The sequence below is a fragment of the Pelophylax lessonae genome, assembly GCF_965119305.1.
Source record: "Pelophylax lessonae genome assembly, chromosome: 7".
NCBI classification, from domain to species: domain Eukaryota; kingdom Metazoa; phylum Chordata; class Amphibia; order Anura; family Ranidae; genus Pelophylax; species Pelophylax lessonae.
This window is the reverse complement of record NC_138774.1, coordinates 157,442,414-157,514,502: the sequence shown is the minus strand read 5'-3', so window position 1 is coordinate 157,514,502 and position 72,089 is coordinate 157,442,414.

The window sequence follows — 72,089 nt, the reverse complement described above, 5'->3', positions numbered from 1 at the left end:
CAGGGACGGGGAAGCGGGAGTTGTCAGTGCTACATTGTCCAAGCTGTCGATGCGCGGAGCGCATAGGGTGTGGCGAGCCCATCGGGCCCGCCCGGAGGCAACCAAGCACCCAGCAAGGGTAAAGGACAGAAGGGGGGGTAAAGGCCTTAAAGCGGGATAGGGAAGGGGAAGAGAGGGGGAAGAGAGAGAGGGGGTAGGGAAAAAAAAAAGAAAAAAGGGGGGGGTGGAAATTGAGGTGATCGTCAGATATGTCATAGCGAGTAACACCGGGGCGAAGTAAGCCCCGCAATAGGATGGTAAGAGTGGTAAATGCATGCGTAGAGATGGAAATAAAATCTAACTTTTTTTTAAATATTATAAGAATGTCTAATCTGTAATTTGATGCCTTTTGGAGATGTTTCCATCTTTCCTTGGCTTCTTTATGCACATTAATACAAATTTTTACCTGGGGTGCCCAAACTTTCGATCCCCACTGTATAAGTTAAGATCTATTGATTTTAAGAAAATTAAAGCTTAATTTTACACATAACAACTTGATAAACAACAATGTTCTTTAGCAATGAACATACATTCCACGTTAATAAATATTCTATCAAAAGTGTGTTCTGTAAATTGCTTCCAACATTGCTCTTGCTTCATCTTGCTGGAGGCTGCCATTTTGCTAAAGCCCAGAGCCCCTGAGCAGTAGTTACTATTAAAATGATATTAAAGTCATGTTTTTATTGTTTAAAAATAACAAACATGTTATAGTTACCTGCTCTATGCAGTGATTTTGCACAGAGCAGCCCAGATCCTCCTCTTCTCGGGTCCCTCGCCGGCGCTCCTGGCCCCTCCCTCCTGCCAAATGCCCTCATAGCAAGCACCTTGCTATGAGGGCACCTCCCTCTCTCTCTCCTCATGGGCTCACTGACTTTGATTGACAGCGGTGGGAGCCAATGGACTTCATGGCTCTCGTGCAACATTGCTGGACTGAGATGGGGCTCTGGTAAAGTATTAGGTGGGCTGAGGGGGCTGCTGCACACAGAAGGTTTTTTATCTTAATGTATAGAATGTATTAAGATAAGAAAAAAAAAAACCTTCTGCCTTTAGTACCACTTTAGGGCTGTCAGCAGATAGGCCTCTAGAGGCTCTAGCTGAGCATGTGCAGAGCATGGTCAGACAGTGCAATATTGGATTTTAAACAGTATAAGTACTTATTTTTAATGATTTACATAGCTATACCTGCAAAATAACCCAGCATGAAGTTATCTAGCAGGACTTTATTTTCTGACTAGAGTTCCACTTCTAAACTGGAAATTTGCTTACCCACTGAAGGCTGGATTCACAGAGCAATGCAGAGCGGCTTTGCAGCAGGCATCCGCTGCCTACCTGTTCACTGTTTCAGGTCCAATTTCAGTCAGAATTTTTGGCTGAATTTGGACCTGAAATAGACCAGAAGACGCACAGGACTAATGTGCAATTCGCACCGGAAGCAGCTCCAGAGATATGTGAAGCAGCTCCATTGAGAGCCGGACACAATCTCCTGACATGCAAATTGGATGCGGCGAAACTCACATCCAATTCGCAGTAGTGTGAACCCAGCCTTATTCTTTCTTGTAAGTGAATTTTATTTTTATTTGATTCTGAACAGTATAAGATTTAGTGCTTTGCTGGTGCTCATTCAGTTTATCTTTGCAGCATATGAGCTTGTCCCCTGCCTGTGGAACTGCTGAGAGACATTGTTCATGGGGAGATTGTAGATGGAAGTAAATTCTTATTGAAACATGGTTTGAGCATCATGCACAAGAGCCTTTCTTACTTCAATTTGAGCTTTGGGTATATTTTCCTAATAAAATATCACCTAGTTTTTCCATTTATTTTCTGCGCACACATCTGGCATTGTAGCTAATCATACACTGATGTTCAATGAGTATGGTACAGTACTGTTGTGCATTAAGGCTGAAAGTACTGTAAAGTTTGGTGTGATACATTACAGTATATACATACTTCTCAACTTTCTAAAATGAGAAAGAAAGATACCTTTTAGCACAAACTATGGAAGCATGGGATACACCCTTCTTATGCCCCAATTTACATAGACCACGAAGAATGAATAAACATAAAATGATTGATTAAATCCAAAAGTGCTTGGTAACACAGATTGTTAATTAGCCAATCACATGGCAGCAACTCAATGCATTTAGGCATCTAGACGTGGTGAAGACTTTGCTTTGTCTGTTTGACTTGCTGAAGTTCAAACCCAGCATCAGAATGAGGAAGAAAGGGGACTTAAATGAGATGTACAGTCAAAGCTTGTTTGGCTGTACATCTCCTATGGATTACAGGAGTGTAGTTTGTTCTGCTATCCTTTGACCCATTTTCAGCAGAGCGTGGGCTGCAGTCTGCTCTTTGCTGACATCAAATAAGTCAATCGAGGCACCACGTCATCATGACAACGGAAGTCGGTATCTGCCAAGTGCCTGGACCGACATCTGGCTCAGCCTCTCAGCGACCTGCAGAGAGCCTGAGCCAGCCACTCCTCGCCCATCCACAACCCAGCATTTCGTTGAGCGAGGAGGGAGGGGGCAGAGCAGAGAGCTGTCAGAACCGAGCGATCAGTGGTGTTCAATCGCTTGGTTCTCAGTGAAGAGGCACCTGGGGACAGCTGCAGCATCGGACCGATGCTGCATCCACCTAGATAAGTATAACTGGGGAACAAAATAGAAACCCATACTTCTCTTTTTGGTGACTTAGAATAAGGCATGGTTGTAGGTGCCAGACAGGCTGGTCTGAGTATTTCGAAAACTGCTGATCTACTGGGATTTTCACGCACAACCACCTCTAAGGTTTACAGAGCATAGTCCGAAAAAGAGAAAATATCCAGTGAGTGGCAGTTGTGTGGATGAAAATGCCTTGTTGATGTCAGAAGTCAGAGGAGAATGGGCAGACTGGTTTGAGATGATAGAAAGACAACAGTAACTCAAATACCCACTTGTTACAACCAAGGTAAGCAGAATACAATCTCTGAAAGCACAACACATCGAACCTTGAAAAAGGTGGGCTACAGCAGCAGAAGACAACACCGGGTGCCAGTCCTGTCAGCTAGGAGAAGGAAACTGAGGCTACAATTCGCACAGACTCACCAAAATTGGACAATGGAAGATTGGAAAAACATCGCCTGGTCTAATGAGTCTTGATTTCAGCTGCGACATTCAGATAGTAGGGTCAGAATTTGGCATAAACAACAGGAAAGCATGGATCTATCCTGCCTTGTATCAAAGGTTTTAGGCTGGTGGTGGTGTAATGGTGCGGGATATTTTCTTGGCACACTTTGAGCCCCTTAGCACAAATTAAACAGCGTTTAAACACCACGGCATACCAAGTATTGTTCCTGATCATGTCCATTCTTCTATGACTAAAATGTACCCATCTTCTGTTGGCTACTTCAAGCAAAATAATGCACACAAAGTGTCACAAAGCTCAATTCATCTGAAACTGGTTTCTTGAACATGACAATACGTTCGCTTCAATGGTCTTTACAGTCACTAGATCTCAATCCGATAGAGCACCTTTGGGATGTGGTGGAATGGGAAATTTACAACATGGATGTGCAACCAACAAATCTGCAGAAACTGTGGGATGCTATCATGTCAATATGGTCGAAAATCTCTGAGGAATGTTTCAAACACCTTGTTGAATCTATGCCACAAAAAAGGGGTCCAACCACGTACTAGCAAGGTGTACCTAATAAAGTAAACAGTGAGTTTATATTGGGAGAAGAAACCCTTGAGAATAGTCTGGGATGGCATATACAGTACCTGTGACCACGCTTCAATGCCTGGACTCTGGACCGCAGGAAAGGGGCTTAGAGACTCAAGGTTGAAAACTCAGGAGGCCTAGACTGCGGAGCCCAAAGTCATGGTGAAAACTCTGGAGCCCAGACTACAGAATATGGAGCAGTTGTGCGTGGTAATTAATTAAATTCTATCTTTATAATTCTATCTCTTTCATTTGCAAAACCATACTGAGCAAGGTGAAGACAGAAGCTGATTGGCCACTATGCATAGTTGCTTTAAAATTTTCTGTCTGCTCCAGTTTTAGTAAACTCTTCCCAGTGTGTTGGCAAATAGATACATGTGTTGCATGGGTTTTGGAGCCTAGGAATGACAACTAAGGTGAGTTTTCTGACTACCTCCTTATATCAGGTATTTTACCTGGAGGCAAAATAAAGAAAGAAGAAAAGGAGTTCCTGTGTGAGTCAGAGAACACTGAAAGTGAGAGGGATAGAGTGAGGAAGTCTGAAATCCAACTGTTACAGTTTTTGTGTTTTCTGAACACATGTGAACTGTTTTGATGCTTGTTAGAAAACATTTCTTTTTTCTCTTGGCTGAAAAAAAAAATGAGCTGAAAACCCTGTACCGGTCCGAAGCCTGTTGTTGAGGAGCCCGCTGTCACAGCAGGTGGTGAGTCCTGTCACAGACCGCTCTCCCCATGACTGGTCACCAATGTCAGCCTATTAGCAAGACAGAGGGCGGGAGCAGATGCAGATCAGGACAGAGAGCTGGAGACATTTCATAATAACAAGCAGGTAATCACCCGCTCCCACCCTCTGTCTTGCTGGGGGGGGGGGGGTAGAGATTAAAATGGGCACTGTGCAGGGAGGACTGTGATAGGGGGGGGCATGACTTTAGGGAAGACTGTGATGGGGCATGACTGTGAAGGGTGGAGGGGGGCATGACTGCAGGGAGGTCTGTGATTGGGGGGCCATGACTGCAGGGAGAACTGCGATGGGGGGCCATGACTGCAGGGAGGACTGTGATGGGGGGGCCATGACTGCAGGGAGGACAGTAATGGGGGGCCATTATTGCAGGGAAGACTGTGAGGGAGGGCTATGACTGCAGGGAGGACTGTGAGGGGGGCCATGATTGCAGAGAGGACTGTGATGGGAGCTTTGACTGCAGGGAGGACTGTGATTGGGCCATGACTGCAGGGAGGACTGTGATGGGGGGGGCTATGACTGCACAGAGGACTGTGAAGGGGGCCATGACTGCAGGGAGAACTGTGATTGGGGCCAAGATTTCAGGGAGGACTGTGATGGGGGGCCATGATTGCAGGGAGGATTCTGATGGGGGGCCATGACTGCAGGGAGGATTGTGGTGGGGCTATGACTGCAGGGAGGACTGTGATGGGGAGCTATGACTACAGGGAAGACTGTGATGGGGCCATGACTGCAGGAAGGACTGTAGTGGCGGCTGGTGCTCAAAATTTTTGGGGGGCGCAAAAAGAAAAATGTAATAGGTATTGCTTCGCGGCAAAAAACGCGGTAAAAAATTGCATGACTTTGAGGTCATGGTACAGGCATGGCACAGGTGATGGCATAGGCATGGCACATGAGATGGTATAGGCATGGCACAGGTGATGGCACAGGTGATGGCATAGGCATGGCACAGGTGATGGCATAGGCATGACACAGGTGATGGCATAGGCATGGCACAGGTAATGGCATAGGCATGTCACAGGTGATGGCATAGGCATGGCACAGGTGATGGCACAGGTGATGGCATAGGCATGGCACAGGTGATGGCATAGGCATGGCACAGGTGATGGCACAGGTGATGGCATAGGCATGGCACAGGGGATGGCATAGGCATGGCACAGGTGATGGCATAGACATGGCACAGGTGATGGCATAGGCATGGCAGAGGTGATGGCACAGGTGATGGCATAGGCATGGCACAGGTGATGGCATAGGCATGGCACAGGTGATGGCACAGGTGAGGGCATAGGCATGTCACAGGTGATGGCATAGGCATGGCACAGGTAATGGCACAGGTGATGGCATAGGCATGGCACAGGTGATGGCATAGGCATGGCACAGGTGATGGCATAGGCATGGCACAGGTGATGGCACAGGTGATGGCATAGGCATGGCACAGGTGATGGCACAGGTGATGGCATAGGCATGGCACAGCGATGTCCTGGATGATGATTGGTCCAGGCTGGAGACTGGACCAATCACAGCCAGGATATCACGAAGGTGGGGGTGGCTCAGCACTATTTGCTGCGCCCAGGTTACGCCCCCAGAAGGCAGCCAATCGGCGCCTCTTCTGGGTCGTAAACCCCACCCCCCCCATATCCACCAGGCCGAGCGCATAGGCCTGCGAACCCAATTTTTTTTTTTTCAAAACTTTATAATTTTTTTGTCATTTTTTTTTTTCTATTTTTTTTAGGGGGGCGGCGCTCCCGCGCCCCCTATGCACGGGCCGCCACTGGAGGACTGTGATGGGGCCATGACTGCAGGGAGGATTGTGATGGGGGCTATGACTGCAGGGAGGACTGTGATGAGGGGGCATGACTGCAGGAGGACAGTGATGGGGAGGGGGGCCTTGACTGCATGGAGGACTGTGATGGGAGGACTGTGATTGGGGGGGGCAATAATTGCAAGGGGCACTGTGATGTGGGGGGGCAATAACTGCAAGGGGCACTGTGATATCTAAAGGGGACTGCACTGTAAAGGGAGACTGTAATCGTCACAGTGCAGTCCCCTTAAGATCACAGTGCTCCTTTACAGTGCAGTGCGGGGGGGGGGGGTTGTGACACTCCGTGAACCACCCGCCTTCCCCATAAGCCCCCTCCCCTGGCCCTGAAAAAAGTGGGAACACTAAAAGTAGTCCCTGGTGCCATAAAGGTTAGGGACTGTTGCTGTAAATGACACAAGAACATCGAATAACCCCTGCTTGCCTGTTTTATGCTAAAGCCGAAGTCACACTTGCTTCCATGGTTGGCCCCCTTCCTCCATTGACATGCTAATGACATTATTTCTAAATAAAATCTTTTCATTTCCATTTAATACCCTACATTAGACCCAGTAATGTCATCATTGGGTCTCTTTGCTTCTCTATGAAAATGCAGGCAGATCATAGCAGGTGGGATATCACATCTAATAAACATATATGATACAACATAAGAGTTTACATTTTTCCCTTCATTATAGTTTTTCCCATTTTTTTATCAAAGCTTAATTGAAGAAGCTGAAGTTAGAAGCTGTTTGGCTACTATGCACAACTGCACCAGATTTTACACTCTCCAGTTTTAGTAAATAAACCCCAGTGTTTAGTTGTATGTAAAGTTTGGCAAGTTTCGTGTACACATATCTGCTGCTTCTTTTTTGACACATGGTATAAGGCCTAGAATATTCTATTATGTCAGGATACATTGGTGTACATGTAAAATATTGCTTCTGTTTTCATTTCTGTAACTTTTTTTTTTAGGCTGCATTCACATGTCAGCGTATGATCGCGGGCAGAACCGCCGCGGTTCCGCCCGCGATTCGGAGATTTATTGCAAATTGCGGGACGCCTAGCGTTGCCCGTTGATTTGCAATAGCCCCCCAAGCGCCGAGCGATGTTGCCACGATTTACGCCCGCCGAATCGGGGCAACATCACGCAAACAAAATCGCGGGACGCAATACGCTCCAAAGAAGCTCTTGTACTTTTTTGGAGCATATTGCGTCCCGCGATTTTGTTTGCGCGATGTTGCCGCGATTCGGCGGGCGTAAATCGCGGCAACATCGCTCGGCGTTTGGGGGGCTATTGCAAATCAACGGGCAACGCTAGGCGTCCCGCGATTTGCAATAAATCTCTGAATCGCGGGCGGAACCGCGGCGGTTCTGCCCGCGATCATACGCTGACATGTGAATGCAGCCTTAATCATAATAAAATAAAATAAAAATGTTAAAAAAAAAGAGTTTAGGTTTATAAATAGCCTAATTGGAAAGTGCAGGAGGAAGTTGGCCACTTAAGGTTTTTTATGAGTGCATGACTTGACTTTACCTACAACAACCTTTCTCTTTAGAAAATCTTTACATGTATGGATGTAATGCTATTGAAATTAGTTCATCAACCCACAAACTACCACTTTAAAAGAGTTCATCTTGCATGGGCTATCAAACATGAACGCACAGTCTTTTGGCTTATAACCGGCATAATAAAGACTTATTTTTAAACAGAAAGGTGTTTGTTTACCAGGTGAAGCTTGTGGGTATATGTCATTCGATTAGACTGGAAGTCAGTACACTGTTGGAGTCTGCATATCACACTTCAGCATGACTAATTTTTGCTTTAGCTCATGAAATAAACAGTGATGTCTCCCGTGGCCCGAACACAAGGAATTAGACATATGACAAGCCTGCAGCATCCATAAAAGTCTTTCTGTTTCTCATGCACAGTTTGATATGTTGTGTCACCGTCAAAGAAATTCTGGATATTAAGTAATTCCCAAGAGAAATAGCAGATGTAAATAAATGAGATCTGCACATGGCAGTTCAAGGAATGGTTGCTGGGTGGGAGAAATGGCAAGTTACAAGGTATATATCATTAATAAATGGTGTTTACTGGTAATAGATCTCATCTTCTGCATGCTGGTATGTTTTATCAGATATTAAGCATGTCCTAGGAGAACAGATGTGTTCAACAAACAAAAACATGCAGCAATCTACTAAAGTAATTATAGGAAAGCAGTGCTCATTTTATTATCAAAGGGAAAGCACATTGTTTTCTAATGAGAGTGTCCAACAAGCCACAATCTTTGTGTTCTACCTTAAGGCTCCATGCACACTAGTGTTTTTCATAAGCTCAAAAAAAGCTAGTGTAGCACCCTACAAGGTAGGTGCTAGGTAAAAGCATAATGGGCCTTGGCTGCCTAACAGCAGGGCCATGATTTTCAGCTGGACTGTCATGTCTCCCAGGTGTGACTGCTGAGAGGGGAGTCTCCCCACTGGCTCCATAAGAGGATTCTCATTGGGCAGTGGAGGAAACCCAATCAGTGGCTCATTCAGGCTTGTATCTACCCCAGAAGGCAGATTCTGCCACAGAGGATTCTGGGAGTGGGTATAAGTTTGAGAGGAACGCATTACGCAAGGTCTTTGGCGAGAAGCAGAGTCCCAGGAGGGAGGGTACGGCTGTCTCTCCTCCTGTCAGGAGGATTGGGTGTCTCAGGTGGCTGCCTGAGAGTCCAGAGAGAGAGCTGAGCTGAGCGGCAGAGAGGATCCGGTGTGCCGAGGACCAGTGGAGATAGAGGGGTTCAGTTCCAGGAAAGCATGCCAAGTTCGTGAGTACTGTGAATTGCCCCCTGAGGGTCTGCCTGAAGTGTAGAGGGGACCACTCCAGTGACGGTTCCAGGGATCCAGGAGCCAGCAAGTGTTAGAGGGGGTGCCTAGTGAAGAGGACCCTGAAGTGGGGTGCCAGCAGTTTGGCCCTGAAGAGTTAACACTGAACACTTCACACTGTACATTTAAGAGTGGCAGCAGCACAAGCAGTCAGTGAAGGGCTGGAGGGAGCTGTTTACCGGACTTTTGAGCTAAACAGAGGGTCAGGAGTCAAATATCTTACAGTCCTGGATCTGAGAATTAAAGTTGAAGTTTTAGCACCATTCAGCAGAACAGAATCTTCAAGCGCCGGGGAGCGTTGGGCGGCATTCAGCTGGTGTCAAGACAGCGCTAACAGGCGTTTTTCAGTACAGTGTCCCAGTTGAACCTAGTTGAGCCAGAGGAGCATCCCACTCATTCCCTTCTCCCATCCCTATTACAAAATAAACAAAACAACCAAAGATGTCAGAATGGTCATTATCTCAGTTCTCACACTTGGGTTTTTAACTTAAATGTGTTGGACGTGTTACCAGTAACAATGGCAGAACCCTATCAGTCCCAATGCCTGAACATATTGCTACACTAGATAAAAAATGCTGAATAAAAAGCATTTTTGTTCTAGCTTCTAGTAGCATTTCAGTAGCTTTTACAAGCTTTTAGGAGCGTTAGCACTTTAATAGCGTTTTTGCAGTAAATCAAGAAAAGCATTTTAGTAGCATTTAAAAGCAGTTGGGAGCACTTAAGAGCATCCCACGTTTTGTTTCTACTGGAAAAAAAACTCTACAAAAAACGTTTTTTTTTCTCCTCCTATTAGATGAAGCTCAAAAAATGGTAATAGCTTAGAGTAGTGTGGATGGACACATAGGATAACACTATTTGGCTTCTAGGAGCAGAACAAAAAGCGAATAACATCTTCTAGGAGCTTAAGGCCTCATGCACACAGGACTAGAGTTGAGCAAACACCTGGATGTTCGGGTTCGGCGGGTTCAACCGAACTTGAAAAAAAAAGTCCGGGTTCGTGAACCGGACTTAACCCGAACTTTGTCCCGATCCCGAACCCCATTGAAGTCAATGGAGACCCGAAATTTTGAGCACTAAAATGTCTCTAAAACAAACATGGAAAGGGCTAGAGGGCTGCAAATGGCAGCAAAATCATCTTAAGAGCATGGCAAGTGCTCAGGAAACAAATGTGGATAGGAAAATAACAGAAAAATAAAAAATAAACATCTTGAATGATGTAGGAGGAGGACAAGGCCCATATGGAGTAGGAGGTTGAGGTGGCGGTGGATATGGCGGTGTAGGTGGAAGCGGCGACGGCAGTGGAGGAGGAGGATGAGGTAGCCAACACTGGTTTTGGTTTTTAATAAAAAAACATTTTAAATTTGGGTACACCCCAAAAGAGTAAGAAAGATCAAATCCAGCAATGGCTGGGTAAGGCCAGTCTATTCTGCACAAGGTACGGACAAGTCCTGTGGGATCCATGCCTGGTTCATTTTAATGAACGTGAGCGTGTCCACATTGGCTCTGGACAGGCGGCTGCGCTTGTCTGTGATAACGCCCCCAGCCGTTCTAAATACCCGTTCAGATAATACACTGGCTGAAGAGCAGGCCAGCACCTCCAAGGCGTAAAGGGCAAGCTCAGGCCATGTGCCCAACTTGGAGACCCAGAAGTTGAAGGGGGCAGACCCGTCATTCAGTACGTCTAGGCATGTGCACACATACTGCTCCACCATGTTAGTGAAATGCTGCCTCCTGCTAAGACGTTCCATATCAGCTGCTGGTGCTGCTGCTTGTTGTGGTGAGCTTTTCCACATTTCGGCCATGCTAACCCTGCCTTCTGAGGTGCTGGCGGTGCCCTGGCAGCATTGACGACCTCTTCCTCTTCCTCCCCTGTCTTGGCCTTGTGCTTCCACTGTGCCCCCGCTGTCAGGTGGGAATGCCACCAGCAGCGCGTCTACCAGCGTGCGCTTGTACTCGCGCATCTTCCTATCACGCTTCAGTGAGGGAATTAAGGACGGTACGTTTTCCTTGTAATGGGGATCCAGCAGGGTGGCCACCCAGTAATCAGCACAAGTTACTATGTGGGAAACTCGGCGGTCGTTGCGGAGACACTGCAGCATGTAAACGCTCATGTGTGCCAGGCTGCCCAGAGGCAACGAAAAGCTGGCCTCAACATTTGTAGAGGCACATTAGGCCCTGCCAAATACTGCTGCAGGTTCTGTCGCCTACTCGCAGCTGATAAAGGTGTTTCACCTGTGCGTGTAGCTGGCACAGATCGACCACATCCTCTCCTTGCAACAGGAGCTCCACCAGCAACACCACGACCCAGGCCACGTCCCTTTTTTGACCTTCTCCTCATATTTATCGAATTTTGGATCTTCCCCGAAATGGGTTTTTATTGCAATGCGCAATACAACAGTATGCAATGGGTGTATGTCACTGTACCATATGCGGACAGGGCCGCAATCAACTTTTTTTGCCCATAAATGTTTTTTTTATTGCAAAGCTCAATACAACAGTATGCAATGGGTGTATCTCACTGTAACATATGCGGACAGGGCCACAATCAACTTTTTTTGCCCCTAAATTGTTTTTTTTTATTGCAAAGCGCAATACAACAGTATGCAATGGGTGTATCTCACTGTAACATATGCGGACAGGGCCGCAATCAACTTTTTTTGCCCCTAAATTGTTTTTTTTATTGCAAAGCACAATACAACAGTATGCAATGGGTGTATGTCACTGTAACATATGCGGACAGGGCCGCAGTCAACTTTTTTTGCCCCTAAATGGGTTTTTTTATTGCAAAGGGCAATACAACAGTATGCAATGGGTGTATCTCACTGTAACATATGCGGACAGGGCCACAATCAACTTTTCTTGCCCCTAAATGGTTTTTTTTATTGCAATGAGCAATACAACAGTATGCAATGGGTGTATCGCACTGTAACATATGCAGACAGGGCCGCAATCAACTTTTCTTGCCCCTAAATGGGTTTTTAGTGCAAAGCGGAATACAACAACAGTATGCAATGGGTGCATCGCACTGTAACGTATAAATGAAAATCTGATAAATAATTGTCTCCTTATTGGTGCTTGTTGAATAGCAGATTTGAAATGCAGTGTCTGTGTAAATGCTGTAAGTCCCAGTAAAATATGAAGGAAAAAAGTTTTTTTCTTTTTTAACCACTTGCCGACCGCCGCAAGTAGATATACTGCTGCGGTCAGCCCCTCACAGGCAAAGTGACGTATATATACGTCACTAGCCTGTGAGGCTCTGGGGAGCGAGCGCGCGGACCCCCCCCGCGCGTGTGACCGGCGGACCCGATGTCCGCCGGTCACTCGGCGACCGTCGGGGGAGAGGAAGAAAGGCAGGCGGCTAGTGTAAACAAGCCGCCTGTCATTCTCCCCTGTGTAGAAACAATGATCATACGGTTCTACTATGTAGGACCGTTGATCATTGTTCCTACAGCTCAAACCACAGCCAATCACAGTTAGAATCACGCCCCTAGGGACACACACAGCCCCTCCCTCTCAAATAAAGTTAACCCCTTCACTGCCAGTGTAATTTTACAGTAACAGTGCATATGTATAGCACTGATTACTGTAGAAATGTCACTGGTAACCCCAAAAGTGTCAAAAATGTCAGTCAAGGGTCCGATCTGTCCGCTGCAATGTCGCAGTACCGCAAAAAAAATCGCAGATCGCCGTCATTATGCGTTAAAAAAAAACAAAAATGACAAAAATCTTTCCCTTTGTTAGTAAACGCGATAACTTTTGCGCAAATCAATCAAAATACACTTTTTGCAATTTTATTTACCAAACATATGTAGCATAAAACAAATTGGCTGAAAATGTTAAAAAATTTTGATTTTTACATTTTTTGGGGGGGGAATTTCATATAAAAAAATGTGAAAAATATTGTTATTTTTGTAAAATTTACGCTCTTTTTTTGTTTATAGCGCATTATCAAAAAATTTCACAGGTGATCAAATACCACTAAAAGAAAGCTCTGTTTGTGGGAAAAAAAGGACGTCAAATTTGTTTAGGTACAGCGTCGCACGACCGCGCAATTGTCCATTAAATTCACGCAGTGCCGAATCGCAAAATACCCCCTGGTCAGGAAGGGGGTAAAATCTTCCGGGGCTTAAGTGGTTAAATGCAGATTAAGCAGACACATATGTGCTCAGCTTGCAGTAAATGGCCGCTACACACCGCACGCCTAACAGGTTGGATACTGTTGTTGTTCTATTTTTTTCCCTAAATACTGAAAAATAATTATTTTCCCCTTACATTGGTGCTTTTTGAAGAGCAGGTTAGAAAAGCAGTGTCTGTCTAAAGACTGTATGTCAAAGTTAAATATGAAGGAAATTTTTTTTTTCTTTTTTTAAATGCAGATTAAGCAGACACATATGCACTGAGCTTGCATTAAATGTGCAGCACCACATGCCGCCCACCTAACAGACTGATAAAAGTTTTTTTTTCTCCTTTCACCTCACTGGGCTCAGGTCAGGGCATAAAGATTGTGCACTGCACCCCCACACTATACAATCAATGTAGTTCGCTGTCTGATTAAAGATGATTGTTCCTATCTATGCTTTCCCTCAAAGCAATCTCCAGCCTGACCCTACAATATTCTCCTATCTCTCTCTCCGGGCAAAAAGATTGTGCACTGCACCCCCACAAAATCAAATCAATGTAGATCGCTGTATGGTTAAAGAAGATTGTTCCTATCTATGCTTTCCCTCAAAGCAATCTCCAGCCTGACCCTACAGTAATCTCCTATCTCTCCCTCAGCAGAAATATCAGGAACCTCTCCCTAGTATAGTTATAGCAGAGTGACGCGTGGCGCTGTGTGACTCCAGCATATATAGACTCTGGGTCACATGCTACACTGGCTAATCACAGCCATGCCATTAGTAAGCATGGCTGTGATGGCTTCAAGGGCACACTAGTTAAATGCTTGCTGATTGGCTGCCTTGCACCTGTTGAAACCGCGCCATTAAAACCACGTCAAAACATCAAATAACGTTACAGAACAACGGACAGTACCCAAACATACAGTGAAATGTTCTGTTTCAGGTCCGGGTACCGAATACCCAAAAGTACGGTACGAACCCGAACAATACAGTCCGGGTTCGCTCAACACTACACAGGACGTTTAAAAAATTCCAGCACTGGTACCAGGAAAAGCAGCTGTAAAAACGTGCTTTTAGCCGCGTTTTTGACTAGTGTTTGTGGGCATTTATGCGTGTTTTTTAGCGTTAGTGCTTTTGGATGTTTTTACAGTAAAAACACTCGCTATAAGGTAAAAATGTCTAAAAATGCCAAAAGTGGCTAAACTGGGTGTAACTAATCAACTGGCACCTCGACTGGGTACCTCCGTTGACGGATGCTCCTAGTGCTTCCCGAGGGCTCCAAGAACTCCACCAGACACCATAATCACCGCAGACCCCACGAACTGCCGCAGCTTGGTTGGTGTCTCGCCGTCTCCTACCCACCCTGGACCTACAACAAGGCTCCAGGTTCCAGTGGGTGAACCTCTCTTTCCCCAGAGAGTGAAGAAGGAACAGGAACAAGCTCTTACAATAGCTTAGTGATTATTCAAGGGAGTATGAAGAGCATAGCAATCCCTTGTAGCGGATTCCCCCAATAAGAGACAGGACTCTAGATTGAGGGTGAAGTAGAACTCTAGGTTTAATGGTACAGCTGCTCTTTTATACAGTTTTCCCCAGCTTCCCCAGCTGTAAAAGCTTGTTACAGAATTTAGCGGCGTTTTTTGGCTTTTGGGTTTTTACAGCTCAGCAGCCTCTGCCCCTAAATGCTTATGCCTCCAAATGCCTCTTAAAGTTTATGTGTGCATGGACACATAGGCTAACATGGAGAGGCATTTAGAGGAAGTAAAAAAAAAAACAGCAGACACCCATAATAGCAGCTGTAAAAACGTTCTGTGTGCATGAGCCCTAAAAAAATGCTAGTGTGCATGGAGCCCTAATGAATACTTTTCCCTATGTAATTTTTATGACAAGATACTATTTCATTTCATTGAAAGTACTTGATCATCATTTTCTTACAAATAAGTCATTAACCAATGTACAATAGATCTCATAAATGATATTACTTTTAATAACATTAAGCTGTTTCAGTAGGGAAGAACTTAGTCCTCGTTCACATTGTAGTGACAGGTCAAATCACATGAAAAGTCACAGCCTATTGTCAGTAATGGCACCTTTCCAATCGGTGCGACGCCAAATTTTGCGCCACCGCACCGATTTGCAAAAGTAGTTCCTGCACTACTTTTGCTGATTTTGGGTGCGACTTCAATAGACATCTGTGCATGAAGCCGCACAGATGTCTTTCAAGTAGCACCTGAAATCGAAATTGCGCTGACCTTATACTTTGAAATCATGCTACTTCAAGTGAATGTAAAGTATAGTGGACTCCCTATAAATACCTTGCAGCCCACCAAGCTCTTTATTCTTATGGATATTCTTTAGCTAGCCATTTGAAAATGTTCATTCTATTCTTTCACTTTTCCAATTGTTAATTGGGACAAATTGACAATCGTTTTTAATCATAGTAGCTAGAAAAAGGCAAAGAATAGAAAACTTTTCTTTTTTCTGATCTGAAGGAATTAAATTCTAAATGTCAATGTAGTCCTCACTTGGGAAAATCATACTTATTGTAATGTCCAAGTGCTAGTGAAAGTTTCATCCAGAATTAGAACTTTTGTGATCATTTGTTCTTTTAAATGATTATGTATGACATAGAAAAGTATGTAAAAAGAGAATTGGGATGAGCATTTTGGTACTGTATCTGCATCAAACTTTGCCTGTTTGGTCATTCTTCTGAATGCCAGACTTTTTGCTTGTGAGTCCATGTTTGTTAAATATGTCACCCAGGAGACCCCACCTTTTTTTACTTTTATGGAGGCGGGCTGGGAGACTTCATTGGGCAGCGAGTGAGTGAATTCCCCAGCAGCATCAATAAATCCTCCAACAGCAACAATAGATCCCCCACCCAGTTAAATGTATTGTAATGTAGTTAAATGTAAAAACAAATGTTGGCAGCTGCTCTTTGGGGCCTCAATAATTTTTTGTGGCGCTTTATCTCACCTAAGCATCTCCACTCGGGGATGCACCAATGGCAAGTACTGTCCAAACTGTCCAAACATCCAAACACCTGGCGCATAGACATAGACCTGTAAGGTTAATGCAGAATAGGGAATGTACAGAACACTGTACAGCATGAGGCAGTGTAAAATATAATATGTACAAGGTGTATTATAATGATTAGAGGTGGTGTAAAATAGGGAGCATATAGCAATAAATATCAAGTGTACTAGAAAATATTTTTTTGCACTTCAATAGATTTATCCTGACCCTATTCAGACCTTTATTGATTACAGTGACAACCAATCTGATCGGTCCCCCAGTCCCAAGGATGAGAAGAGGTGTTTGTTCCTTTATTTAACCTATGCCTCTTTCAGACCTCCCATCAGTGCAGACCAGTATTAATTTTGGCATCAAATTTTGATTTATTTTTACTCATAGGCTTTTGACTAAAATTACATTTTAGTTTTAGTCGTGTTTTGGTCAACTTCAATCGTTTTCATTGTATTTAGTAAACTAAAATCTCCAGTACATTTTAGTTGACTAAAATCATTTTAGCCGACTAAAATTGAATAGGTTAAGTTAAATTGTAATGCATTATTTAAGAATTTCTCTAGATATTGCAAACTCATATACTCCTGGAGTAAAAAAATCTAATATCATGTTATTTATGGTATTAAGAGTTGAACAAACTACATAGACACTCTGAACGGTGGTCTGAGGAGGCCTGTAATGTTGCACAGTGCTCTGGACGGTGGTCTGAGAAGGCCTGTAATGCTGCACTGTGCCCTGGACGGTGGTCTGAAGAGGCCTGTAATACACAGAGCTCTGGATGGTGGTCTGAGGGGAGGCCTGTAATACACAGTGCTCTGGACGGTGGTCTGAGGGGAGGCCTGTAATGCAAAGTGCTCTGGATGGTGGTCTATGGAGGCCTGTAATGCTACACAGTGCTCTGGGCCATCTTAGGAGGCCTGTAATGCACAGTGCTCTGGACGGTCATGTGGTAGGACTCCTGGGAGGCCTATAATGCACAGTGCTCTGGACAGTCATCTGAGGAAGCCTGTAATGCTGCACAGTGCTAAGCATGCAACACCACAAAGCATGCTACAGTCACTACCTTGCTTGCTGGGGAGGAAGCACTTAAGGGCTTTACAGGCAGAGCTTCAAGGAAACCAGATGTTCACGTGGGTAAACATCCCTACCTCACATTTTCGTTCTGTTTTTGTTTTCATTTGTTAATGAAAATGGAATTAATTTACATCATAGTTTTTGTCAATTGACAAAAATGCAGGGTCATTTTCGTTTTGTTTTCATCACTAGAAATATGATGCTGATGAATATTTTATGACGAAAATGTTTTCATTGACGAGTTACCACTGGTGAGGACACACTGTGAGAGACAGCTTAGCTATCAATTCTGCTACAAGTAAACAAAGAGAAACTTCCATTTCTGAGCTCTGTATTGGAGAATGTAATCAGTCAGAGCTTGGCGAAGAAAGTAAGTAGTGTAAGTGTTCCTATACCCCAGCTCTTTGTTTGAATGTGACACAAGGAATCAGATGTGGGGTCTGTCACTGCGGGTCTGCATTGATGGGAAGTCTGAAAGGAGCACTGCTTAACTAAATTAGCAAATACATCCACTGTCCCTGAGTGGCATGGCACCCCCATTGAGGACCTGTACCTGCCAGAGGCATTGAGGTGTACCTACTAAAAAAAAAAACCCTGCTAGCATATGGTGTATTAACTACAAACACATGGGTTAATGAGCATACAATTTACAGTATATCAATATACTTCTAAATATGTATTATACTTATACATTTAAGTACATTTTGTTTTTGTTTTTTTTTGTTTCCATGATTTCATAACCAACAAAAGAAACCTGTTTAATATGTCTGAGAATCCATTCTAGAATCAGAGCTGGATAAAATTTTAAGGGCTTTTAAATAAAATTGTTTGGCTCAATAAGTGCTCTTAACAATTGATTTTTATCAGCTAAAATCTAACCATGTATGGCCAGCCTTGGAGTTCATAACCTCAGCCCTGATGTTTAACCTCTTAACAACCACCCGCCGCAGTGCACGCGCCCATTCGCCACATTGGAAGCCGATCAGCGGGTCAGGCTGTCGCGATTGCCGCCGGGCACCCACGATCGCTCCTCTTGGGGACAGAATGGCGGTCTGCCGTTGTAAACACGGCAGACCACTGTTCTGTCAGTTATGAACACAGGGATCCTATGTTCCTCTTATTTAAGAACACAGGTCTCTGTGTTCTTGCAGAAAGCCCATCCCCCACACAGTTAGAAAGCACCCCCTAGGGACACATTTAACCCTTTGATCGCCCCTGGTGTTAACCCCTTCCCTGCCAGTGTCATTAGTAAAGTAACAGTGCATATTTTTAGCACTGATTATTGTAGTAATGTCACTGGTCCCCCTAAAAGTGTCAAAAATGTCAGTTAGGGGGTCCGATCTGTCCGCCGCAATGTTGCGGTCCTGCAAAAATCACTGATCGCCGCCATTACTAGTAAAAAAAAATTAAAAATTACATAAATCTTTGCCCTAGTTTGTAGATGCAATACAATTTTCACAAACCAATTAATACACACTTATTAGGTTTTTTGTTACCAAAAATATGTAGCAGAACAAAAATTGGCCAAAAATTATGAAAACATTTTTTTTTAAAGGGGAATGTTATATAGCAGAAAGTAAAAAATATTGATTTTTTTTTCAGAATTGTCGCTCTTTTTTGTTTATAGCGCAAAAAATAAAAACTGCAGAGGTGATCAAATACCACCAAAAGAAAGCTCTATTTGTGGGGGAAAAAAAAGGACATCAATTTTATTTGGGTACAGTTGCGCAAGGCCATGCAATTGTCAGTTAAATTAACGCAGTGTCGTATCACAAAAGGTGATCAAATACCACCAAAAGAAAGCTCTATTTGTGGGGAAAAAAGACATCAATTTTATTAGGGTACAGCGTCACACGACTGCGCAATTGTCCAATAAATTAAGGCAGTGCCGTATTGCAAAAAAATGGCCTGGTCATTAAGGGAGGAAACCTTCCAGGCCAGAAGTGGTTAAAGAATATTATTTTATCTTCTCTGGACTTTTGAATTCTACTACGACCATGAAACAACCACAACCATACTCCCTCCTGACTGTGAAATCAAGGACTATCGTTTTTGGGTGGACTTTGATTATTCATAAGAGACATTCTGATCATTCGATCATTATGAAAGGGGAAGTCGGGATGCGATTCTCATATATGAATTTTTTCTTTTAATATTTTGTTCCTATTTGACATTTACACATGGGATTACATTTATTGCACATGAATTGTCTGATACAGGAGAATATGAATGTTTGCATGACAATTATTTTATTGCTTATGATTTACAGGGTAAAACACACTGTGCTGCTTTTTCAAATAGAATGGTTTATACAGTTACAGGAACATTATGTGTAAAATCCTGCTGTATTAATCTTGCTGGTAGTGACAAGATGGAAGGAAAAATAAGTGACTTCATGTTGACATTGAAATCTGGTACTTTCTATTGCACAATATCTATTAATCTAGTACAGTGATGGTGAACCATGGCACCCCAGATGGTTTGGAACCACATTTCACATAATACTCAAATACATTGCATGAGTCCATGAGTATCATGGGAAATGTAGTTCCAAAACATCTGGGGTGTCAAGGTTTGCCATCACTGGTCTAGTAGATCCTTGGAAGATTGATATAACAGGAACAGGTAAGTCATGATACTAGTTAAATTTGCTTAATATTTGTTACATCTAGCTTTTTTAATCCTTTTACAGGATCACATATTAACCGCTTTCAGACCGGAGGATTTTCCCCCTTAATGACCAGGCCCTATTTTGTGATTCGGCACTGCGTTACTTTAACGGACAATTGCGCAGTTGTGCGACGATGTACCTAAATAAAATTGATGTCCTTTTTTTCCCATAAATAGAGCTTTCTTTTGGTGGTATTTGATCACTTGTGCAATTTTTATTTTTTGCGCTATAAACAAAAAACAAAGTGACAATTTTGGAAAAAAAAAGCAATATTTTTCACATTCTGCTATATAACATTCCCAAAAAAAATTAAAAATCAAAATTTTTTAACATTTAAGGCCAATTTGTTTTTTGCTACATATTTTTGGTAAAAGAAATCGCAATAAGCGTATTTTTATTGGTTTGCGCAAAAGTTATTGCATTTACTAACTACGGGAAAGATTTATGTCATTTTTATTTTTTAGTTTTTTTTTACTAGTAATGGCGGCGATCTGCGATTTTTAGCAGGGCTACGACAGATCGGACCCCTAACTGACATTTTTGACACTTTTGGGGGGGCTAAAAATATGCACTGTTACTGTAATAATGTCACTGGCTGGGAAGGGGTTAACAGTATAGGTGATCAAGGGGTTAAATGTAAGACCGCATAGCCTCTGTGATCATCCAAGGGAGAAGGATGGATGGCTGTGTTTACGTCAGCAGTCCGTCCTTCTCTGTCAGCGGGGGGAGATCACCGGTGTCAGGCAGCAATCGGAGCCGCCTGACACTTGCGCCAGATTCCCCGATGATCATCCCCCCCTTGCCCCCTAGCTCCCCCCAGGCAGATGACGTTTTGAACCTTATGTCAGTATGTTGGGTGGAGTTAAATGTCTTACTATAGACTCAAACCATAAATACAAGAGTGGGTGTTACTTTTATATTTAGAATTACTACCTTCTTAGGACACACTTTTTGTTTTTGTTACTTTTTTATTGTATTGTTTGTTATAATTTGTTTGTATTGTAAAAAAAAAAAATTTAAGATGAATGCATTTTTATTAGTTGATTATCGTGCATTGAGGGGCAATTGTTAGAGATTTAGAGTTTAACCACTTAAGCCCCAGCCCTATTTCGGACACTTTTTGTTTACAAGTTAAAACCAGTATTTTTTCCTAGAAAACTACTTAGAACCCCCAAACATTAAATATATTTTTTTAGCAAAGACTCTGAAAAATAAAATGTCGGTCATTGCAATATTTTTCATCACGCGGTATTTGCGCAGCGGTCTTTAAAACGCCATTTTTTTGGAAAAATTTTGAAAAATCACATTTCACTGCATTTAAAAAAAACGAAACAGTGAGGTTAGCCCATTTTTTTGTATATTGTGAAAGATGATGTCACGCCGAGTAAATGGATACCCAACATGTTACAGTTTAAAATTGCGCCCCCCCCCCGTGGGATGGCGACAAACTACGGTCAATAGAGATCTCAATAGGCGATGCTTTAAATTTATTTAACGGTTACCAGTTTAGAGTTAGAGTGTAGCTCTTTTTTTTCTCTGTAGTTCAATACAGGAGGTACAGGTAACTCTCTCTCATACAGGACAGGAGGTGGAGGGAACTCTGTCTAGTACAGTGAAGGAGGTGAAGGACACTCTGTCTAGTACAGGGCAGAAGGTGCAAAGAACTCTCTTTAGTACATGGTAGGAGGTGAAAGAAACTCTGTCTTGTGTAGGGTAGGAGGTGGAGAGAATGCTTTAGAACAGTGCAGGAGGTGGAGAGAACTCCCACTAGTGCAGGGCAGAAAGTGGAGGGAACTATATTTAGCAGGGCAGGAGGTGGATTTAGCTCTTTCTAGTATAAGAAAGGAGGTGGAGGGAACTCTCTCTAGTTTCAGGCAGAAGGGGAAGGGTCCATTCCCTAGTACAGGACAGGAAGGGGAGGAAACTCTCTCTAAGGCCCCTTTCACACTTGTACGGCCTTAAAGTCACGCGACTTTGATGGAAATTTGATGCGCCTTGAAGCAATGCCTATGTAATTTTGAGGTCTATGGACCTCAATTCATATCAAACTCAGACCAAAGTAGTGCAGGGACTACTGTAGTCACACAAGTATAAAAGAGGCCTAATATATAGTTTGGCCGCATGTGAGCTGCTACAGGCGCTGTCAGCCTCTCATTGTTTTGTATGGGGCTTTCCATCCGCAGTTGTTCACATAAACCTAGCTGACTATCCCGCAGGAAATCAAAGTGTGCTCCAAATGCATGTGTGAAGGAGGCCCTAAGCCTGAAAACTGACTGTAGGGATTTACAATTATTTTATCATAGGTAAAAGTTCCCATATATGCAATTGTATATTTACCTGCTTTAGCTATTATTTATGTGCAATATGTAAAATGATCCTGGAAATCAATATAGAGATCTCAATAGAGAATAAACCAATGTTATCACTGTGTGTAGAAGCTGCAAGGCAAGTTAACCTAAAATCATTGATTGTAACAGCATCCATGAAACAGCAGCATGAAAAACAGCAGGTGTCTCCAAATAAAATATAGGTTATCTGTATCCTGGGGGGACAACATTGAAACCTCATCTTGCTGGGTGTTCTTGAAACAATCACTTTACTGCAGTAGCACAGTGCATTTGTGAAGTGGTGCTTCATTTAATTAAGTCACAACCAATAGCAACATGCATATTAATGAGCGCTCTAATGAGCATTAATTTTTGATGGTGTTCGTTAACAAGCAGAATAAATTATAACAAATTTATCTTTGACATCCTGCCAAAAATTAAAATGAGAAGTTGTTTTGTTTTAAAATGCAAATTCACATGTTTCCCTAAGGATTTTATTCCTAAAACATAAATACCTTGAAGCCTGAAATCATACAACAATGCTAATAAATGCACTGACAATACACTCCTGGTTATACACTTTGCTTAATGAACAAAGCTGGATTTGTCTTTACAAAGAAAACTTACTATTGATTTTAAAAACATAATGCTTCCTATTGTAGACAATATCATTGTGACTTTTAACAGGGTATATGGGATGCCATAGTGACACCATAGTGCCACTTTCTACAAAGAAAGAACTGTTCAGCTCCCAATTGCTCCAAACAACAAGAGCAGTTCATGACACTAGAAATAAGCTTTGATACGGTGAAGCTTAAAATTACTTCATCATTACTGGAGAAATGGTCGACCTGGGCAAAACACATGTTGAGCTAAAAGAAAGCTCTTGAGGTTGAACTGAGGCTAAATGCCAATTGAATACGTATTTGCATTGTGATCTAACTGCCAGATGATGTGTAATTCCCTTCAGCCAGTCCAATGAAACAAACGCCTCTGTAAGACAACATGGCCACAACCTGGACAAAAACAAACTCCGGCCCTCTAGCTGAACTTATTAGCAATCTCTCTACTCCCTCTTCTTGTTAGCATGATGCCTATCAGAAGATGTGCACTGAACAAGAGTTTGATTGGTTCTGCTATGAATATTCCCTCTCCCAGTCTGTCTGCTACCATACAAAGGATATATGTAAAAGCTCTGAGTAAATTGAAGGTGCTATATAAGTACCTGGAGAAATGATTGGAAGCTGATATAAAGACAGATTAAGGTATTTACACTAGTTTGTTTAATGATTAAGGCTACGTTCCTGTGACTTGTTACATGCAGCCACCAGCAAAAAAAATAAAAAATCTTGTGGCTGAAATGACTGGGGCACGCGATTAGCTCTTTGCATGTTGCCACACACAGAGCGCATAACAGCAGTTATGGATGGATGTCCAGGTCTGGACACAGTCAGCTGCTAATCGTTTGCCTCGGTCATTCTAGCTGCAAGAAACTGCTGGTCCCATGTAACCAGCCATGTGAAAGAGGCCTAAATGAAAACATATAACTGCATTAAGTTCTGTATTTATGTGCCCAGAATCCAGTTCATATCTTTAAAATAGTTTCAACTTGCTCCTGTTGCTGTCACAGCACCTAAGTATAGAGTGAAAAAAGTACCATACGTAAACCTCAATAGTCCAAGATGTGCATCATCAGTAGTACTATATCATGAAGTCTTACACGTTTTATATAAGTAGGTGGTTAAATAGATGTAAATATGCAATGCCTGTTTAGTCACTGCTTGTGTGGGAGCATGTTAGAGGATTCAGGTAAGCGGCAAAGGTGGAAACTGATATCATAAATGTGCCTTTGCCTGGGACTGTTGATATATTCACAGTTCTAGCAAACCTTGTCATACAGTAGTTTGGGCTTAGTTACACCAGCCTAAGATTGTAATTGAAGTACTCTCTTATTCCATAAAGCAGACTTTTTATTTCATATGAGGATATAAAACAGTGTTTTATTAAAACTAAAACACTTATACTAGAAAGATGTACCATGGTCAAAAGTTCTGAGAATTACACAAATAATAGTTTTCACAAAGTCTGCTGCCTCAGTTTTTATGATGGCAACTTGCATATACTCCAGAATGTTATGAAGAAAGATCAGAGGGATTGCAATTAATTGTCCCTCTTTGCCATGAAAATGAAAATAATCCCAAAAAAAAACAAAACATTTCCCCTGCATTTGTGTAGAGACTTCAGGGTGCCAAAGAAAGTCCAGCAAGCACCAGGTCTGTCTCCTGCAGTTAATTCAGCTGCAGGATCTGAGTTTTCTCAGGAATGGCAGCAGGCGAGTGTGAATGCATCTGCACACACAGTGAGGCAAAGACATTCAGAGAATGGCCTGGTGTCAAGACGGGCAGCAAAGAAGTCACTTCTCTCCAGGAAAAAACACCAGGGACAGACTGATATTCTGCAAAAGGTACAGGGATTGAAATCCTGAGGACTGGGGTAAAGTCATTTTCTCTGATGAATCCATTTACCAATTGTTTGGAGCATCCAGAAAAACAGAGAAGTAAAGGTGAGCGCTTCCATCAGTCCTGTGTTATGCCAACAGTAAAGCATCCTAAAAAACATTCATGTGTGGGGTTGCCTCTCAGCCAAGGGAGTGAGCTCACTCACAATTTTGCCTAAGAACACAGCCATGAATAAAGAAAGGTGCAAAAACATCCTCTGAGAGCAACTACTCCCAACCATCTAAAAACAGTTTGGTGATATACATCGCCTTTTCCAGCATGATGGAGCACCATAAGGCAAAAGTGATAACTATGTGGCTTGGGGAACAAAACATATACATTTTGTGTCCATGGCCAGGAAACCCCCCAGACCTTAATCCCATTGAGAACTTGTGGTCAATCCTTAAGAGGTGGTTTAACAAAACAAAAAACACAAATTCTGACAAACTTCAAGCATTGATTATGCAAGAATGGGCTGCTATCAGTCAGGATGCGGCCCAGAAGATTGACAGCATGCCAGGGCAAGTTGTAGACGGAGGTCTTGAAAAAGAAGGGTCAACACTGCAAATATTGACTCTGCATAAACTTCATGTAATTGTCAATAAAAGTCTTTGACACTTATGAAATGCTTATATTTATACCTCAGTATACCATAATAAAATTAGACTAAAAGATCTAAAAACACTGAAGCAGCAGACTTTGTGAAAAATAATATTTGTGTCATTCTCAAAACTTCTGCCCATGGCTGTAATATCTCCTATATCACAGCAGTGGTTTGAACTAAGTACACCATAGGCAACGGACAAACAATCAAAATCATTCTCTATATTCATGTCACACTATTGTTCTTCTAATAGATTATAGTTAGGGGTCTATGTATACAAATTTTGCTGAGAAAATGTGACTGCAAAAGCTCCTAAAAAACTTACTATATTCTGTGTAATATAATTATGTTGTATGAATAATGGGCCATCAAGAGACCATAATATGTTTTAACACCTTTTGGCCATTAGATGGTGCATAAAATCATGAGGTAATTATATTACACAAAATATGGCCAGTTTCGTTGGAGCTGTGTGGATGTCTGTCACATTTCTTCAGTGAACCTTTTTTTTTACATAGACCCCTTAAACTACTTTTAGTCATTTGCTTTAGCTTTTGGCCCTTCAATCTCAAGATTGATTCCAGTGGCGGCCCGTGCATAGCGGGCGCCAGGGCGCCGCCCCCCTACCCCTGAAAAAAAGAAAAAAAAAATGACAAATAAAGTTTTACAAAAAAAAATTGGGTTCGCCGGCCTTTGTAATGGAAGTGGTGGCTAGGGGGGGGGGGGGTCGGGTTACGTCCCAGAAGAGGCGCCGATTGGCAGCCTTCTGGGGGCGTAACCCGATCGCAAGTCCTTGCGATTGGACACCCCCACTTTCGGATATCCTGGCTGTGATTGGTCCAGTCTCCAGCCTGGACCAATCATCATCCAGGACATCCGATCCCTGACGTCACAATGGGGGCGGTGCCGGTGCGTGAGTCAGTCACTCACCGTCACCGCTGCTCGGAGGACGAGGGAGAAGCCGCTCTCCTTCCCGCCGCCGCCGCTGCAGAGAGGACAGACTGGATCGAGGAGGGAAGAACCCGCCGCCGCCGCCGCCAGGTAAGTGCATTAAATTGAAGGGAGCACGCACGCTGCACTCTGCATTGATTGGGGGACAATGCTGTGGGCACTCTGCATTTATTGGGGTGCATTGCTGTGGCACTCTGCATTTATTGGGGTACAATGCTGTGGGCACTCTGCATTTATTGGGGGACAATGCTGTGGGCACTCTGCATTTATTGGGGGACAATGCTGTGGGCACTCTGCATTGATTGGGGGACAATGCTGTGGGCACTCTGCATTGATTGGGGGACAATGCTGTGGGCACTCTGCATTTATTGGGGGACAATTCTGTGGGCACTCTGCATTTATTGGGATACAATGCTGTGGCACTCTGCAATCATTGGGGTACAATGCTGTGGGCACTCTGCAATCATTGGGGTACAATGCTGTGGCGCTCTGCATTTATTGGGATACAATGCTGTGGCACTCTGCAATCATTGGGGTACAATGCTGTGGGCACTCTGCATTTATTGGGGTACAATGCTGTGGCGCTCTGCAATCATTGGGGTACAATGCTGTGACACTCTGCAATCATTGGGGTACAATTCTGTGGCACTCTGCAATCATTGGGGTACAATTCTGTTGCACTCTGCAATCATTGGGGTACAATGCTGTGGGCACTCTGCATTTATTGGGGGACAATGCTGTGGGCACTCTGCATTTATTGGGGTACAATGCTGTGGGCACTCTGCATTTATTGGGGTACAATGCTGTGGCGCTCTGCATTTATTGGGATACAATGCTGTGGCACTCTGCAATCATTGGGGTACAATGCTGTGGGCACTCTGCGTTTATTGGGGTACAATTCTGTGGCACTCTGTAATCATTGGGGTACAATTCTGTGGCACTCTGCAATCAATGGGGTACAATGCTGTGGGCACTCTGCATTTATTGGGGTACAATGCTGTGGGCACTCTGCAATCATTGGGGACAATGCTGTGGCGCTCTGCAGTGATTGGGGACAATGCTGTGGCGCTCTGAATTGAAAGGGGCATGCACACTGAACTCTGCATTGTGGGGGCACAGCACAGTGTTCATTGCATTGAAGGGGGCACAGCACAGTGTTCATTGCATTGAAGGGGGCACAGCACAGTGTTCATTGCATTGAAGGGGGCACAGCACAGTGTTCATTGCATTGAAGGGGCACAGCTTCAAAGTCACGCAATTTTTTTACTGCGTTTTTTGGCGCGAAGCAATACGTATTACATTTTTCTTTTTGCGCCCCCCCAAAAATTTTGAGCACCAGCCGCAACTGATTGATTCATAGTTTGTAGTAGTCAGAATAAACTGGATGTCAGTCACTTGAATGCCTTTTTAACAGCTTATTGAATAAATAGCCTGTGCAGCAGTCAGGAGGAGTAAGAACTTGTGTCGATGGCATCAGTCTGACATCAGTTTGAGACGCTTTATTCAGAATTTATTGACAGGTTTATTTGACCTGCAGCTTACTTTCTTCTAATCTGCATTTGACAGTAAATTTTCACTTTCAAGTGGGTTTTGCTTTCCCATAGACTTGTAAAGAAGTAAAAACCCTTTTGATGGGAACAAAAGTCCACCAACACTGAACCTAATGCTGACTTAGATACCCAAAACATAGTTCAATCCCTGCAAAAAAAGTGACCATGTGCGCTTCACCAATCAGCATTCATCATGAAGCATATACCACATTGCAAATATACAAATGGTTTAAACAAACAACTTAAAAAGTGAAAATATATCATAAACAACAAAATGACAAAACGTCAATACATATGGTGTAAGGGTGCTTTGACGGGAGCCTCCTTTCCCAGTTGATGCCTGTTAAGGGGAAACATGTTGGGGGGAGCCACATCTTAGACGTCTGTGCACACGAGCTGGATGGCGGGGCCTGCACCCATGTTTGTTTGATATTACCACTGGGTTTTTTTTTCATCTTAAAGTGGAGTTCCACCCTAAATTTATACTTACCTCCATCTTCTCGCTCCGGGTCACCTGAAAAACAAATGGATAATCGCAATTTTTTTTTTACTTACCTCGTATAGAATAAAATATACTTACCTTACTTCCTTCTTCCTCCCCTCGGCGGCCACGGCGATTCGTCACTTCCTTGCCTTTGCAATGATTCCTGGGAGCTGAACGTCATCGCTCCCAGGAATCAATGCGCCTGCACCGGCCCCGACGTCAGTTCCGGTGCGCGCACCTCATTCCCTTCTAAACAGCTTCTGGGCATGCCCAGAAGCTGTGGAGGGATGACGCGCGTGCACCGGAAGTGACGGCGGGGCCGGTGCAGTGCATCGTGGGACCGAAGAAGACGGAACTTCAAGCTGCCCACACCTGAGATGGCAGCGCTGGACAATACATTTTCAAGGTAAGTATTTCTTCTAAAAAGTAAGTGCAACCCGGGACAGATCAGAGGGTAGCCATTGTGGAATGTACTAGCCCTGACTTTCCCGGGGGTATTTTTATTAAAAAATGTATTCCCAGGGTGGAACTCCGCTTTAAGTGTAAGTGCTAGCTTTGTTTTAACTACACTATGAATTGCCTACCTCTTCTTTCACTTGGTAGATGCTGAGGAACAATTTTACTTCTGTTGGAATGTGTTAAATGGAAAATTGTTTGTTTGTCATACATTGAATTACCTTGGCTGCTGATCGGTTACTGTACGCCCTTTGCTGAACCATCTTGGCTGATGATTGGTCATTTTCCTTGCATGATACAAAGAAGTATGGAGAACAAAGCAATCTATGTCTCTACAATTTGAGACCTATAGTCTCTGGTAGGAGACGCATGTTATCTGTGGAGAGGGTTCTGTCAAAGCACCCTGTCACCATTAGGGATGATCGAACGGTTCGGGTCGACCATCGGTTCGGTCCGAACATTGGGTGTTCGAGGTTCGGCCGAATTTAGAACTTTTTGCCCAAAAAGTTCGGAATTCGGCAACCAGAACCGCCCAAAATGCAATGCTTCAGGAAATGGGCTTTAAAAGCCCGTGATTGGACCAGAACCATTAGCAAAAGCCAATTGAGGGGGCAGGAGAATGCTAGGAATGTGATTGGAGTGACTAGGGGGTCCCTAGACCAATCATTAGTGAATACGCCCCCCAGTATATAAGATCGCCCCCGCCATATTCCTAGCATTGTTATACTGGACATGGAAGAGAGTGGAAGCAATTCTGTTAATTTTACTTTAAAAGTGTCATTTAGCTATTTTTAGTGTGAGGAAAGGGATATCTAGTGTAGATAGAGTGCTCCTTTACACTTTAGTTAGCTTCAAAAATTTAGTTTCTGTAGGGAAAGTGTTAAGTGTAAGGGGACCGTAGTGTAGTGTAGGGTTAACTGGCAGTGACTGCTATGGCAGGGTGACAAAACCCTTCCATAGCAGGGTGACCGCTATAGAGAAAAGATAATTTCTCTGAATAGCTTCGGCACACCCATATGGCTTCTCACCAGCCAAGCATTTTTTATGCTGCAGGGGCTGCCACTGCCAGTGCTTTTTTGAGGACATGTTTGATGTCAGACATGACATCTGAACATGTGTATAGGGGGTATATATAGACATATATGTCTGAATATATACCCCTAGACATATATAGGTGTGATAGTAGCAGAAATAAATGCTTGCGCTAATGAAATCATTTACAGTAATATATTTCTGCTACTATCACACCTATATATGTCTAGGGGTATATATTCAGACATATATGTCTATATATACCCCCTATACACATGTTCAGATGTTTTGCCTGCCTCAAAAGAACCCAAAAAAATGCCAAAAAAACGCTAGCGTCAAAAAAAAATGCCCAGGTGTGTTTTTGCTGGCATTTTTTGGGGGGTTTTGGAGGCAGGCAAAACATCTGAACTTATGTATAGTGGTGTATATACACACATCCATATATTTATATACACACCTAAACATATATAGGTGTGATAGTAGCAGAAATATATGCTTGCGTTAATGAAATCATTTACAGTAATATATTTCTGCTACTATCACACCTATATATGTCTAGGTGTGTATATAAATATATGTATGTGTGTATATATACCACTATACACAAGTTCAGATGTTTTGCCTGCCTCAAAAGAACCCAAAAAAATGCAAAAAAAACGCTAGCGTCAAAAAAAAAAAATGCCCAGGTGTGTTTTTGCTGGCATTTTTTGGGGGGTTTTGGAGGCAGGCAAAACATCTGAACTTGTGCACAGTACCACTATACACAAGTTCAGATGTTTTTCCTGACTGCAAAGAACCCAAAAAAAAGCCTGCTTTGAAACCGGCAAGGTGTGGAGAGAAGCTAACCCCCTGAGCTGAAAGTTTTCTAATACATACAATCCTTTTTTTTTCTGGTTCTGGACATGCTACAGAGCTGAAACTTCACAGGTACACCTTTTAGACCCCCCCAGACACAAAATCACACAAAAAAAGTTCTTAAAAAATGTAATTTTTGATAAAAAAAAGCCAATTATTGAAAAAATTAAAAAAAAAAAAAAAAGATTTTTTGATTTTTACTTTGGATTTCAGATCTGGGGGGGGGGTCTAAAAAGTGTACATGTGAAGTTTCAGCTCTGTAGCATGTCCAGAACCATAAAAAAAAAGATTGTTTGTATTAGAAAACTTTCTAACAGGGGGTTGGCTTCGCTGCTGTAACACCTTGCCGGTTTAATAGAAGGCATTTTTTTGAGTTCTTTGCAGTCAGGAAAAACATCTGAACTTGTGTATAGTGGTACTGTGCACAAGTTATGATGTTTTGCCTGCCTCCAAAAACCCCCAAAAAATGCCAACAAAAACACACCTGGGCATTTTTTTTGAGACGCTAGCGTTTTTTTTTTTGCATTTTTTTGGGTTCTTTTGAGGCAGGCAAAACATCTGAACTTGTGTATAGTGGTATATATACACACATACATATATTTATATACACACCTAGACATATATAGGTGTGATAGTAGAAGAAATATATTACTGTAAATGATTTCATTAGGGCAAGCATATATTTCTGCTACTATCACACCTATATATGTCTAGGTGTGTATATAAATATATGGATGTGTGTATATACACCACTATACACAAGTTCAGATGTTTTGCCTGCCTCAAAAGAACCCCAAAAAATGCCAAAAAAAACGCTAGCGTCAAAAAAAAAAATGCCCAGGTGTGTTTTTGCTGGCATTTTTTGGGGGTTTTTGGAGGCAGGCAAAACATCAGAACTTGTGCACAGTACCACTATACACAAGTTCAGATGTTTTTCCTGACTGCAAAGAACCCAAAAAAATGCCTTCTATTAAACCGGCAAGGTGTTACAGCAGCGGAGCCAACCTCCTGTGCTGAAAGTTTTCTAATACAAACAATCTTTTTTTTTCATGGTTCTGGACATGCTACAGAGCTGAAACTTCACATGTACACTTTTTAGACCCCCCAGATACGAAATCCAAAGTAAAAAAAATCAAAAAATCTCTTTTTTTTTTTAATTTTTCAATAATTGGCTTTTTTGTCAAAAATGACAATTTTTAAGAACTTTTTTTGTGTGATTTTGTGTCTGGGGGGTCTAAAAGGTGTACCTGTGATGTTTCACCTCTGTAGCATGTCCAGAACCAGAAAAAAAGATCATATAGGTGTTAAAGTTAAAGGAGGGTCCCGACCCTCATCCCTGTTCTACTGAAAAATTATATTTTTTTTTCATGGTTCTGGACATGCTACAGAGCTGAAACTTCACATGCACACCTTTTAGACCCCCCAGATACTAAATCCAAAGTAAAAAAATCAAAAAATCTCTCTTTTTTTTTTTAATTTTTTCAATAATTGGCTTTTTTATCAAAAATGACAATTTTTAAGAACTTTTTTGTGTGATTAATAGTTAATGGGGCATGATCCAGAACCCTAGGCACTTTTTAGGGGCATTAATTGGGTTTTAGGGCTTAAAAATTGTGTTTTTTGATTACCGAAGTTCGGGTCCCATTGATTTCAATGGGGTTCTGAAATCCGAACCGAACTTTTGGGAAATTCGGGTGTTCTGGTCGAACCGAACTTTTCAAAAGTTCGATCATCCTTAGTCACCATATGTATTGCCATTTTTTCACTTTATTTACTGGGGGAATTACTGCTCATGTGGACCTTTTGCTTTCTTATTTATTTATGATATATTTTCAATTTTTAAGCTGTTTGTTTGAACCACTCATGTATTTGTAATGTGGTATATGCTTCATGATGAATACTGATTGGTGATTGGGAAATGCACCTGGTCACTTTTTTGTGTCCTTTTTGAGACTTCTATTCAGACTTCACTGGGTGGCAGCTCTCAAACTATTTAATTGTTTGTCACATTTACACAATAATCCACTTATCTGTTCATTTAGTGGTATTGGTTACTAGAATTTTATTTTATTCACAATTCTGGGTGGGTCAGTGCAGGATTAATCTCCTTACAGTTCAATCCCTGCCTCATTTCTGAAGGGTAGATCACTTACAGCTGTGCAGAAGAAACATCCCAATGTGGGGTTAATGTTTACTCAGTTCTCTTCTCTGGAATCCTCCAAAGCCCTCTTCCCAAATACCGATCAGCTGCATAGCCCTAGTCAGTGCTCTGTTGGCCAGCTTGACAATTAATCATAACTTCAGAACATCTTAGGCAATGTTAGAATAGCCTAGAGCAGGGGTCTTCAAACTACGGCCCTCCAGTTGTGCAGGAACTACAATTCCCATCATGCCTAGTCATGTCTGTTAATGTCAGAGTTTTACAATGCCCCATGGGATGTGTAGTTCCACAACAGCTGGAGGGCCATAGTTTGAGGATCCCTGGCCTAGAGCAACCCTGGTCCCAACCCTAGGATACTATTTACTATGCTTCCCCATCCCTTCATTCCTTTGTCAGGGTCCTAAGAAAACACCCAGTGTTTTTGTATATGTGGGAGAACCTTATCTCCTCTTCTTCCCCCCAGAATGCAGTGCTTGGAGCAACTAATCGCAAGGCCAAGCACTGTCACACTAGAGAGAGAGGCAGAAGTCATTAATCCTGTATAATTTTTGAACCACCTGAATTGGAGTTTGCACAGGGTTTAGACTCTTGATTTCAATAAAGGAAAAGTGGTTGGGAAGAACAGGGAAGGTGAGCAGGGGCTGTTCTTAGCACCTAAAAAAAGACCTACATTGCAAGGTCACCAGGTATATTTTTTATAGAAAATGGAAATCCAAAAGGAACGAAAACAACTTTTGAAATACCATTATCATATTATGGCTTACACGACTTTCTAGTGCTTGGGTTTACTACTGCTTTAAACTATTAGGATTTCTGACTGAAGTTTCTAATTTCTCCTAATAATCATAGCAGTTAAATGTTATGTCCTACACATAGTGTACATACAATAATTCAGGCAGCATGGTTACAGTGGGTATATTCATTTTTAACCATATAAATAAAGCCTTAACTATGACCCATAATATTGCTGTCACCTTTCCCATACAGAGGAATGATGATAGTCAAGTCGAACTATAAATCAAGCTAGGTCAGTGAAGGCATTAAAATAAACCTGTCATGAAAGAAACATGGAGGCTGACATTGTTCTGTACATGCTAGCTGCCTGTTTGTCCTTCTGATTCATTTGGTTCAGCACTTTGAGTCACTGAGCTGGAACGGGTATACAGATAATTCATTCTGACTCTGCATGCTTGTTCTAGGAGAATGGCTCAGCAAATATAGGGGGTAACAGGTAAAGACAATAGCCAATAAACCTGTCCAGTGATGAGCTTTAAAGCAGAGCTCTAGTCAAACATTGTTTTTTTTAAATCTGCTGTGTAAAAAAAGAGATTTTCTCACCTGAGGTGTGTGTCATTTAGAAATGATTCCCTTCCTTTTCTATTTGTCTTGTATTTTGTGAATGGCTCATAGAACAGAAAGCATTCTGCAAACGGACAAGGGGAAAGGAGAGACAGATACATGTTGCTCTTTCTATGAGAGTTGCAGCTCACATATAATTGCAACACTGGAAATATAGCGAAAAACTATATTATAAGGCAATATTAATTTGTAAATATTGAGTAAACATTTGTATACAGCAGATTTTAAGAAAAAAATGTTTAACAGGAGTACTGAGTTAACACTGTACTGGACTTATACAATGAAAAGTTAAAGTCTTCATAAAAGTTTTGTATTAACGACAAGTTTACATCAGCCTGGAAAAATTATGAAGCCAAAAAATCTTGTTTGATTTTAAGCATGATAATCACTGCTATCGGTGTGGAACATTTTTAAACTACTGATGGTTAAATACATTTAAATCAAAGTTTTCAGTGCAGATAACAATTAACTTTTTCAGCTAAAAGAGCAATTGAGAAGTCATCATATTATGTAAAACACATCAAACAACCAACCCATATGATTCTGGTCTATACATTAGTAATTAGGAGCTCAAGATAAGGTGTTGAATTGAATTTCATAGGCATACGCACATATAATTAAAATATATACAAGATTACTTGCTTTGTACACAATATATTTAAATACCGTAACACATTTTGGAAATATAACTGGATTTGAATATAAGATAAAGTAAACACATTGCCTTAATCCCCTGATAAATTAGGCGCATTGTGTGCTGTAATTGAGTTTGCATTTATTACAAACTCAGAACTCTGAGCGGTTTGTCTTCTTAAGTAATAAGAAAAATCTCTCAGGTCATTAAGAATGTGTTGACTAGTTAAGCCTGATATTCTGTTCAAGCAAATGAAACATTTCAGATGCATGATCCCAGCTGATTAGGCAGCAAACCTCAAAGAAGCATTTCTTGAAACATTTTCATTTTCCTGTCCTGGTTTTAAATTTGTGATCAGAAACATACATTTTTCTTATATTTTTTTAATATATGTTTATGCATCATGTTTCTTGGAAGAAGGCAACTGAAAATTGAGCATTAGGTTGGTGATTCAATGTTAATTGCTACCAAAAGCATTCAAAATACATCTTGCTTTAAGTTGAAGCTAAACGTAAAATAAAATGACCATATTTTGATGTACATGTCCTGTTTTTTAATGAACATTTCTGATTATAAATTAACAAAAGGTTACAAATGGAACAGATAAAACACAGAAGCACAGCAAAACATGATGCTTTTATGGTAACTTTAACCTTAATATAGTTTTTTTATTTTTATTTTTTTACAGGTTCTGTCACTATTAACCACTTTACCACAGGAGGATTTTGCTGTCTTACGTCCAGGCCACTTTTTGCGATTCGGCACTGTGCAAATTTAACTGACAATTGCGCGGTCGTGCGACGCCGTACCCAAACGAAATTTACGTCCTTTTTTTCCCACAAACAGAGCTTTCTTTTGGTGGTATTTGATCACCTGTGCGATTTTTACTTTTTGCGCTATAAACAAAAAAATAGCGTTTATTTTGAAAAAATAACAATATTTTTAACATTTTTTTTTATATGAAATTCCCCCCCAAAAAAATGTAAAAATCAAAATTTTTTTAAATTTTTGCCCAATTTGTTTTCTGCTACCTATGTTTGGTAAAAAAAAATCACAATAAGCATATTTTGATTGGTTTGCGCAAAAGTTATTGCGTTTACTAACAAAGGGAAAGATTTCTGTCATTTTTGGTGGGTTTTTTTAACGCGTAATGGCGGCGATCTGCGATTTTTTTGCGGGACTGCGACATTGCGGCGGACAGATTGGACCCTTGACTGACATTTTTGACACTTTTGGGGGTACCAGTGACATTACTGCAGTAATCAGTGCTATATATATGCACTGTTACTGTAAAAATGACACTGGCAGGGAAGGGGTTTATTTTATTGGAGAGGGAGGTGTTTTTTTTTTATTTTAGATGCAACACGTTAACAGGAGCAATAAATGCCAAGTGGAGCAGCAGATTTATGGAATTCCTCTCAATGTCTCTTCAACCTGTTCCTATATACTATGTACCTAAGATGCTACTAATGACAAACGCACTCGTCTCTCACAAGAAAAAAGGCTAAGCAATAGATTGCATTCTTCCCCCATTCTGATGGTTAACAAATGTTCCTTTTTTGTTTTCTCCACTTCCTCATCAAGACACCAGTCCCCCTGCAGGGTCTGCTGTATATTCAGACTAGCCTTCATTGGCACGCAGGCATTTCCCTACTTTCCACAGTAGGGGGGGGGGGGTGATATTTGGACAACTTGCATCTCCAATGTTGGGGGCATGAGATGGCCTTACAGGGCTTTCTTTCCCCTCCTTGTATTCTCACCTCTAACTTTCCTGTGTTATGCTACAGATTAGCAGATCTCCATCAAGCCCTCTTAAGTCTTCCCGATCAAGGTGTCATTTCCCCAGTTCCTTTGGCGAAAGGTTTCATTAGTTTTCCTTCAACTTGATCACCATTTCATTATACAAAGTGGATCAAGTTCAAATTCTGAATGTCTACATTTGAATCTGGAAATTTTACATTGCATCCAACATATCTGTCATCACCCCCATTCTCCAAGGCGATTTACCAACTTCTATGAACATTAAGGATGCATCCCTGCACATTCCCAACTTTCCATCACACCTCTTTGTGTTATAGTGCAGCACTCCTTACAGTATTAATACATATACATGTCTCAAAAGTGAATCACCCAAGTGTGGCATATGCAATGAAAAATGGGACAGCGCTCAAAACAGCTAAATCAATATCAACAAATCAATGGTGGTGCAACAATATGCAATGTGCAAAAATATATATGTAAAAGTGACTGTGCTAAATCAGATATAGGCAATACAACCAAAATACATTATTATCAAAGAGAAGTTATGTGCAACATTATACAAATTACTATAAATTAATATTAAGGATAAAGTGGCTGTGCTTTAAATACTGCTCATAAACAAAATAGTCCTTTAAGTGCCAAGTGCAGGTGCTATTGCCGCAATCCTTGGTGCCAAAAAAGTGCAAAACAGTGCTGACGTAAAGTGATCTTTAAACAGTCCTTATATATGCTTTACTGGAAAAGATGCCGGTGCTCAGTGAGGTGGGATTCCACATGCAACCATAGGGGAGAATCCTTAAACAGGTGTACAGCCCACTTACCAAAGGACCCCTTGAGGTCTAACGTGGGTAAGTGGTTCCTTGGCTGCTCTACGATCCCTTGTGGGCTTGGGATGAGTGTGCAGGATCCAATCCACTGTGTTGTAGAGGCTGTATCGGTATTCTCTATGTGTTCATCGGAACCCTGGTGGTCTCACTTAACACACTTAATATATTCATATATTTAGACAAATTTAAAATATATACTCATTTATCAAAAATACCTAGGCGCGTTCATATCTTTTTACTTTCAATCACCCAAGTGTACTCAGGTGGTCATATTTTTTTCATAACAAGTACAAGTACAAATAAAAGCAGCATTTGCCTATCACTCTGCTTATATGTACAAAAAGTGCTAATATATATATACACACAATTCAGAAATCCACAGTTCAAACCAAAGTGTCCAAAAAAAGTATGCAATCTCTTCAGTCCTTCAGTGTCTCTCACTGTGTCAATCACCTTTCTCTCACATGCACATTTAGATGTGACCTCATTTCCTTAGGAGGAAATCAACATTAAGAAGTGGTCATAAACTGTGTTATATCACAATCTATTCCATACTACTATGCTGTTAAGGTCCCCTTCTGCAGAGTACTCCAGGTCCCATATACTCTATTTCTGTGATGTGATTTCTTCTGTGAAGCATGTCCTAGATAAGATCCCCCAACACTACACACACACACATCCCTCACTTGGAATCTTACTCTGAAGATGGAAACCTGTAGACTGGCTTTGTCTGAATGAAACCTCAGATGCAGCTGTCCAGTGACACACTGTTCTGACTATTTCATGTGTGTGTGTGTGTAGCTCCCTCCAAGGTAGGTGCTAGGAAAAAGCATATGAGTGGCCCTGTCTGCATATCAGGGGGGCCTAATCATTTAATTAGGCTGTCACATGCTTCCAAGTGTGACCTGTTGTGCATGGGAAGTCTCCCCACTGTTTCCAATGAGGGCTCTTATTGGACAGTGGAGGAAACCTAGCCAATAGCACACCAGGGCTTATGGCTATCTCAGTGGGCGGAGTTTGCCGCAATGCACCCTGGGATGAGTTATAAGTCTGAGGGGAGCATGTGACAGGGTTTCTTTGGCGGGAAGCAGAGTCCCAGTAGGAGGGTGACGGCTGTCTCTCCTCCTGTCAGCGATAGTGACGGTGTCCTTGGCAGTCAGCCTACAGGACGAAGGTTGAGCTGAGCTGCAGAGAGAGGGATCCAGAGTGCTGTGGACTGAGTGGAGCTCCTGAGCAGAAGTTTCGGGAAAAGACAGTGTTGTGAGTACTCAAAACCGCCCAGGGGGTCTGTCTAGGAGAGGGGACCGCTCCAGAAGGTCAGAGGGATCTGGGAGCCAACTAACCTGTGGAGAAAGGCTTAGAGAAAGGGGGTGACAGTGTGGGTCCTGAAGTGTTTAGCAGTACAGCAGTAGTACAAGTAGCTACCTCAGCAAGGAGTGCTTAGGGGGATTCAAAGAGGACTTCTTTATATGAGAAAGCAGTCCAAAGTCAGTTTGGAGTTAATAGGCATCTAGCCAGCATCAAGTCAGCGCCAATCGTCATTTTTCAGTTGTCCCTAGCAAATTGTGCTTAGTTGAGCCAAAAGAGTATCCCACTCATTCCCTTTTCCCATCCAAGTTCTCAATAAATACAAAAAACCCAAAGATACTGGACTGGTCATTGTCTCAGTGCTCACACTTGGAGGAACATGCACAGGGGTACTTTTGCTGCACCCGGTGACGCAGGGGGACCCAAATCAAGTAAAATGGCTGGGAATCCTGCTTCATGTGTATGTGTGTACATTGCAACTACAGCTACAAGGGTGTGCAAATAACAGTCTTTTGTTTTCATCAGCCTGCCAGCTGCTGACTCAAAAGGAGAATACAAAATATCATTATGCAATATTTCATACTAACCAGGCCAAAATAAATAAATAAATGTTTTCAAATTTAGGTCTGACCATTAGAAAGTATATACAAAACTACTACACATTAGCTATGTACGTTATGTATGTGTCATCTTTCAAAAATCTGAAAAACATGGTGTTTTTTTTAAATGAATAACTCAGGGCACAGTCTGGGAGCCAAAAAGGGAAAGTTATCATGCTGTAAGCCAGAACACCTAGCACTAATAACCAAAAAATGTGGGTAAAATGTTTAGTTCTATAACAAGGATCCATTCATATTGTCCTTCCAGGCAGGATGGTAGTGTGGAACCTTTTATTACATATGGGAATGTGTTACTGAGGGTTACTGACAATGAGAATGGCTTTCTGCTGTTCTTGCAGCCCTGCAAACATTGGTCATAACCAGAGTTGTATAAAGTACTCAAAACCCATACTTGAGTAAAAGTACAAGTGCTCGATCAAAAAGTGACTTGAGTAGAAGTGGAAGTGCTCAATCAAAAAGTGACTTGAGTAGAAGTACTAAAGCATTCAACATTTTTTGTACTTAAGTATTGCAAGTAGTTTTTTTTTTTTAATTTTGCTACTCAAGTACTGAAAGTAAAAGTACCAGTAGTTTTGAAAAAGAAAATTGCTACTCAAGTACTGAAAGTAAAAGTACAAGTACTGTGTTATGTAGTTATTAAAGAAAGAAGTCAAAAGTTTGAACATCATATTGTTTTTTATTATTTCAAATGCAGCTTTTATTTATACATACAGTAGCATTTATTTTCGTATGCGCTGATAATACACATGTTTTGAGCTTCATGAAACCTGCCATCTACTGTTCTGGCAGTGGTCATTTTTATAATAGTAACGAGTAACTATGCAGCACAAAAAAAAAATATTGGAGTAGAAGTATTGAAATCATCGAAAAAATGTAGTGAAGTAAAAGTGGAAGTAGGAGAAAAAAATTCTACTCTAGAAAAGTACAGATACCGCCTTTCGGTACTTAAGTACAGTAGTGAAGTAGTTCTACTTAGTTACTATACATCTCTGGTCATAACCCATGTTGTCTTTGCAGATATCCAACCTATCTTGACCCCTTAGCTTGGGTGTAGAGGGTGCAGACCAGAACTGACAACAAGAAAGGCATCAGAGATTCCTTTAGATCAGGGGTCTCCAAACTTTCTAAGGAAAGGACCAGTTTACTGTGGTCCAGACTTTAGGGGGGTCGGACTGTGGCCAGTGGGAGTAAACAATCCCCGATCTTTGGTATTAGAGGGAGAAACAGTTGGTGTCAGTGGGAGGAATAGTGTCCCATTGTTGGTGTCAGTGGCAGGAAGTATGCTCCATTGTTGGTGTCAGTGGCAGGAAAAATGCCATAAGGGCCGGATAAAAGCAAAGAAAGGGCTGCATCTAGCCCCAGGTCCCTATTTTGTAGACAACTGCTCTAGATATTCATTCTGCTTTTCACAAATGACTGTTTGGGATCACATGTAATAAAGGAATAGGCATTGGTACATTAAACGCTTGCAAAGAATGCAGCAGAAATCATTATTTATGGCTTCTAGTACTATAAACATTAGGTATGCAAAGCAGATATATTCCTTGTTGTGACTCCCTGCCTGCGCTTACAGTGAAGAATGGCACTCTGCCACTGAGTTTTGCTGAAAAAAAGTTTGTTAAAATGACTATATGTATATGCCTAGAGATATTTCAGCATAGTTTGGTTGATGCTGTTCATTTGCAAAGATTTCATTTTTGCTCTATGATTTCTAAGCAAATTACTGAACGTTTTTAAAAATATAAACAAACTCTAAGGTTTAACAGTTAAGAAAATGAAGTAAATCTGTTCTGTTTGCTACCTTTTATATCTGCACTTTTTATTTAGAAAATAATTCTTTATAGTGATACAGGAGCAAAAACAATGACACAAGTAAAAGTTTAGTTTAGGATGGAATAACCTAAGTAGACGTTAACAGGTATGTCCAAATAGGTAAGGTAGGACAAAGAGTGATGACTGTAGCAAGTGTGTTAGCTAACACAACTGATCATAATTACTCTATTGCTGATCTATCTACAATAGCCTAATAAACTGATTGGTTGAAAAACATACCTACACTACTAAAGGACACAATCATAACATTGCTTCAAATGGATAGAACCACAACAGGCAACAGGGGACAGATGAGGGATAAGGTAAATAAAACTGCTTTTTAATGGTACCCTAGACAAAAATGAGTATTTAAATGCTCATATTTGATTTTCCTGGAGTTTAGCTATAAGTATTAACTTACAGGGTGTATTTATTTATTTATGTATTTAGGTAGTTAGTTAGTTTTTTTTTTTTTTTTTTCAACAATAGTGGTGCTTTATTGAGGAAAAGGAAAACATTTCAATATATACATTACATCACAGTGTCTTGTCATACACAGATCACTTACATATAATTAACACAGTAAACAGAAGATACAATGTAAGCCCATAAACAAAAACTTAAAAACAACCTGCATTCTGGAGCCACTCTCATCAGACAGGATTGTCAACCAAGGGTCCAAGGGGACCACGCCTTTTCAAACTTCCAAGGGCATCCCCTGTTCATGTACGTCATTTTATACAAGGGAATGGCCGCATTAACCACAGCCTCTTAGGCTGCAATGTCAGGCTGAACAGGCGAGGTCCATTTGATCAATATCTCCCTCTTAGCATAGTAAGGAAGATATGAGATGAGAAGCTCAGCATGATAGGGACGTTGTTCATCATCATGGATTCCCAATAGGGCCAAGGAAGAAGACGGCACCAGGGGGGATGTCTGCAACCTAAGATTGATTAAATCAAAAACAACTCTCCAGAAGGTCTGAATATGAAGACATTCCCAAAACATCTGAAGATATGAACCCTCCTGGGATTTACAACGTGGGCAAAGGGGGTCCCATTAAGGAAAGATCCTATGGAGCCTTGCGGGGGTATAATAGACCCAGTGGAGGAATTTAACCTGAATGAGTTTATCCCTGGATGATATCACCACCCCGGGGCCCTGAGCAATACAATCCTCCCAAGTCTCCCCTATCCAGGAAGGAAATATCACCTTTCCAGTAATCCCCACAGTCACTCCAACTTAGATGATTCAATGCCCAGGAGAGCACTGTAAAGGGATAACAATGGCTTTTGCAAATCCCCGGACTCTACCAATTCCTCTATGGCATCCTTTTTAATATTGGGGGGCTGCAGGAACTGGGCCCCAACTGCATGACAAAGCTGGAAGTACCAAAATAACATCCACCCCGGTAGATTGAATATCTTGGGCATCTGGGAATAGGACAATAGGACACCAGCTGGCATAATATTCCCCAATGTCTTTATTCCAAACCTGGGGGTCCAGGATAGCTGGGGGTCTGGGACAGTACGAAGATGGGGGAGATTGGGGTTTCCCCAGAGGGGTTGAGCAGGCGACAGCTGGCCGGGACCCACAAATCTTTTTGTGGCAATCCGCCAGACCCTCCAAGTAGTACATGTGGGTCCAGGAGTAACTGGATACACACGGGGGGCCTTGTTAGATTAAGTTGCGAAGATCTATCATGGAGCCCAGAAAGGCGGCTTCCAAACATACTACATTGCCCTACTACCCTTCATCCACCAATGAATCGTCACCAGCACCGCAACCCAGAAGTACGTCTGAAAATTAGGTAATCCCAAGCCCCCCAGTCGTACCGGAAGGGGCGTAGACCTGGCCAAACACGGGGGGGGGGGGCATTCCAAATAAATGAGCCTATACAGCTGTCTAATTCCTTAACAAAAGAACCTTAAATCTAAACCGGGCAGTTCCTAAAAACATAGTTGAAGCACGGAAGGATCATCATTTTGATCAAGTTAAATCTGCCTAGCAAATTCAGAGGAAGAGTTGACCGAGATGTGCATTTGGCCTTGAACGAGACAACCAGGAGGCAAAGGTTACGATTAAAAAACTCTGTTATATCCCTAGTAATTAGGATCCCCAGATATCTAAACTCCATCATCCACTGCAACTAAGATGACGCTCCCAATGTAAATACCTGAAAATAAACCAAACCTTTCAAACAGCCGTAGAGCCACCAGACGGGAAGGACCCGCGACATTTAGAAATAACAGAGCATCATCTGCATACAAAGACAATTTCTCCTCCAGTTGCCCCACCCGTAGGCCCTCAACCACAGGTGACTCCCGGAAACAAAGCCCTGCTTTGTACCTCTATGAAGAGGGAAGGCCTGTGACAGCACATCATTGGTATGAACGCTGGCCCTAGGAACCCTATAAAGTAGCTGGAGCAAATGGAGATACTTAGGACCAAATCCGTAGTGCCCCAAAACCTCCCACAAGTACGGCCACTCTACCAAGTCAAACGCTTTTTCCGCATCGAGAGAGGCAATGACTCTTGTACCTGGATTGTTATGCGTTATTGACAGGTTTAGAAAGAGGCGCCTTAAATATATGTCTGTCCCCTTACCCGGCATGAACCCAGTCTGGTCAACATGGATCAGGTCCGTAATAGAAGCGAAATAAGCTTTTACAAGGCACAGTCCTGGGGGTCCTTGCCGGGCTTGGGGATCAGAACAATAACCTCCTCCTCAAAGGACTCAGGAAGTGGCAGAAGAGAGGATGGGTCAGAGAACAAAGCTGTGAGTTTAAAAGCCACTATGTCCACAAAAGTAGAATAGAACTTAACAGGGAGACCATCAGTCCCCAGTGTCTTTCCCACCTGCATGCCCCGAATAGCGTTTTGAATCTCCTCCAAGGAAATATCAGCTTCCAATTGCTCCCTATCCGCCACCATCAGGGTCGGGACATTGACTGAATCTAGGTACTTAGCCAGCTCCCGGGTTACATACCAATTTGGAGGAGTATAAATTCCCAAAGAACTGCATAAACCAATGGTTAATACGGTCCGGATCTGAGAGCAACTGGCCCTCCATGCCACAGATACCCACAACATGAGTGGAGGGATTCTGGCTTTTCGCCAGCCACACCAGCAACCGGCCATTTTTGTCACCGTACTCAAATACCCTCTGTTGGGAGTATAAAAGGGCTTTTTTGGTATTCTCCACTCTATGGAGGGAGAGCTGTCTCAGAGTGCGTTGCCAGAGCTGGTATCTATCCTGAGTTGGGGACAATACATAGTGTGCCTCCAATCTAGCCACCTCCGACTCCAAGGATGTCTCCATTCCATTGAACGAGTCCCACAACAGCCCCAGGGAGTCAGCATCCCCATTCATAATCCAATAGTTACAAAGTGATTCAGTAAGCGGCTCAAGCAACCTCTTATCCATTGCCCAGAGCCCAGACAAGTGCCAAAGTTTGGAGTTTGAGAATTTATGGATAGAAATAGATAAGCTAAGCAAGGCATGATCCGCTATATCTCGTGGGAGTATGCGTACATCTGCGACCCAGCGGAGCGCAGCGAGGGACACCAACGCCAGGTCAATTCTGGATAGAGTGGCAAGTATATTCTCTGACAATCGGATGCATGTGCCTCCAAACGTCCACCAGGGTGAAGGTGTCAGTCCACTGCGCAAGCCTGAATGCCCCACCAGACGCTCCCCTCAATCTATCCAGGTCCGGGTAAGGGACTAGGTTAAAATCACCCAGCAAAAACACAGCTGAGGTATCATACCTTAACATTTTGTGCATAACATCATTCAATAGAGAAATGGAAGCAGGGGGAGGCAAAAAGATTCCTGCAATGACCATGGGCCTGTCATAAATAGACGCATGCAGTAGGACATATCTGCCGTCTCGATCCGTACACAATTCCAATAGTTGGAACGGCAAGGACTTTCTTACCAGAACACTGGTGCATAACTAGAATAGGTCGCATGATAGTGTTCCCCCACCCATGGCCGCCTAAGATTCTTAATCCTAGATCCCTGAAGGTGAGTTTCCTGTAAATCACATATTTGTGGACTATATCTTTGAAGGAATTTAAACACCAGGGAACGCTTCACTGCCGAGTTAAGGCCCCGAACGTTCCATGAGATTATATTAACCTGGGACCTGAGGGGTTAACTGGATAGTGAAAACAACAGGGGAAAACTGGCCAATGGTGCGCCCTCTCAACGGTATATAATGGAGAAAATTGAGCATTGGGCAATAGATTGCGCAGCAGATCCTCAGTAAATGTAGTAAAACTATTACCCTCCACTCCCTCTGCCAGCCCCACAATCCACAGATTATTTTATCTGTTGCGGTTCTCTGCATCATCTGCCTTGTATTCCACTGCTTTCAACTTAGTCTGCAGAGTGAGGATGGCTATGGAATGCTCTGCAATAGTGTCTTCAGCCAGGCCTACCCGCTGCTCTGTCTCAGACACCTGTGACCTGAGCTTATCTATGTCCTGCCTGAGAAGTCCCACGTCCACCTGTACCGCTTCAATCTTAGCAGTGAGCGGGGCCTGACAATTGGCAATCACTGCCATAATATCTGCAAAGCCTGGCTGGGGGGAGAAGCCAGGGCCTGGTGAGTCAGTCTGGGACGCCATGTGAGACCACCACGTGACGCCGTGGCCTGTACCAGTAGGAGGGGATGGAGTTGGCACTTCAGCAAGCGGAGGAAAACAAAGCTTCTTTCCACGTCCAGAGGCCGCTCCAGACGAACGGCATCACATCAGGGCAGGAAACTGACAGGAATAGAGTGAGTATATGCACAAAAGCAGGATTTGTCCAGCAGAGCTCCAGAAAGTGTGTCTGCTTAGTTAGTTTGATGACAAAGTTGCTTTCAGAAACAATTGCCTTGTATCGAGGACAGCTAATGTAGATTTCCTAAATTTAAAGTGATTGTAAAGTCTCGTTTTTTTTTTTTCTTTTTTCTATTAAATAACCAAACATGTCATTCTTATCTTCTCTATGCATGTCAGGGTGCCAGGAAACCAGACCACATGGGGATGCAGGTAAAATAAAGCAGTTTATTGGAGCAAACAACATTAAACGCACAGCAAGAGTGAGGAAGTGGGAGCAGGAACAAGCCAGGGTCAAGTCCAGAATGAGGTAGTCATCCAAGCCAGGGCGGAGTCCAGAAGCGGGTAGTCTGCCAATGGCGTGTTATCTGCCGATGACGGGTTGAGAGTCGTCAGCCAAGCCAGGTCATACACAGAGGAACACGGAGAACAGAAGTCTGCTAGCAGAGATGCACCTTGGAGCAGAAACACAAGGGCAATGACTGCTACCCATCAGGTGATAGATATAGTCAGGTGTGCAGCATCATCACTGTGCGACACCCAGGCAGCAGACAAGTGTTGATGCAATCAGAGTTTATAAGAGGCAGCAGTCTGCACATGTCCAAGATGGCTGCTAAAAGGAGGGCAAGGTAAGACCTTGAAAGTGCAAGTGCAGTCGTTTTTCACAGGGCAGCCCGGATCCTCCTCTTCTCAGGCCCCTCCCCACACTCATGGCCCCTCCCTCCTGTTGAGTGCCCCCACAGCAAGCAGCTTGCTATGGGGGCACCCGAGCAAAGCTGCAGCTCTGTGTATCTATTCCGATGCAGAGCTGCCATTCGGCTCCGCCCCTCTCTCTCCTGATTGGCTAACTGAGTTTGATTGACAGCAGCGGGAGCCAAATTGCTGTGTCTCAGCCAATTAGGAGAAAGAGAGTCCCAGATGGCTGAGCCACTCGTGGATATCGTATTAGGGGGGCTGCTGCTTTTGATCTTAATGCACAGAATGAGTTAAGATGAAAAACCTTCTGACTTTACAACCACTTTAAGGGACACACTACAAATATATTATTACATAATTATACTGTATAGATTTTTTTTTTTTAAAGTTGATATACAGATAGTTTTAATTGCACAGCAAACCAGCTCCAAGACACTGATTACACATTGTAGTAATTTTCCTTTTAAGGTAAAAGAGGAAAGAAATGTATTTGAGTTATACAGCACAGTAAAAGTTAGAAAATCAAAAGTTTTTACAGAGTGACCTCTGGCTTAAATTTTTAGCACAATCATTTTAAATTGGGAGGATTGTTGAGGGAGGAAGAAAAGTGGGCATCTTATTTCCATGAATCTAATGTATGTCAAACACTATATTATTTTAGAATAGATGTATGAGAAGTGCAACTTCACATTTCTGCAAAGTTATTACAATGACACATCACGGTGATGATGCATTGTGTCTGCCTCCATCCATCTTCTTTTCATACTATGCCTGTAATGTAATCCTTTGGACATAACTTGATGTGACTTGACTTAAAAATCATAGATTTGGAATGTGCTATACAATAAAAGACATTGAAATAAATGCAATGCACCACTGGTCACCACTAATATGTGTGCTTTGTATTATGAATGCAACAAAACAACAGGGTCATAAAAAAATAGAAATTCTACCGAGCTTCCAGAGCCACAGACCAAGATGACTGCAATACACAAAAATCTTATCAGAAAATTGTACGAATATATTAGAAAACTGAAAAATATATTGCAGTGTAGCAGAGTATAAGATTTTATATGTACTTGGAATACTGTATGTAAAATATTTTCAACTTCATGTTCATGATAAGGTATGCATTTCTAATCTTTCCACAGCTTTGCTACTCACTATATTGAAAAATCCATTTAGTGAGTGGAGAAGCTGAAGCAAGATTAGAAATTCTGTCTAGCTATAATAGCTATGCTGAATTGTGGTGTCAGTTGTCACATTTATACAGAGAAATGGAATGTCCAGACAGAAACCTCCAAGATTTCTAGGTTGTGGACCCCTCTGATCTTTAACACTACATTTTTTGGTTCTGTTGTGTACATACTCTGCATATGTGATGATGGATGTGGCCACAATGGGTTAAATGGTTAGCTCACCTTCACCAGATAACTACCCATGCACACAAGGGATGCCTCTAGATAAAAACACACAGATTTGACTAAAGTTGGACAATACCCTTGCTATAGGTGTAAGCCATTTACGTACCTCCCAAAGTCTGTCTGGAAAACTCCCACAGATGGTATCATCCTGTCCCGACTTGTTGCTAGGACATTGCTAAGACACCTCAGCCAATTCATACCCCTTTGCATGAGCTCTCTCTTCTCTCTCTCTCTCTGTCCCAGTAATTGTGAGAACAGTGATGCAGCTCCTCCCCACAGTCACAGGAGTGAGATCTAAAAACCTCGCAAGTGTGTGGTCCACCATCTTTTATCGGTTTGCAGCATCACTGAGCTTAGAGCTACTGGGACAGGTGAGAGTGAACACATGCGGAGGAGTTTGAATGAACTGGGATTGTCTTAGTAACGTCCTAGCAACAAAGCAGGATGAGATGATGCCACCTCTGGGAGTTTTTCAGTCAGGCTTTGGGAGATACAAAATAGTTATCACCTATAGCAATAGCATTATATAACTTTTGTCAAACAGACAAAGTTTAAAGGCATAGCTTTTTTTTAAGATTTTAATATTCAGTGATTCAGTTAGAGCCACTGTTTTTAATGCTGTCTGTGTGCACATTAGGGAGCTTAGCCCACTCCAATTGTCCTGAATACCGATGTCACCTGGAAATCCAAAATCTTCCAATATAGACACCTTTTCCCATGAACACTGTATAAAAGTAGGCATTGTCTACATTCTGACTTTGTAAATACATCCTCGCACTTCCTATTATGCACCTCCTGCTTATGGAACAGGAAGTGAAAGTAGATCTACTTCATTGGACAGGGATGGAAAAAAAATAAAGTAGTTTTATTGTTCCTATGTGCTATACAAAATAATAAAACGTTTTGGCTTTATTTTAAACAATGTTTTCATTTACCTTTACATGCACGGTTAAATAACAGATTCACTTTATCCCCCCCCCCCCCCCCCCCATGCTAAGTACAACATACATTTCCTTTGCACCCAATCTACTCCATTATTACGCTGGGAGGTTGGAGAAACTCCTGTGTAAGTTACAAGCCGCTCATAGCTTACAGAAGGCTCTCAATTCTTCCCATACGACAGCACTTGGGTTTGGTAATTGGCCCAGTTCTGTCACATGGATTAAGTCACATGCTCCTCCATAAGTATTTTCCTATTTCTCAGCGGCTGGAAGAATCAGCAGGAAAGCCAAGGTTAGTTGAGTATCTGCTACTTTTTAAGAAGGGGAAGGAGTAATGCAATCCTGTTGCTTTGCTTTGAATGGTTTGCTTTTAGGCTGTAGAACACCCTAGCCAACTCTGGCATATCTGTACCAAGACATCCAGTAGTGAAAGAATTTAAAGATCACTATAGTCAAAAATATAGTATTCTGGTAACTGTATAAGGTAATACCTGTAATTAAAGTATTCAGTATTTTCCTTTTTATTTCACACGTTCTTTTATCTTTTTTTCCACCTTTACATGCATATCCAGCTGTCCACTGAAAGTGACAGCTACAGACAGGGTGTCACCAACAGAGAGTAAGACCACCTAGGACTGTAACTCAAGATATGGGCAACTAACAAGGTGTACCAAGAAACGGATCCTCACAGCTGCGGAAGCAGTGTGACCTCACGCAAACTGAGGTGTGCCAGAGTTACAGGGTCTAAGGAGACACCCGATCTTAACCAAAGCCACTGGAGGTGTTGATGTTGTGCTGCGAGGTACCCACTAGGATGCAACTCTCTAGCACACCTGTGAGGGCTCAGAGCAACCAAAAAGCATGCTTGAAGGACAATGAGTACACACATACACTATACTGAGAGAGAAACAAACAGCAAAAATGAAGGGATCCACAGACAGAAACCAGAGGGAATATAACAGCACAGCCACAGGGAAACGCTGAGAACAAAGACAGGATAAGACAACACACAGAATAAGGGAATACTCAGAAACAGCAAATGCCAAAGAAACAGGAGGGTCCGGCTTCAGCGTGGAGACATGTTGCTTGAACACTAACCCACAGGTGCAAAGGCTAAAATGGTTTGGTGGTGAATTGGCGCAAGAAGAGGTCTCAAAAAAAAAAAAAAAAAGTCTGGTCCTGGGGACCTGGGGGAGGGGGAGAAGGGAAACACCAGGGATGGGGGGACCCCCAAACAGTTCAGGGGGTAGCTGTCCACTGTAGCGGCTGCCGGCGGAAGAGACAGAAGAGATCTCTGGGGGGAGACAAGAGGGAAGACAGCGCAGCGCCTTCTAAGTGCAGCAAGACATTTATTGAAGTATGTGCAGCAGTATTACACTCACATTTAGTCGGTGAATAAGATGCAGTTAGTCAAGTAATGTTGATCATCAGGAGCATCACTGGAGCGGGTCCTGGTGGTGGAGGCAGTGGATCCCGGTGAGAGCGGCAGGGGGTTCCTCCGTGTGTACAGGGATGGCATCGGTGGTGTCCGTGGGCTCCTCGTCAACTGGTGGAACGCTGGCACTCGTGGGTCCTGGGATCCTGAAGTCACTCCTGGCGGTGATGCGGGATGCTATGGCGACGCGTTATCGGAGCATGCGCTCCTTCCTCAGGCCGGCCTGAGGAAGGAGCGCATGCTCCGATAACGCGTCGCCGTAGCATCCCGCATCACCGCCAGGAGTGACTTCAGGATCCCAGGACCCACGAGTGCCAGCGTTCCACCAGTTGACGAGGAGCCCACGGACACCACCGAGGCCATCCCTGTACACATGGAGGAACCCCCTGCCGCTCTCACCGGGATCCACTGCCTCCACCACCAGGACCCGCTCCAGTGATGCTCCTGATGATCAACATTACTTGACTAACTGCATCTTATTCACCGACTAAATGTGAGTGTAATACTGCTGCACATACTTCAATAAATGTCTTGCTGCACTTAGAAGGCACTGCGCTGTCTTCCCTCTTGCAAAGGCTAAAAGTGGTTCTTAAGGCAGAAGGCTTTTCTTTTCTTAATGCATTCCATGCATTAAGATAATAAACCTTCTGTGTGCAGCAGCCCCCCTCAGCCCCCCTAATACTTACCTGAGCCCCCTCTCAGACCAGTCATGTTCTACGACAGCCTTGGCTGAGTGGGACTCTTCCTCATTGGCTGAGTTAGCAGCGCTATTGGCTCCTACTGCTCTCAATCAAAGTCTGTGAGCTAATGAAGAGAGAGAGGGGGCAGGACCAAGCCACGGGTCCATTTCTGAATAGACACACAGAGTAGCAGCTTGGGTGTCCACATAGTGAAGCTGCTTGCTGTGGGGGCACTTGGCAGGAGGGAGGGGACAGGAATGCTGGCAAGGGACCTGAGGAGAGGAGGATCTGTTTGTTATTTTTAAACAAAAAAAAAAGAAAAGACTTTAATATCACTTTAATAATACCTAGGTTCAGGGCAGATTGTCAGAAATCCGAGCATCTTGAACAGGAGGTAAAACCCGGCGCCGCATCAAAGAACACAGAACCGGGACACAGGGTTTGGGACAAACAATATCAAACTGCTGCAGTTATTTTCAATGGTTAGCATTTTCTGTATGCATATAATTAACCAATGGCGGCCAGTCCATTAGGGGCACAGGGGCGGTGCCCCCCCATCCATGCATCCGGCCCCTTAATCTACATGCAGGGTGCCAGATGTATGGGTTCAAATAGGTTTTTTTTTTTTTTTTAAGCACGTGATTAGAGCCAGAGGCTCTAATAGGCTTCAAAAAAGGGTGGGTTGGGGGCGTAGAGCACTGCGCCCTGAGCCCATCCAGTTGTATGGCAATAGTGAATAAATATTTGCTATTGTCACACTGATTCTCCTCCCAGCCAATCAGGAAGAGGGTTGTGAGACCCCTTTCCCGATTGGCCAAAAGGAAAAGTGATCTTACTGGAAGAGGGAGGAGACATACGGCTGGAGGAGAAGCACAGCGGCTCAGCCATCCAGCACTCCCCGACTCGGACACAAGGAGGTAAGGAGGCAGGCCGCCGGCTGTTCGGGGGGGGGTATGGTGTATTGTTTGGCCTGCCTGCCTGCCGTCCTTCTGTCCATCAGGGGAAGGTGAGGGGAGAGGGGGTTTTGGTGGTGCATTGGTTTGCCGCCAAAATTACAGAGCACCAGCCGCCACTGTAATTAACCAACTGCAAAAAGTGTTAGCTGAAGGTGGGTTTCATTTGTTTATTACTAAATTAAAGGCAATTTAAAACTATATGTTCATCTAAAACTACACTGCCCACAAGATGAAAACCCAGTTGCATGATTTTAATGGAAACAAACCAAATAAAAGGAAAAATTATTGGAAGGATAAGGCTAAATTATGGGGGGCTCAGAAAAGGGACATACTGTAAAAAATACGTAATTTTTTTGTATAATAATTTTTCCTATTTTTATGTAGGTTACAAAATATATATTAGAAAGATACAATATTAAGGATCATACAGGAGAGCAATATTCAATACACACACGATTGCACATAGGGCTGAAAGAATATACTCACACTTTTAGGGAAGGAAAGTGAATTTATACAGCAACATCTTTTATAACATGAATGATGTAATTGATTTAATTAATGAACGGGAAAAAGATAAGATACAGGGAGCTAAAGTCAGTTGACCACTGATCACAATGGAGTTATTTTGTGATTTTCCCCTTAGATCCACTTTAGGCCACATGCACACTGGGCTTAAAAAAATGCTGCAAACCAGTGTTTGTCCTTTTTTCTTTCAGCCTGTAGAAGCAAAGTTATGTTAGCCTACAGTATGGGGTTCATTTACTAAAACTGAGTTCAAAATCTGGTGCAGTTGTGCATGGCAGCCAATCAGCTTCTAACTTCAGCTTGTTCAATGAAGCTTTGACAGTAAAATCTGATTGGTTTCTATGCAGAGATGCACCAGATTCTGTACACTCCAGTTTTAGTAAATCAACCCAAATGTGTCCACTCACATTTGGGCGTTTACATGCATATTTGTTAAAGGCTGAGAAAAAAAACATCACAAATGTATTTTAAAGAGAAAATATCGGGCAGAAAAACTATTGATGCTTCTAAATGCAGCATTTAGGCACATCAAACATTTTTAGGTGTATGTTTTTTTCTAGTGTTTGGGGAAAAACATTTTTAATCGCAAAAGTGTCTAAACATGCCTAAATGCGTGTACAATGTGCTCCACAGGGATGTTTTTATGCTGGCAGTTCTGGCATTTTTTCTGCTGCCTACCATGCATGGACCCTCTGGGACCCTTGCACATGATACTGCTGTTAATCATCTACTTTTTTAGACTTTTTTTTTTTTTGCACATTTTTATGCGCATTTTTGAGTATATGCGTTCATGCAATTATGCGTATTCTCACATTCTTCTTCTGCACAATATGTAAATGGACATTTGCACACATGAGGCGTAAACTACAGACCAAAAAAGCAGATTTTTCTATATTTTTTTTTTTTTTTTACTGAAGAATGCGCTGCGCTTGTTTATGCGCCTGTGTGCATAGGCACATTACAATTAATGGGCTGTATTTTAGCTCAGTAAAAAAAAAGCTGTACTGAGCTTTTTTAAGCTGCAGTGGGAAAAATGCCTTAATGCACAATAGATTTATACAATTGAAATTATTTGTAGGCTTGGGGAATCTATTGAAATCCTCAAGGACAAATATAACCATCTTAGCTTTAGTATAGAAAAGGATGTAACCTATAAAGAAAACATGGTGCAGACAGTTTATACATACCAGAAGGTCGTTTATTCAGAATAATACAATACAACTTATACACCAGAAGTATCTCAGTAAGTTCATATGGTTACTGCAACTAAGAGAGACATGTTATGGCTACACTAGGATCACATCTGGTCTGTGGTAATAAATGTTTAACCTTTATTTTAACAGATTTTATATACTTCAATATAGAGACAGAACATTCTCTCTCCTAACAAGAAACTAAGGAATACCAGGGGTCCCAGACTAACCCATTTCAAATATACTTGTTTTTCTGACGGTGGTATAACAATATTTATGCCTTTATATATATAACATATTAAAAATGGCAAACATTGGTACTGTACGCCCCCGTTCACACGGGGGCGACCTGTCAGGCGACCTGGTCGCCTGACAGGTCGCCTGGCATAGAGAAGCTGTGGACCCGTTCTAATAGGAGCGACACAAGTCGCTCCGACTTAGAAAAAGGGTCCGGAGCTTCTTTGGGGCGACCTGGAGCGACCTGCATTGACTTCAATGTTATGAAGTCCGTGCCGGCCGCTCCGAGGTCGCGGTGTGAGCAGCGCGCCGCGACCTGTGAGGTCGCCCCGGGAAGTAGCGTCGCCCCAGTGTGAACGGGGCCTACAACTTTTCACTGTAAGTTATTATTATAAACAAAAACCGTCATCTTGTCCATGCAGGGCAAAGTGACAGTGAGGCTGATTTACTAAATAAGTAGAAAATGTGCACTCAATAAATTGTGTGCGTATTTATTTTATTTATCTAATCTTGTGTAAGTCAGTTTCTGTTTACTTACAGTATTTCATCTGTGGATAATTACAGTGAACATTCACAACTCATTTAGTAAATCAGACTTGTTTCTTCAAAAGGCATCCATTGACATCCTTATACTTAAATTCTTCTTGCACCTCCTTGCTCACCCTCAGCTGATGAGAATTCCTGGCACTCCTTAGTATGGAGAAGTATGTGACCTGCTGCCCTGTGATGGTCCCTGTGCCTAGAAGCCAATCGTTTGTCCCCAGCACTGTCACATGGCCGTGTGAGTGGTAGCCCCACTTCCCCAGGTCTCCAACATAGCCAATTTAGGCATCGGCTTCAGAAGAACAAGATGCTAAAGGAAAGTGTAGCGGACCCCTGGAACCTCCTAGGGCTTGGTGGTGACCCTCAGAGGCAGAGAGGGCCTACATACCTTCTTTGGGTGTGGATTGTCAGGCATGGTGGGTAATGATACAAGTAGAAGAAACGATGGGCGCCAGTCACTTTTATGCTTTCAACAACAGAAGAGTTGTATTTCTTCTTAACAGGACATATATAAGGACAATATAAGATAAGGGAGAGAGGGGTAGGGCACAGGACACCCTTAGCGAACAGTCAAATTGGCAGACTCAGTTTACAAAACTGACAGGCACTTAGACAGTGGTACAGGAAAACAGACCTTGAAGTTCAGACTGTGTTGGGAGGAATCTCCTTTCCCCTACGTACAGTCCCTTTCAGTATCCATGAAACTTCAGATTGATCTGGGAGGCAGCTCCTCTCACTTAGATCCAATCTCTTTTAGTGGTCTGCACTGGCTGGACAGCTGTCTTCTATATTAAACAGGCAGGTAACTCACAAAGGTGGTTGGATCTCTGTGGATGCTCACTTCCATGCAGATCACTGGCTCTCCTCAGCAGAGTCCCAGGAATGTGGCTAGGCCCCAGGCTTCAGGCCTACCCAGCAGCAGCACACACCCACCCCAAAGGGGGTCCGGGCGTCAAGAGACCGATCATTGGACTTCCCCCAGATAAATACTCTCTCCCAGCATGCCCCAGCTGCACTGTAATTGGCTAAGAGAGACATAGATATTAATACTGTATTTCTCACTCTAATGTCAGAGGCAACAGTGCCACTTACTGACAGAAGGGAGAACCACAGCCATACCCAGATTAAGAGAAAGTCCAATTTACCACAGTACTAATATCAGCCAAGCTAGTTACTGCCCAGCAAACTAAATTTTAATAGCAACCCTGCTTTAAGACAAGGGTGCCACAAAAGTGCAGTTAAAGTAAGGGTTTGGGGTTGGGGAGTGCAGTTAAGGTGGTTATATGTATGCCAGTATTGCAGATGTTTCCTTAATTTTTCTGATATTTCCTTTTCCTGCTGATGTTGTCCTGCTGTCATGCTGATCCAGTAGATTTAATACATTCTAAGCCACTAATCTGAAAAAAGTATATATTTGAGGATTGGCCTATTTTTTTCAAACTTAAGCACTGAAGTCAGAAACAGCCAAGCAGCTAAATTTTTTGAAGAAGATCAGCAACGGTAACCTTCATGTGTTTCTCTGTACAGGCTTTTTTATAAAAGCTGAACTCAATGCAAACATCTAAATGCATGGATTATATGTACTTATGGAAACTGTCCCTTCATGCAAGATTTTTCTGCTCATCCAAACTTGGATATCACTCAAGAAGCAAATGTCTTCCAACAAGTAGAGATCTGCTCATGGGTAATGTAATCACTTGTTGCACATTTGTATCATCAATATAACATTTCTATTAATACAAAATGACATTTTAGTTTAATTCAATCTTTTTATTGGTTTTCTTGTTATAGTATATAAATAATAAAACTATAACAAATACGGAAATAACAAACATACTGTTAATGTAAAAAGGTAAAGCATAAGACATTTTAAAACACAGATAGTAATCTCTACTGTCTTCCCACATGGTCATGCATTGCAAAAACTCTTTTAATGTCAATACCTTGTTGAAAAAGTTCTGAAAATCTGTTCATAATAAATAAAGTGATACAGCCACAGTCCATCACAAGGGTCCATCTGTTGCATTTATATCACTTCCAGACCAAACCTTTTCTGGCACCTTTTGTTTACATGTAACAATCAGTATTTTTTGCTAGAAAATTTCTTAGAACCCCCAAACATTATACATTTTTGTTAAAGCAGAGGCCCTATAGAATTATTAATAATTGGTGGTTTTTGCAATTTTTAAATATTCATTTTTTATTTTTACACTGTTGCATTAATTTTTTTCTTAATCACTTTTATAGCTGTCATAAGGACTGTAAATACATATTATTGTACATCCTTGTAACAGTAATAGGCATGTGACAGGTACTATTTATGGAGAGATCTAGGGTCTTTTTTTGGCTTTCTGACTGGTGATAGCGACTGTGATCTGGTTACATAGGTCTCCTGTTGGGATGGAAGAGCCCGAGCAAGCCACGGGAGCGGACAGATGTCCCCTCCCGCTGCTTGTAAAAGCAATCCAGCAACTAGTTAGCCAATAGGATTGCCTTTACAAAAGAGCCGACCACCAGCTCTAAAAAACTGTATGGGTTGATGAAGGCATCATTCCTGTATAACCACCAGAAATCCGGAGACATACGGGTACGTCGCTGGTCAGGAAGTAGATAATGTTGTAACAACACCTTGAATGACAACACCTATGTAAAATTTACTATGAGTGTTGAGACAAATTATCTATTTTTTGTATATAGATATTAGAAAATCTCCAGAGGCACAACTACAACTTGTCCATTATCTTCTCTCTCTCTTCCACACCTTCCCCCCCCCCCCCAAGTCCCTTTTCTTGATCTCATGGCACATAATGTATTGCCATTTTACTTGTAAACACAATGACAACCGTTTATATTATCTCATTCAATGTAAGAGTCCTATATGCCTTGAATAAGAGACATAACCTCTTCAGGGAACTTAAACATCTCTCTTGTGATATAGGCTTTCTCCAAGAGACACATCTCACTCATACCACTTCTGTAGCACCCTACAATTTGATCTGAGACACCCCTGGGGGCATATTCAACCTTGTCAACATATCTAATGGCAGAGGAGGAGCAGAGGCACAAATCGATACGCGATAAAGAGGTGTGGGTTTTGGAAAAGCAGGAGAAGACCCTGGTCCCCGGGTTGCGGAGTCGCCAGATGTCCGTCCAACCCACTTCCTCAGCGAATTTCGCCAAGGCCGATCGGCCCATGCCTCCACTCCCCAGTGCAGAAGAATGTCGGTCCAGCTGAGCGTCCAATACACAATTAAAGTCCCCCAGTACATAGACCGGAACCTCCGGGTGGCTCAAAGTATAGGATACAAGCTGGCGAAGGACCTCCCCATGGAACGGGGGCGGGACATAGATAAAGGCCAGAATACAGTGTAAGGTATACAATTTACAGTATATAAATACAAACCGTCCCTCCCTGTCAACTAGACTATGATGTTCCTGAAAGTCAAGGGACCGATGGATTAACACACTCACCCCACGAGAGTAGGAGGTGTGCGTGGAGTGGTATTCCCAGCCCGCCCAGGCATAATGCAACCAGGATCGCGACTCAGCATCCAAGTGAGTCTCCTGTAACGAACAGATGGCTGGAAAATGCCTGCGCAGGGTCGAGGAAACCATGGAACGCTTAAGTGGGTCCCTCAGCCCCCTAACATTCCAGGAAATAACCGGGACAGCCATCATGGTGGGCGACAGAGCAACACAAGCCCTGGCGGGGCTGGGACATCAATCAGCGGACATCGCACAAGATAGGGTACAAAATAGGGGTCTAGGCTGTCACTAGGTAAACATACAGTAAAGGTACAATTCGGACTCCAAATCAGGGAGGTCAACAGGACCTTCCAACTAAACAGTGCAAAAAACCGAGCACCGTGCCGAGGGCGCCCCAACCAGTCACACAGAGTCCAACTGCCAAGGCCCTCGGACACCGGTGTCGCAGACATAGTCCCTGGGGAGCACCCCAGCTCAGCCTCCCCTCCCGTGTAGAGGACAACAGGTCCCATCCACACTAGTGAGGAAGTCAAATACTGTCCAAGAGGGGATGAGAAAAATTACCCCCCACAGAAAAATAAAAAAGGGAGGTGAGGGAGAAGGAAAAACAAAGAAGAAAAAAAAAAAACCATCCAAAAAGGGGGAAATAAGTCACAAGTACTTACAGGAACCCAAGTTTCTGCGGAATGGACAGAACCTTACAGCTCCAAGCTAGCAAACAGTAGTTCGAGTCCCAACGGTCTCCAGGATATTAGCACCTGCAAAACAGGGGTAGAACAGGGGAAGGAAAAAACAAAAACAGAGGGTAGCAGGAGAGAGGAAAAAATCACAGGTACTTTCATCTCCAGGCTGGGGGCAGGGCCCCCCAAACAGCATCCACCGGGTCATCATCGTAAAAGGGCACCGGAGAAGAATCTTCAGGCCACACCATCTTCCGGAGGCAGCTGACGAGGACGAAGGGAATGCTCATTGTGGTCAATCCACGAGGAAGCTTCCGACGGATCCTCAAAGAAATGGTGTTGACCCCCAGCAATAATACGGAGCTTCGCAGGATACAGCATGGCATAAGAGGCATGTAGTTTCTGCAGACGCTGTTTGACCGCGAAGAATTTTGCCCTGCTCCTCTGCACTTCAGCGGAGAAATCCGGGTAAAACGAGACCCGCACCCCATTGTATTGTATATCCCGCCGCTCTCTCGCCAGTCTCAGGATAGTCTCTTTGTCCCTATAATTAAGCAAGCGGGCAAGCATGGTCCTCGGCGGGCGGCCCGGTTGCAGGGGACGAGGGGGAACCCTGTGGGCCCTCTCAACGGCATAAAGAGGGGAGAAGGCATCCCCACCAAAGGTTTCCTTGAGCCAAGAGTCCACAAAGTCCGTGGGGTCTCTCCCCTCCACTTTCTCAGGCAGACCCACAATGCGAACATTGTTCCGCCGAAGGCGGTTCTCAACATCCTCAGCCCGCTGTTCAAGGGCCCTGGTCATGCCAGCAGTATGGTGGGACTCCCTGGTCAGGGGGGGTAGCTGGTCCTCCAAGTCACTCACTCTCCCCTCCACAGCCGTGGTGCGCTCCCTGACTTTCTGGAGGTCCTGCCGAAGAAGGGACACCGCTTCTGTCAGGCCCCCAAATTGCTTTTTGAGGTGGTCTACATTGTTGTTGCATCTGTTCACGGCCCGCAGGATATCTGCAAGGGTGGGCTGCTCCTCCACTTCCCCGTCACCCTGCTCCATCTCCTCCTCACCCTCAACAGCACAGTCTTCCACTCCAGGGCCTCCCACACCCGGGCTGACAGGGCCAGAAGCACCCGCACTGGTACTGGCATCTGGGGGTCTCCCTTTCCCCACCGAGCCAGGGGACTTCTGTGCATAGTAGCGCATATCGCGCTGCGGCTCTTTGGGTGGATTTTTCGGGGGCTTGGTGGACTTACTGGAGGTGGCGGGCTTCTCGGAGCCTCTCGTCCGCTGCGGCAGGCCGTGCGCGGCGCCATCTTGGGGCCCAGACATCCCGGAGTTCTCCCGCAATTTGCGGCGGTGCATCGCCCGAAGGCCAGCCGGAAGGTTCGCAGGCGTGTGCCCGACGGTGCAAGGATGCCGTCGGTACGCGGTGAGCAGCTTAGGAGACCGGGGAAAGGATCGGTGTACGGATCAGAGCGGGAGCTCAGTGAGATGCGTCCTCTCACATGCCGTTCCTGGCCACGCCCCCCCAGCACCCTACAATTTAGGTGCTAGGTAAAAGCATAATAGGCCTTGCCTGCCTAACAGCAGGGCCATGATTTTCAGCTGGACTGTCATGTCTCCCAGATGTGACTGCTGAGAGGGGAGTCTCCCCACTGGCTCCATGAGAGGATTCTCATTGGGTAGTGGAGGAAACCCAATCAGTGGCTCATTCAGGCCTGTATCTACCCCAGAAGGAAGATTCTGCCACAGAGGATTCTGGGAGTGGGTATAAGTTTGAGGGGAATGCATGACGCAAGGTCTTTGGCGGGAAGCAGAGTCCCAGGAGGGAGGGTATGGCTGTTTCTCCTCCTGTCAGAAGGATCAGGTGTCTCGGATGGCTGCCTGAGAGTCCAGAGAGAGAGAGCTGAGCTGAGTGGCAGAGAGGATCCGGTGTGCCGAGGATCAGTGGAGATAGAGGGGTTCAGTTCCAGGAAAGCATGCCAAGTTCATGAGTACTGTGAATTGCCCCTGAGGGTCTGCCTGAAGTGTAGAGGGGACCACTCTGGTGAAGGTCCCAGGGATCCAGGAGCCAGCTAGTGTCAAGGGGCCTAGTTAGAGGACCCTGAAGTGTTAGCGGGGGTGCCTAGCGAGAGGACCCTGAAGTGTCAGAGGGGGTGCCAGCGGTTGGGCCCTGAAGAGTTAAGTGTACAGCGTGCAGTGTGCAGTGTACAGTGTTAAGGGTTGCAGCAGCACAAGCAGTTACAAGGAGCTACCTCAGTCAGTGAAGGGCTGGAGGGAGCTGTTCACCGGACTTTTGAGCTAAACAGAGTGTCAGGAGTCAAATGTCCTACAGTCCTGGATCTTCTGAGTTAACCTGAGTATTAAAGTTGAAGTTCCAGCACAGTCCAGCAGAACAGTATTTTCAAGCGCCAGGGAGCATTGGCCAGCATTCAGCTGGCAACAAGACAGCGCTACCAGGCATTTTTCTGTACAGTGTCCCAGTTGAACCTAGTTGAGCCAGAGGAGTATTCCACTCATTCCCTTCTCCCATCCCCATTACAAAATAAACAAACCAAAGATGCCGGAATGGTCATGGTCTCAGCTCTCACACTTGGGTTTTCAACTTAAATGTGTTGGAAGTGTTACCGGTAACAATGGCAGAACCATATCAGGCCCAATGCCTGGAAATATTGCTATACTTCTAAGAACCTTTTTACCCTGAATGAATCTGTTTGGTACTCTAGTTTATCTGATGTTCATAAAGCAAAAGGGGTCGCCATTGCCTTTCACAGAGGAGAAACCTCTTTTCGTTGTGACAACAGCTTAAGGGACATGCAAGGGAGATACCTATTTCTAAAAGGTACACTTGGCAATATGCCCTGCACTCTGGCTAATATATATGCACCCAACCACGATCAAGCTGGATTCCTATCCCTAAAACTAAACAAACTAAGAGATTTCACCCAAGGTTGTATCATTTTAGCTGGTGACTTAAACGTCCCACTTAGACCTAACCTAGACACATCTCAGAGTACCTACATGCCACATAAGCGTCTCGCATTTATTCGTAACCGTCTCCATGACCTCCAGCTTATGGATGTTTGGCGGGTCCTACATCTGAAAGAGAGAGATTACTCCTATTTCCCTTTTCCTCCTCACCCTCCCACTTGAATACTTCCTAGGCTCCCCCTCCACCCACCCACATCTCCCACTTTTTCTTTTTTCTCCCTCCCTGGCTTTTCTCTCTTCTTTTTTTTACTGGTTGGATGATTGCCTTTTCTACAGTCATACTTGAGTAGACTCTGTTCTTTCTTATTTTTGCTATTCATTTTAGGATTGAGCATGCTGTTTTATACTTAATCTTGTCATAACGTTTCATTTTCTTTTCAATAAAAAATTATTAAGCAAAAAATGTATAAAAAATTAGGACTTTAAAAAAGAAATGCAGAAAATATGATTCAGACTGAAAGCTAAGTGGTACAAAGACCTATGTGTAAGACCTATAAGACAACAAAGTGGTTGGAAAAGATAGGAAATCCATATTTCAGGTAGAGTCTAAGGAAGAGGAACAAGATGAGAGTGAGATTGATTACATCAGTAACATTTGTAGTCAATTTGGTGAAATTAACAATATTTTGTATAAACATTGGTGCTAGTAGAAAGATTTTTCAAAAAAGCCAAACTTGTATAAAATGATCTTCATTGGAATAAATAAAGACAAGATCACTCAAAGACAGGCAGAAACTGGTAATTAGTTACTGTAGTAGTGTCTGCTGTTAACGCTTATCAATGTTAAAAGCGTTGTTTCTAAAAATTCACAAAGCGGGAATTAAAGTTAGTAAGCTGAAGAGACACATGATTGGGGCTAGGCATTTTGTGAATTATGAAACACATAGGGTAGTGCACATTTTGTTATGTGAAAGGAACATGTATTATGTGGGGTGAAAAAAAAAATGCCAAAGTATAGAATTACAATAATAGTGTATGGCATTACCTCATGGAAATTGATATCTCATGTGGCAAGCCATATGATATTCAAACATGATGGGAGAGTTGAAAAGCTCAGCTCCTGGAACACATCTATAAATATAAGAGGAGGAGACTAGAATAAATTTATTTTGCAATGGGAATGCAGAATTTACTGTAGCACCCTACAGATAGGTGCTAGGTAAATGTATAGTGGGCCTTGTCTGCCTAACAGCAGGGCTGTGATCTGTTTAGATAGGGTGTCACGGCTTCTAGATGTGCCTGATGAGGGGAGAAGTATCCCCACTGGCTTCTGTGAGAGGCTTCTCGTAGGGCAGTGTGGGAAGCCCAATCAGGGGACACATCCCAGCTTGTAACTACCCCAGAAGGCAGATTATGCTGCAAAGGATTCTGGGAGTGGGTATAAGTTTGAGAGGAAGTGCGTGGCAGAGTCCCAGGAAGGAGAGTGCGGCTGTCTATCCTCCTGTCTGAGGAAGGAGGATGTCTCAGGGTGTCATCTGAGTGTCCAGAGAGTGCTGAGTTGAGCTGAGGGGATCCGGTGTGCCGAGAGCCTGCGGAGGAAGAGAGGGGTCCAGTCCCAGGAAAGCCTACACAGGTCGTGAGTACTGAGGATTGCTCCTGGGGGTCTGCCTGAAGTTAGAGGGGACCACTCCCGAAGAGGTCCTGGAATCCAGCGTCAGCTAGCTGCAAAGGGGGTACCTAGGTTGAGAACCCTGAAGCTACAGAGGGGGTACATAGTCAGTGGACCCTGAAGAGTTTAGGGTTAAAGAGGGCACCTGCAGTTTGGGCCCTGAATTGTACAGAGCGTTCCAGTTACAGTGACAGCTATACAGAATTCTACTATATACTACCTCAAGCTGTTCCCAGGTGGGGGAAAGTATTCAGTGACTTTCACAGTGCAACAGTGTCAGGAATTCTACAGTTCTCAGTCTTGGATCTTCTGGACTATAAGTCGAGGATTCAGCAGTAAAAGTCCCAATTGTAATTAGTTTGAGCCTCAAGGAGTATCCCACTCATTCCCTTCTTCCATCCCCTTAATTCCAATAAAAACCACAAACAAAGATGCTGGAGTTGTCGCTGCTTCAGTTATCACACCCAGGGTCACAGCTCACATGGGCTGGAGAGATTACCGGTACTAATGGCAGACCCACATCAGGCCATAGGCCTGGAAACCTTGCTACATTGCCACTCAGAAGCATTTGAAAAACTAGTGGTTAACAGTATTACTAATTTTGATAAGTTTAGTTTTAGTTTTTACCAGCTACTCCCTAGGCTTTTTTGGATTGGTTATAGGGTCTGCCCTCCTCCATATTTTACCTTGAGTTGCAATATATATTTCCTACATGGAGATAACTGGGGCGCCTCCAATGATAAGGAAAAAAAAAAAAAAAGAGACAGGCTTCAGGAGAGTTCCTTATGGTGTAGTGGCCTGAAGAGAAGGTAAAATGCAATGGTGTACTCAGAAAACTTGGAGAGAACCTGGAGAGAAAGCCTGCAGGGATAATAATTGTCCCTGCTTATAGTAAGATCACTCAAGATGCTCAGCAGTGTGATCCGGACAATCCTATGCTCTGCAGTGTTAGGATTAATATGTTCACAGTAAGAAGTCTTTTAACCCCAAAAGATAGTAGGTGGTGCAACAGAGGTGCCCAAATGGGAAGGAGAAGCTGAGATGTGGATTTTTCATTAATTCAATATTTTTTGCTCACAGACTAGCATAAAACACTGTCAATGCATTTCATGGCACTACACTGACCACTTTCTCTAGAGGGTGCATAACACACTGATAAACAAAAAATATGTATATATATATAGGTGTGTGTGTAGCACCCTCCTAGGTAGGTGCTAGGTAATTTATAGGGGAGACCGTGTTTGCTTATCAGCAGGGTCCAATTGCTCAGTCAGGCTGTCATGTGTTCTCAGGTGTGACTGTTGAGTTGGGGAGTCTTCCCACTGTATCCAATAAGGGCTCTCATTGGACAGTGGAGGAAACCTGACCAATAGCACACCAGGGCTTGTATCCATCCCAGAAGGCATATTCTGCCACAATGCATCCTGGGAGGGGGTATAATTCTGTGGGGAGCATATGACAGGATGTCTTTGGTGGGAAGCAGAGTCCCAGGAGGAGGGTGACGTCTGTCTCTCCTCCTGTCAGTGTGAGGAAAAGTGTCCTTGGCGATCGGCCTAGAGGATGGAAGGAGGAGCTGAGCTGCAGAGAGGGATCCAGTGTGCTGAGGACCGTGTGGGGCTGTTGGGGGTTGGAGTTTCCAGGAAAGCAGAATCGTGAGTACTGTGAACTGCCCCAGGGTCTGCCTAGGATAGGAGATCACTCCAGGAGGTCAGAAGGATCCAGGAGCCAGCTAACCAGGAGGAAGCTTAGAAAGGGGGTGCCTGAGTCTGAGCCCTGAAGAGAATTCAGTGAGAGAGGGTGCCAGTGTGGGCCCTGAAGTGTTAAGAGTTAAAACAGTTCTTTCAAATAGCTACCTCAGCCAGGAAGGCTAAAGGGAGCAGTACAAAGGACTTTTGAGTCACAAGGAAGTGTCAGAAGTCAGTTCAAGTTCACAGACAGCAAGTTAGGCTCCATGTACACGGGACGCTGGAAATGGCCGTTTGGGAGCAGTTGGGCGTTTTTTTCAGAAGCCCCTGAACCCATCTACATTTTATCTTATCTGTCCATGTACACCAGGTTGTTTAAAGTCATTTGCAGGCAGTTGCGTTCAGGAACTGTTTTTAGAACGCAATTATTTGCGTTCGAACGTGTGTTTCCCGGCGTTTCAAACGCACAAACGCGTCCGAACGCATCTGAACGCGATGACCCGCGTTTAGCGTTCGCGTTTTTCCATTTTAAAGGGGAATAATTTTTTTGACCTCTAGGAACGCTTCTAAACGCAAACGCCCGCAAACGCTGCTAAACGCCCGCTAAACGCGGGTACAAACGCGACTGAACGGACGTTTCAAACGTCCTAAAAATTCCAGCATTCAAAGGGACTTTTAACAACGTCCCGTGTACATGGAGCCATAGTCTTAACAAGCACCAACCAGCGTTGACCAGCACTCATTTTTCTAAGTTTCCCCATTACATTGTGTATAGTCGAGCCAGAGGAGTATCCCACTCATTCCCTTCTCCCATCCAAGTTCCTAAAATAAATACAAAAACCAAAGTTGCTGGACTGTTTCTTGTCTCAGTGCTCACACTTGGAGAACATGCTTAAATGTGCTGTTGTTACTAGCGGTAACCCTGGCGGACCCACATCCAGCACAAAGGCTGTAAATCCTGCTACATATATATCATGTATGTGTGTGTTTCCGTATATGATATTTCATACAGAAGTTATTGAATTCAAGTGATCAATCACCAATAATATTCTATAAGTTCACGTGATAGTCAGAAGAACAGTGTGACAGTCTATGTTCAATATGTAAGCAAAAAGGTAATACAATAATAATAATAATAACATTAATATACACTTTAAATAGTAAGTAACTCTCTAACCTCTACATGCATTATAAAAATGTGATCAATCATAAAAAGCAAGCTTTTTTCATTTAAAATGTTAACATAAATGCTGTTGACACTTCTGCTGATGCCACTTTCCATTTTTTGGGCTCAAAGACCTCTTTCTGCCTAAATGGAGAAAGTTATTACTTAGAAAAGACAGTGGTATTGTATTCACTGAATAACATAGTGTTTGACAAGCTTTCTTAGCAACAATTTAGTTATAGAAAATGTTTACTGGATATTAGTACATTGCAGATGAAACAGTAAATTACGCTCTTTTTTAATCTTTAGTTTTGATGTAGGGTGGAACTTTAACACAAAACAGATCCATTGATGGAGCCCAGCTCTATGCCAGTGCATTACATGTGACTGATAAATCACAGGGTTGCAGTAGCTTCTTTATAGGCCATAATTTTTTTAAATAAATTGAATACACTTTGAATTTAACAGGAGTACCACTCTATTTTTCTTTATTCCTGGAAAATGAATGTAGGATGGAGCCTAGCACCTGCAGACAGTCTTCTTAGGTTTAATGAGCCTGAAGTTACACCTGCTGCATACAGCTGGCTTCCAATTTGTGCTATTATTTCCTGTGGCTGGCTAGTTTGTGAGACGGTTTCTGCAGCAGCCTTTTGCATTAATTGAGGTTGACTGGGTTGCATCACAGGACTCTCAATGAACCACTTCATTGGTGGCAGCAAATGTTTACTATCATGAGAGCATTCATATCATACCAGATTGGCCAAGTGCAAGTCTCTGGTGTGATATGTTGATCATTTATATTACTATTCAAGTTCAAGTAGTATACCTAAAGAACATTTTAGTGTGCCACTTTTCTCAATAGACACTTGAAATAGGTGGATGGATTTGCAGCTTATTGACAAGCCAAAAAATAAGTCATTCTGATTTAAACACTTGTAATTGGATGAAAGTTGGAATCAAAAGTTTTTTTTTTTGTTTTTTTTTTACTGTATATGCAAATTTTGAGTTGTTGCTTCAACATTATATATACAAATACTCAAGCTAGATGCTTATGATGGGATATGGCTTTATTACTTTATTTAATGCCTGCTGTAAATCTTTCTGACAAATCATGAACATTAGATCCTTTTGCAATACATGGCCATGGAGGGAGTCCCATAGGGGCGTTTAGTCTTTTTAACTGATTACTATTTATGCAATTAGGTAAAGTTTAAGTAAAATTAAAAAAAAAAAAAAAAATGTTATACTGATGATAAAAGGCATGAAATGTAGTTAATAAAACCATAAAAATGTGGAGATATCCAATTGTTGGGGGACATTTGCTGCTTGAGTGATATATACGTCCTAGTGGTTTAGTGTAAAATAATAGATGTGGACCCAAGCCCTTATTTACTTTAGATATTCATCCTGACAAGTACACAGAACAGTAGTGATGCTTTATATATCCCCTATACCCTACCCTGGTCTGCTTCTCCATCTATTTTTGTAGAAGAATGCCAATTTACTTACAATGCTCAGATGCTGGCATAAGCCACACCTGAAGAAGCAGAGATAGCTGGGTAAGAGGGAGGGCTTCCAGTGTCAGAACTGGCATGTGGGCAGCCCAGCCAGAGCCTAAAAGCATGCAACCTATCCAAAAGCCCAGCTAGCGTGGAAAGCCCCCCCCCCCCATTGTTACCTGAACACGGCAGTTGCAGTGGGGTGGCACTTCATCCTAGGGCTTTGGATCCCCTGCAGTGGTTTTCCTTTGTAAGGCCCCTTTCACGCATGCTGTCCTTTTGTCCGTTTTTCATCCATCCGTTGAAGGATGAAAAATGGACATCAATGCATCTCTATGTAAAAACGGATGACAACGGATGATCATCCGTTAACATCCATTTTCATCCGCCTCCATCAATGTCCATTTTTTGGAGCGGATGAATGCCCCATTTTTGCATTGGTAGTGGATGTAAAAAAAAAAAACGGATGAAAAACAGACGAAAAACTGATACATTTTGATGGTACTGAACTGATGAACTGAACGGACTGTATGTGTGAAAGGGGCCTTACCTGAGCTACCTTGGACGTCCCTTTGAAGGTTGCTGTTTTCAAGCACAATCACAAGTAGCTGTGTTCTGTACTGTTTTTCTTAACTGGTGATTCTTAGCTTGAGTTTCTATTGTTAGTGAATCTTATAAAGATTATGCTATGTGGCCAAATGTTATCCTGATTTAACAACAGAGACATTGCTTTGACAGGTCCATGTTTGTTCAACATTCCCTAATTTGCTTTGTGACATTCTGCAGTGAATGGATGTTTTTGCGATTCTGACCCTGTTTTGCATTATTGATCCCAACTTTGTACCTGTTTAGTAAACTTCAAGTTACAGTTACTGTTCTGTCTGATCATTTAGCTGATTACCCATCCTGTTTCATTTTTCTTATCTGTCCCAAGACACTAGTGTTCTGCATTCACTGCTCTAACCTTCTGCATTCTACCTATTTCCCTCCTTTGCACACCACTTCTTTTCTCTGTCCCTAGATGAGGCACTGCTCTTTTCTTGTTTCTCTGAGCACATTTCTGATCCACTCCTCTTTTTTTCTCTACTCATAGAAATATCTCTTCCACTCCAATCTCACCAGTGCCAGAACAAGGTCCATCACTGCCCAGGGTATAGATGCCAGACTGCGCCTGCCTCCCCTTCTTCCCCCTCTAATGTGCACACCTGATTGTCTTCTGCAGCTGGGGTCCCCCAGCTGCCACCATACTTGTCTTGGCATCACTGCTCAGATCCACCAATCAGGTGTCATGTGGTTCCTGAAGGGCGCAGTAACATTGTAGAACCTTCCGGTTGTGTGTTCAAGGTAATAGGATTTTGAAAGATCTGGGGCATCGCAACTAGACGCAAGATGCAGTTTGTGTTGTGCCTTAAAATAAATACAAGGTGAGGCCACAATGCCAACAGTGAGATAGTAGAAAGGACTTAAAAAGAGGTATAGTTAAAAAGGACCTGAGTCTACAAAGTACATACAGTATATTTCAAAGTCCTTGTACCTATAAACTATGCTTTACAGCCTCAGGCAAAAAAAATATATATTATTTTGCCTTTTCTCCAGGGGAGGAAAAGCACCTGAAAAAACATGCCTAAAGCCCCTTTTTTGCACATGGATTTAGGAGCGTCAAGCGTTTGGGTGTCCATTCATTCTGTTGGACAGATTTGTTTATTCTGGCCATTGGAATGAATGAATGCTCAAGCACTAAATGCATCTAGTATTCAGGCTTTTAGGCACATTTAGCTTTTTCCACCTAAATACTCATCTCCTGAATGTACAAGCAAGGGTTTTTTTTCCTGCCTCTAAACGCTTCTGACTCTACACCTTTAAACACCTATGTGTACATGGACACATAGACCAACATAGAGGGCATTTAGAGACAGAAAAGAAACCACCAAAAAACACCTTTAAAAGCAACATTTTTGACACCCAGTGGTTGATTTACTAAAAGAGTGTAAAATCGAATGCAGCTGTGCATGGCAGCCAATCCATTTCTAACTTCAGCTTGTTCAATTAAGCTGAAAGCTGATTGGTTTCTTTGCACAGCTGCAGCACATTTTGCACTCCACAGTTTTAGTAAATCAACCACCCAGTGTGCATGAGCCCTAAAGATAATCCTTGATTATCATTATTGGTGTGCAACTTTGCAGAGAGTCTCTCAAGAAATACAGAAGTGCCAGATTTTGTTCTTTTTTTCCATAAGATTTTTTGTTGAAAGTAAAGGAGGGCAAGTATAATAGAGTAATACAGGAGCATAGAATACATGGTGAGAAGATGTAGGTCGTTATCTTCACAAACATAAGCAGTATAGAAAAGAAGTATACATATTAACTGTATATAAGGTAAAACGTATTTAGGCAGGTACCCTAACAGAGATAATAACTTGTTGTAAAGAAATTCCAAAAAGAGAAAAGGTTACAATATATAATTAGGATATATCCCTAACATCCAGACGAACCAGGGTAATTCAGGTATAGAGCATTCTGGGTATTAGGAACAATATTTGTAAGTGGAAATCTCTTAGAATCCATGTGTCCTGGGATGGGGCTTCAGGTGAATATTAAAAGTCATTGCCGTCCCAGAATCAGTTATTTTGATTTATAATTGTTAGGTGTATCAATGTAGGACACTGTTGCTTTCTTACAATGGTGTGATGACAGTGCAACTGGTGTGGTGGTGATAAGGAATACTGTTACTGAGATACACTGGTCTAGTGACTCTAACTGGCATAGCGATGATTAGGTACAATATGATTGACGTTGTGGTGATCAGGGACAATATGACTGGTGTTGTGGTGATCAGGGACAATGTCACTGGTGTGACAGTGATCAGGGACACTGTGAGTGGTGAAATTTTAATCAGGGACACTGTGGGTGGTGCGGTGGTAATTATGGACACTGTGAGTGGGTGGCAGTGATAGTGGGACACTGGCTGGTGCAGCAAAGATCTGGGATATTTACTGGCAATATTGGTCATGTGACATTGAACTGTGACTATGATCAGAGATTATGGCTGGCAGTACTGGCATACCTTTATATCAAAGCAACTAGCCTTTGCAAATGACTACCTCCACAGCAGTATGATGTCACCATAGTGACACTGCACATGCTCTGGTAGTGGTATGTAAAAAAAGAATAATATTTTTTTTTTCTGGACTTTTTTTTTTACATACTGTTGCAGTGTCATCATAGTGATGATCACTGTAAAAGCAATTGTTTACACTGTGTAATGGCATCCTTTCATAATGGCATTGTTTACATGGTACAGGGCCAAGATCACAGTAGCAAAGCAATGGCACCATCAATGACAGTCACTGTCACAGCGATTACATGGTACCAGGGTGGAGCACAGTGGCCCGATACACCAATCAGGGACCTGCTGCATCACAGATTGTGCCACTGCATGCCCCAATAATGAGGTTTTTCCCACCCAGCTGTATATGCCTGATGGTTGGGGGGGGGGGGGGGGAAGCAGTTAAAACAGTCAAGCATTACCTAGCAATTAGCAACTGATGTTACACTTTGGTCAGGAGTATACAATTACTATTAAAATATAGAGTGCCAAGATTCAGAATAAATAGTGTGAGGCAGTATGAAATATACAGTCCAGCGTACAGAGTGCAGCAGCCATAGGTATGTAACATACAACAGCAGTGTGTGTATGGACTGCACAACACAGTACAGTTCACACTATGTCGGTTGGGAGAATATAATATACACAGTATGTTATATGGTATATTATCTTGGCTGCTGCACCCTGTATGCTGTTCTGTATTTTGCACCCCTGATTGTTGCACTTCCAACACACAGAGTGCAGAGGTCAGAAATGTTTGCCACACAGCAGCCCATCCCAATGAAAATCCCCCCAGCAAATTTCCCCTTCCAAAGGCAACCTCTCCTTAACTCCCAGTCCATCAATTTCTTCTGCCACACCCTCCCACCCCCATTTCACCTTTTTGCCATCACATACTTCTCCACCTCTGCACCACTTGTTCACCATTCTTTGCAGTCCCTCATCCACCACTCACCAGCAAAATTCTCCCACCAAAAGCTACCACTCACCTCCACACTCTTTTTCCACTGTTGTCCAGTTCTGCCATATTGTAATTGAATGTTATTAAAAATGACCTTTCCTTTTCAATCTGCAGCTGCCGTAATTTTCTGAAAATGCAATGCAAAATGGCCACCTGGGGTTGTTCTGAACACGCCCCAGAAA